The sequence below is a fragment of the Triturus cristatus genome, chromosome 4_2 (genome assembly GCF_964204655.1).
Source record: "Triturus cristatus chromosome 4_2, aTriCri1.1, whole genome shotgun sequence".
Lineage (NCBI taxonomy): Eukaryota > Metazoa > Chordata > Amphibia > Caudata > Salamandridae > Triturus > Triturus cristatus.
Window position 1 is genome coordinate 345,851,448 of NC_140586.1, and position 72,089 is coordinate 345,923,536.

At 46.2% G+C, this 72,089-nt stretch overlaps 1 pseudogene; it reads right to left on the reverse strand.

The window, feature by feature from the left end:
- Positions 1 to 29,521: 29,521 nt before the first annotated feature.
- On the reverse strand, positions 29,522 to 29,944 carry LOC146833854 (cytochrome b5 pseudogene; annotated as a pseudogene).
- Positions 29,945 to 72,089: the final 42,145 nt, after the last annotated feature.

A 72,089-nucleotide genomic window follows, 5' to 3' on the forward strand; every position in this document is an offset into this window, starting at 1 on the left:
ATTTGCATTTATTTACTGAGGTATTTTAGAAGTTAATCATTGCACAGTGACATGTTTTCTTTTCTTTTAAAATAGTTTTTAAATTAGTGAAATTAAGCATATCTGTTTAACCCTAGTACTGAGCCTGTGAGGCATGTGAAGCTTGAAGGATAGCTTTGCTGCCAAAAATATCAGTCTGCAAGGTATTTGTAAGTTGAAGAATAGGTCTGTTGTCAGAGAATTTACTTTTAACATCTGAATAACCCTAAAATAGCTTCTCTGTCTGCCTTCAGATTCTGTAAAATAGCCAAGGCTTTGCTGTTTCAAGTATGTGATGTGACATATTTGTCATTATAGGGATAGTGTATCTGGTCAGACATTAGCATGTAAGACTTGTCTTAGGGATAGGTTTGCTGTCCAGCTCCCGAGCCTGTACTTAAAAAATATTAATAGTCTTCTGTATGTACATAAAATGCATAGTTCACATAACATGATCCACAAGAGCTCAAATATACCCCATATTTTGCTGACATTAATTAAATTAAACAAAGCTGTTAAAGGTCTGCAAGGCTAGTATTTTTCCTGAGACTATGGCCATATATACCATTCCTCCTTCGAGGTCTGCATAATTTCTAACACCTATTAAGTCTAAGGTCCTGATAATTACTACAGAGCTAATTTCATTTTGGGTTCAAACTGCTGTTTGCTCCCAGCAGAGGACTCTCAATCCGACAGTGTTGCTGCAGAGACAGAATATCGATGTACAAATATCGACTTGCACAAATATCGAGGTAAAAATATTGTGATTCAGAAATATCGACAGACAAAATATCGTGGTCAAGAATATAATTTAGGTAAGTAATATCAATGTTTAAAATATCGAAGTGTTTTATATCATTTGGAAAAATATAGTTGTTAAATATATCGATTTTGTATTAATGTTATGTATTTTAGTATATATTTTATATGTATGTGATGTATGTTTTTTTGTATAAGAATTGTTTGTATTTTTATTATATGTGTTAAAATTTTAGTACTTCTTAATTTTTTTTTATTTGAATTTTGCATTTTTACTTCTGTAGTGGGTTGGGGGTTTATAGGGGGATTCAGTGGGAAGCAGTTTAATTATATAACAAGTATTGATTATTTTTAGTAGTTATTAATTTTTTTTAATTCGAATTTTGCATTTTCAGTTCTGTAGTTGGTTGTGGGTTTATAGGGGAATTCGGTGGGAAGTAATTTAATTATATAACATTTATTGATTATTTTTAATAGTTATTAATTTTGTTTTTATTTGAATTTTGCATTTTTAGTTCTGTAGCGGGTTGTGGATTTTTAGGGAAATAGGGTGGGAAGTAATTTAATTATATTAAATGTATTGAATATTTTTTATTTATTAATATTTAATTGAGATGCTATAGTGTTAAATGTGGAAAGTAATTTATTATGAATTAATTAATAATTTGTTGTTAATCATTTTTAATGAATTAATTAGCAATTAGTTATGGTAATTGTGTAAATTTCTGGTGTGTGTTGTGGTGTTTATAGGTGTAAATGGCGGGAAGGGTGGGAAGTAATTGATGAATTAACAATTAGTTGTTAATTATTTAAAATAATAATTAGTAATTAATTATGGTAATTTTGTAATTAGTTTTAGGTGTGTGCTGTGGTGTTTATATATGTAAATGGTGGGAAGTAATTTATTTTTGATTAATTAATTGATTTATATTAATTAATTAGAAATTAATTATGGTAATTGTGTAATTAGTTTTAGGTGTGTGTTGTGGATATTATAGTTTTAAAGCATGTGTATCCAATGAATCTTTATTATTTTTTGTATTAATAATATTTTTTAATTGATTATTAATTATGTTAATTATGGAAATACATTGAAATAAAACTTTTAAAGTTTTTGTATGGTGTGGTGTTATAGGGTAGGAAATAAAATAAATACATTTATGTTTTACATAATGTTTTTGTTTGTTAATATTTGCTCCTTTTAAATAATTATTGTTTTTGAATATATTTTATATATTATTTGTAGCTTTTTATATGTAATTTATATTATAATATGTGTTCATTTCATATGTTTAATATATTTAAATGTATATTTTTTTAATATTTATTTTTATGATTTAAAAAAAAAAATGGTATTGTTCAAATGTTATTAGTAATTTTTGTTTCTCTGCAATCTAACACTTTCCCTTATGTTGCAATCACTGGAGGGGGAATAGAAATGTTTACCCATCCGCTATCCCGCACTTTCCCTACTGTTGCACTCACTGGAGTGGCAATAGTATTTTTTACCCCTCCGCTATCCAACACTTTCCCTACTGTTGCACTCACTGGAGTGGATTAGTATTTTTTACCCCTCCACTATCCAGCACTTTCCCTACTGTTACACTTACTGGAGTGGGAATAGTATGTTTCACCCCTCCGCTAGCCAACACTTACCCTACCGATGCATTAATTGGAGTGGGAATAGTAATTTTTACCCCTCCGCTATCCAATACTTTCCCTACTGTTGCACTCATTGTAGTGGAAATAGTAATTTTTACCCCTCTGCTGTCAAATACTTTCCCTACTGTTGCACTCACTGGAGTGGGAATAGTAATTTTTACTCCTCCGCTATCCAGCACTTTACCTACTGTTGCACTCACTGGAGTTGGAATAGTAAATTTAATTCCTCTGCTATCCAACACTTACCCTACTTTTGCACGAACTGGAGTGGGAATAGTTATTTTTATCTCTCCGCTATCCAACACTTTCCCTACTGTTTCTCTTACTGGAGGGGGAATATTAATTTTTACCCCTCTGCTATCCAACACTTTCCCTACTGTTGCACTCACTGGAGTTGGAATGGTAAATTTTATTATTTTGCTATCCAACATTTTCATTACTGTTGCATTTATTGCATTGTGAAATGTAAGTTTAATTTTTTTTAATAATCTAGTGCTTTAATTTATTATATAATGTTTTTTTATGTTAAAATATTGATATATATTTTATTTTTATATAATTTTAAAGTTTAAAAATGAAATAAAGATTATAATTAAATATATGTATAAATTATTATGTTTGTGTGTTTATATTTTTTAATTAAGTGTATTTGTTATATTTAGTTAAAATGTATATTAAATGTAATTTAGTTTTTTAAAAATAATATTAATATTTAAAATATTTAATATATTTTATTTTATATATATTTTCACTTCGATATTTTTGATTTGATATTTTTGTCCTAACCTATTTAAGTATAGGGAGTCGATATTTTTGCATTCTATAGTTTTACTTCAATATCTTTGTCATCATTTTTTTTTACATCGATGTTATGTTAGTCATCCGGCAGTGTTTGCCCAACTGCATCTTGTACATGTCCTACTCACCAAAATGCAAATTGCATACCCAGTGCTATATGTCCACAAATTTACAGTTGTAAAACTTGGTTAAGATACTGTTTGGAAATAGTTCTGTGCACATTCTTATTTGTTTACCCTGGAGTGTGTTCCAGGATGTAGAATTCTAATTTGCGCAACCTCAAATTCTTTGAAAGTGCACAACTCATAATTTCATCCCTCAATCCGTTCACAATTGTACTGGGGACTTTTGCTGAATTCTCATGAATTTTATGAAGAAAGATGAAGCCTTTCTTCAGCTTGACTACGTATTCCTGGAGTATCCAAGTCAATTTAGTGAAGGGACAAGTAGAGGAAGCACTTGACTCACTTCCTGTATAATTTAAAATTAAGATCTAACAATGTGAGACTGACTTCACCTTTCACCATGTGTAACGCATATGTTTTTTCCCAAAATAACGAGGTATTGGAATAAACATTTGTAACACCAAACTTTATGTTTCCTTTCAAGACTTAATCATGGAATCCTGGGTAGAAAGGGATCTTTTTCTTCAAGTGTTATCATTTCACAGTAGGATTACTAGGGTGGCTTCTTTGTCTGCAATCAGTTATTAAGCTGGCTAGGAGAATAAAGTGGTACATTGGATCAGAGCAATTATAGCCAAATGGAAGGTATCTACAAGACCTCTGAACATGTAACAGAACATACATACACCAACATGCTGACTACACCTACATTGTACCTAGCAGCGTCAACCATTTGAAAACATTGCTGCACTGAGAAACAGCTTTTCCAAATGGAAAACTGGATGGAAGATGGCTTTCTTCTCTTAAACCCTAAAACAAATAGGAATTCTAAATGCTTGCAACCTCCACCATGACAATCTTGAAACCTCGATTCTGGAATTCCTGAATCCCACCCCCTCTGCAAAACATCTAGGGTTTTATACTTGTTTCTGCTCTCAGACTTAAAACCGCATAGTTACAAGGTGTCAAAAGCAGCAATCTTTCACCTCTTCCCTGTGAAGAGAACCTGCACTCCCATTCCACTGAAATAACTCAAAACAAAAAATAAAATGCAGGCCACTGCCATACTGGACTTTGAGAAAGCCATTCTAACAGGCATGCCCAGACATTCATGACCCTACTTTAAGCAGTGCTTCACTTGGTAGCCAATATTTAAACAAAACAACAAGAGCAACCTTTATGTCCATGCGAACAGGGGTATCAAGTAATCCTTGAGAGAAAACGTTCACATGGAACTCATTTTAAACTTCAATATATGGGAATCACAGATATTTCTGTGTAGACTGAATCATGAAGCAACGCAATGAAATATTTCGAAGGAGCAATAGCTGAGTTATTATTGCTTCGTCAAAATATTTTATTCCATTGCTTCATGATTCAGTCTACACAATAAATTTGAACACATCACTCTTGTACTGCATGGCCTCCGCTTGCTCCTAGTCATGGCCAGCATCCTATTTAAAGTTACTGTCTTTCCAACAAAGCCATTCATTACAATAACGATCTCTACCTAGCAGACACTTTTCTGGAAGCTCTAGAGGCCTAAGAAGCAGGGGCAAAATTAACTTTGAAATGGTCAAGTTCAGGAACTGCACTGCACATGATCAGCCCTTATCTAGTGCTGCTATTACAGCCTGGAATTCTATTATCTCAATAAAAAAATGTTCTAATTGCCTTCAGGAAATGTTTCAGGACCAATCTGTTAAAAAAATTCTAAACAAATGATTGAGGTAGTTGGCCAAGATTATGATGAACTTGAGTTCCAAGACTCACAAATGTTTGTTAATTTGCCCATCTATTTTTAAACCACCTACATCCTCCAGTTAATGTAACCTACTTCCTGTATCGCTCATGTACTTGGTAGTGTGCCCTTTCGCTTATTGATCCAGATGTGTCATATAACTTTTTAAGTAGTGCTCCAGTGTTTGACGAGTGATTTCACTATTGTGTAGCTAGTGGCTCTGGGTGATCTGTTTAATTTCGTAAACGTTAAGAGAGTTGAGCCAATGGTTGCATTATTGGCATCCTCTTCCAAATCTTTTTGGTTTATGTTATTGTTAAGGAAAGAGTGATCTAACATGAGAAGGTTGAGGGAACTGACCAAACTACCAATTAATCACTGTGTATTAGATGAGTTCAGGGATCATACAATAGTTAACAAACAAATCTATTTGGACTGCTAATAAAAAATATAATGTGAGATTATAGGTTTAGATTTTTGAGGCATGTAAATCATGGGATCCCACAAACTTCTGGTATTAACCAAAAAGCCTAAACACTGGTAAAAGTGTAAAGTCGTCTTGTATTAAGATCCAGCATGGCAATGAAGATGAAGTTATCTTATGCTAAGTGAGGTATGGAAAGGTTCACAATCTTGAGTAACAATGGAAATAGTCAATGATATTATTATGAATTTAAGCCTTTATGGGGCTCCAGGCCCGAAACCTAATTCAGTTGTGTGAGCTAAATTTGTGCCGTCTTTGGTTTATCCATTCAAAGTAATTTTGGAACAGGTATATAAGAAGAATTTCTTAGGTGTGGGTTACTTCGATCCACCCCCATTTCTAGTTTCGCCTCGAGTTTCGTCTGATTAAGAAATTGTTCTCTTTTCGGGAAGGCTTCCTACAAATGTGTGTGTGGTTGAAGAGTAACTATCAAGGAACTTTGAAGAGACTAAAATGGTCAGCACTCTGCAGTGCAAAAAAATAACCACTTGGAAATCATTCTCAAGCATGCTCTGATGAACCTGGAGATAGAAACTGTAGGAAAATGCCCTTTTTGTATGGTCCCACCCGCATACTTTTTGCCCCAATGCTGATAGTTATGACTCTGAAAGTGCACTGGAGCCTGCTGCCCAGGCACCAGTGCCAGTGCTTTCTCCTTAAAACTGATATATGTGAATTGGCAACCCCAGTTGGCAAAGCACTTTAACCCCCTTATAAGTCCCTAGTATCTGGTACCAGTGGTACCCAGGGCATAGGTGTGGGCATAAAGCACGGTTTGAGCCACCCTGAGTGACCCAAGTAAACACCTGACAGCAGGCGTGCTTGAACTCAGCTTTGCCCTCACCTTGTGCAGCAAAGTCAATGCATTATTTTTAATAAATGCCAGTCACCCCCTACGGAAAGCCTCCCAAAGCCCAGGAAGCAAGGTGCATTATATATTAAAGGTGTGGACATGTAAGTGCAAGCTTATATGTCTCTATAGTGGTCTTTACTATTAAAGGACATTATAAGTGATAGACTGTCTATAGGATATCATGGGCTGGCACCCGGGCAAATTCGAGGTTGGCAGTCGCATTATGGTCCCTCCTAAATATGTTGTGTTTGGTATCAAACAACGTGCCTCATCACCCCTGACATGAATCTCATGTTGAGGATGATGTGGCATGCACCCATTTGGCTACTCTAGAGGTTGCCCACCTGGTTGTCCCAGCCTTTCCTGTGATCTGCCTTACACACTGCGCTTGCTGCTGCAAAATTAGGAATCTGACCCACTGCCAGGAGGTGTGAACTGTCCCAGGAGTCAGAAACAATAGCCTGGTCAGGAAGTAGGTCACACCTCCATCCCTGACAGACTTGCTAGTGAAGTGGCTCTTCAAGGCAGTGAGCTTCACAGGCTGCACAGACACTGCATCTAGGGGAACCCATACAATTTTCATCCGACGTCAGCAGTGGCTCATTGTTGAGATTTTGCATGCCGTTCTCCCGCAGCACCCAGCAAGCGGTAAAAGCATTTCTCTTGTGGCACCTGTTCCGCACCAGGGACAGCCAGGGCAACTTTGCACTTGTGCTCTATGGGCCAGGTAAAATTGACCTTAAATTTCGTGGCTTGGTCCTGGAACCCGCATCCTTGGGTTCCACGCAACTTGACTAAGGCTGGGTGGTGAAATCCGCTCCACCCACGGAGCTCTTGGAGTTTTGCCTACTCTGTGCACCAGCGGAGCAGGAAGGTTAGCAAAAAAGCTCTGTTGGTTGTTTAGTGACGGAGTTCACTGCCTAGCTTGCTTTGTGCTTTACATTATTTCCCTCTCCCCCTGTTATGTTTCATACAGGTACCCTGATATAGGCTCAGGTAGTAACCAAACCTTTCACCTATATTTCCCCTGCCATTACACTACATAACGGTTCTTGGTACTGACCTTTTACCTAGTTACGGTACTGTTAAGATGACGTGGGGTTTTCTCAGAAAACTAGCCTCATTCATTATGAATGAGGATTCTTGGAATCTCAGCAGGACTACCATCTCCTGCATAATAACTATGTATAAGGGTAATTTCTTTCGTCATCCTAGTCCGACATGACACAGCAAGGTAGAGTGTACCACTTTGGGTATATAAACACCATGGGTCAGATTTATGATAACTGGCGCATCCCTGCATATCAGCAGGGATGCGCCAGTTATTATGCGCCACAGCTGTGCCACCATGGATGCGCCGCATTTATAATGCGGTGCACCATGGGGCAAAAACGGCACAGATGCGTGACGCATCTGTGCCGTAAAAGTGGCGCATTGCTGGAGTTGCGTCGCAAGCGCGACGCAGCTCCAGCAATGTTCTAGGGGGCCCTATCTGTACCATGCTGCGTCAATCCTTACGACTGCTTCAAGCAGGCGCAGGGTTTTGACGCAGCATGGCCCTAAAAGTGACTGATTGAAATCTTGTAGATTTCACTCAGCCACTTTTAGGAGGCGTTCCTGCGCCGGAACGCCCCCACCTGCCCTGGAACGCCTACATGTGGCGCAGGGCTTTACAACGTGACGCATCTCCCAGATGCGTCACGTTGTAAATACCCCGCACCATGGCACAGGATTTTCGCCGCTGCTGCGTCACAAAAGTGACGCAACGGCGGCGCAAAAGTGGCGCAAGTGCAACATAAATCTGCCCCCTTATCTTTGCTGAGGCGGGAAAGGAGAAAAAGGACTTCCATGCTGACACACTGACGCAAGATGGTGAGGTTCCTGCACGCGGACATCCAGCTCGCAGTGGTCTGACATCCCTCGCGGGGTGTCCATCTCGAGACCAAGACGGGGTCCCACAGTCTCTCACTTCAGTTAATGGGGTTGGGTTTATCCCAGGGAAATTCTTGGCCCTACACCTACATACATGCTAGGTACACTTAGGTACATCTAGTTAGGGTTGCATCGTAGGAGTTCGCATTTATTACTGTCATGTATTTTTATACTTGCCTATATCTATTGTTGTAGCACTATGGTAGGAATCTACCATGCTTGTACTCTATTGGTGCTTACAATCATTTATATCTGTTTCTGTCTTATGGTTGTTTCAGCACACCTATTTTACATTAGAATGATGCTGGTTCAATAAATGCTTATTGAAAAACGTCCCCACCGTTTATTCTGTGTATTCATAGACAAAGTGAGCACTAGTGACTGAGCGAAAAGTTCTGTACTGTTTCCACAATTCTGAGGGATCAAGGTTGTCATGTTCTATAGTTGCCAGAAACTATTCACTCCATGGTAAGAGGGGCTACAGTCTGACCTATCCTGTGGGGGTATCTGGAATCAGTCTGGATACCAAACCCATAGTTTACGTTGTCTAAACGCGAAGATCCTATATAGATTTATAGGAACTACACGACACCCTAGAGTAAAATAAATTGCTTGCATTTCTGCACAGTAGACTGTAGAATAAAAAGTGACCAAAAGAGACTAGACTCTGTGATGATCATTTGCCGGCTCCGTGAACACTACTGTCTTCCCTGCGAATGAATGACACACACAATCACAGAAATGCTGAAAGAGAAAGGGATGCTAGACAATTACTTCTCTGGGATGCCAGAGAGATCTTCCGGGGCAGTCTAGCCATCACTTCCGGGGCAGGGCGAAATGAAGCGTTTTACTTGGAGGGTTGGAGACAGATTGAACGGTAAGTGCCTTGTGGGCAGTTTTTATTCCGGTAGAGAGAAATTAATGGCACCATTGAGTTTAGGCAGTTACTTCACTTCTGTCATCGATGGGCTGCATATCAAGTGAAGAGCATGTGCAGAGCTGAACAGCACCTACAGGTATAGTGAAAATGAAAAGGAAAATGCTACTTACCAGTGTGCATCTGTTCTTGGCATGTAGAGCTGCAGAGTTGTACACTATGCATAGATCGCCGTCTGGTGTTGGGCTCGGATGTCTGCATGTTGTTTTGTCTTCGAAGAAGTGTTGCAGTCACGAGACCGGTGACGACTCCTTCGGTGGACAATGCGCATGGGCATCGGCTCCATTATTAGATTATTTTTGCCACATAGGGTTAGATGGAGTAGTAAGAAGTAGAAAGATGTCCATGAGTGACGTATCTAAATAAGATAATAATGGAACAGATAGAGGTATCCGGGGAGGCGGGTGGGCATGTACAACTCTGCAGCTCTACAAGCCAAGAACAGATGCATACTGGTAAGTATCATTTTCCGTTCAAGGCATATGAGCTGCAGATTGTACACTATGCATAGACTATACAGCAGTATCCTCCTTAGCGGTGGCTACCTGTATCTGTTGCAGTAGTTTGAAATAGTGTTTTTAATACAGCCTGGCCCACACTAGCTTGTTGTTTTGCTTGCACATCTGCACAATAGTGTTTTGTGAAGGTATGTGGTGTGGCCCAAGTTGCTGCCTTACATATGTCATCTAGGGGAATGTTCCCTAAGAATGCCATAGAAGGGGGGAGGAGCCAAGCGCCGGACCAAGATGGCCGCGTGAAACCTTGGCTCCGCCACTACCGTCCCCTAATCCTAACATCCGGCAAAATATCCTGCCCTTGAGGATCGGCAACCGCGAGTGAGGAGAGAGCGGTGCCGATTGCTGAAATTCCGGTTTCCAGACATCTCCAGAAACCTAAGTTACGGGCCTGGTTGCGGGAGTGCAGCCGGGGACTGGATTGCTGCAGGAGCCAACCGGAAGTGTATTGACATCGGCGGACTAGACCGGAGGTCCTCGGTCGAGCTGGAATCGCCGCCCGACATCTGGTCAAACCCCTGTGGTGCCACGAAAGAGACATCCCACCCGCCCTTGCGCCTGCTCCCCTCGGGGCGCCGGGCGTGGAGAGAGACTCCGGAGACGTCGCATCGCCTACACTGGCGGCGCTGATTTGTGGAGGCCGGAGCGCTGCGGGACCACAGGCGGAGCGGGGGTGAGTGACTCTGGGTACGCCCCCCTCCCCCCCTGGCAAGACTGAGAATCAGTAGCGCAGCCACGATCAGAGGCCTTCCAGTGTCCCGCACCGCCGTGCCGGCTGACCGGCAGCTATTGTTGAAGAGCTCAACGCAGTACTCGGCAACATTTGCCTTTGGGGCTGATACCTTGCTGTAGAACGGTGTTAAAGGAATCTAAATGAAGCACATTTTCTGTGCAGGCCAATACTTTGTCTACAGTGCCACATTTATGACCTCGAAGGGAGGCACTAAAGTTGAGGGGCGGTTGGGATGGGAACTGTGAAACTTAAGCCAGCTGACCCCTGCCATACACAGGAGTTGCTGCCCCCGGACCCCCCCTCCCCCGCCTCCAAATTGGCATTGCCCAGAATTACCTACCCGGATTCTGCGGGCTGGGATTGGCATGGCTGCAGCAAAGATCTGGGCTCAGCCAGAGGGTTCGGGGTGAACAAAGGACCCCATCTTACATGGCCATCGGCAAAGGACTTGGGCCTCCCGCATTTTGTCAAGCTGATTGATCCTGCCGGTCTGGTCGCTGCACGGAGGGCCTCCCTCATTATCGCGGCATTCAGCCGTCGTGGCAAGATACTTGCGCAGGTGCCACTGGAATACTTAGCGTTCCAACCTACAAATGGCGAACAAATCAGACGCAGATAAGACCCAGCCTAGGATGACCAAGAGTATGAGACTTGTCCAGACTAACAAATTTGATCGCTATACCCAGCCCAAGGGTTCGCCGACGGATACCCGCCACGCTCCTACGGTAGGGGGAGATTCCGCGAGCCCCGCGTCAGAACTGACATTATTTGATGTAATGGCGGCCATAGACGGGGTCAAGGTTTCTCTGGGAAACAGGCTGGAGTTACTGGAAAATAAGCTGCACACGGTCTCCATTGAGGTGAACCTTATCCGAGCGGACCTTACAAAGGTCAATGTAAAAGTCAAATCCCTTGACATAAAGACAGCCAGTCTTACAGACGATGTGTCGAAGCTACAGCAGGAAGTACGCGATCTCAAATTCTCCTGTGACACGGCCGAACGGAAGTTGGACGATTATGAAGGGAGATCAAGACGCAACAACATTCGCATCCTGGGAGTGCCCGAAAAATCAGAAGGGCCAGCCCCTGATCTCTTCGTAGAGGAACTTATCTTAACACATCTTAAACCAAAGGGCCTAGGTAAATTCTTCACTATTGAACGCGCACATAGGGTCCCAGGAGGGCGACCAAAGACTGGGGCGCCCCCTCGCCCTATGATTGCACAGGTCCTAAACTTCAGGCACAGAGAGGCTATCCTGCAAGCTGCCCGAGCGGCGCCCTCCTTGAGCTATGAGAATGCTACACTCTCCTTCTTCCCCGACTTCACACAGTTGGTGCAGAAACAACACACGAACTTCCTCGCCATCAAAAAGAAACTCAGAGACAAAGGTCTTAAGTATGCCATAATGTTTCCGGCGCGTTTGCGGGTTGAGATGGGGAGAGGGTGTGGTTTTCGACAATCTCGAAGTGGCATCTGACTGGCTGGACAGCCGTCCTCCCAGTGATTTTGAGACACGTAACCAAGGCGGAGACCGAGCGACACCAGACCGCGGTTGAGGTTCGGCGACCAGGCCTGCAGACAGTATGAATATGGTCAGGTACAGGGGTCAGGACCCCCATGGTTGGACATAAACTCTCGACATGTTATGGTACTTTAGACTCGCATTTTCAAATCCCCAGGAGATAATTTATATGGGTGGAGAAGGGATTGGGGACGGAGGGTGGGAGCGCAGGCATTCCTCCTCTTTACTACATTTAGTTATCTATTAGTATAAGTGTGTAGGGCGGCAGGCACTCTGCCAGTTTGTTATGAGCGGATACCACGAGCAGGGGTGCAGGGAGGGGGGAAGTTGGGAGGGGTATGTATTGGTTTTTAATTTTGTAGTTGAATTGTCTGCTGTTTTGATTTTTTCAACCACACAAAAATTACTCTAACTGACCATCCAGTGGTCGGTGTAGGTGCACTTAGATGGAAAGATGTGAAGGATATGGTAAGGGAAAATTAAACTTCACCACTGGGTGAGCAAGGAAGCACTTCCTTTTGGTTTAGTTACCCTCACACACCCTAGTGGTGTCATGCTTCATCATCGGGTCACCCCGATGCCTACAAGTCGGGGTGGGCTCAACCACAGTGTTGGGAGCTCTTTGAAGATATTGGAGACCAGGGGGGCTGAAAGATTAAAAAACCTCAGGCAGATCCCCAGTTTCCCTTTATTTTTGGGTCTGTCTGGGTTAATAAAATTTCTAATTTAAAAATATGGGTCTTCTTGGGAGTGTTATGGTCCTAAGACCCTAGTGCCAACATGTTTCAGTCCGTGTACGGCCGTAAAGGTCCAGGACTTTCTTCAGGGCAAAGGAGGCCACCCTGGATAGCAGAAGAGGGGATTGTCTGTGAGGCAAGGGCAGAGTAGCTGCTCCTTGTGTAAGAGACTGATTAATTAATCTGTCATGCGTCGTGCTCCATCTGTAAAAGAGAACATAGAAAACAAAACAAACAACTTATACTTGTAAGCTTGCTCCGTGGCAATTCCAAAATAATGTGTCCCTTAATCGTGCTTAGGACAGAGAACGACACCAACATGTGCCAAGTGATTCTATGACATTGTGGTGTGCAGCTCTATCCAAACATGTGCCACTCATATCTGTATCTGTACACAATTAATCAACGTGACAGATATATCGTGCGGTGGCGATTTTGCTCGCATACTGACTGATGAATCATGCCAGTTGGTGCTTACTATCAAAGTAACAACTCTCCGTATCTCGCTCTCATACAACACTCAAGCCGTATCTGTGAATGAACATAGCAACTGAGAACATGTGCGATTGTTATAGACACATATGCAGAGGTATATTAAAAGTACACACATGCATCCATTCTTACCCGAACTTCGGAGAGTTCCCGTTTCTCAGGGGACCGCAAGGCTAATTGGGGTAGCTCTATAGTCAAACCCTATCATGGGACCCCCGGAATGAGAAGGAAAAAGTTTGGAAAATGCGGTTGAAGGAGAAAAGTATTCACGGGTGTAATCAAAAGTCGCATCTCTTTCAAGATGAGGTGCGCTCATATCCGAGGCCGTTTTAAGGTTATCCCGACTTACTTTATCAAGAGTCCTGCCCCGCCTGTCCACCTAGTAGGTCCCGATCCCCGGCGTTTTGCGCCATTAGAACGTTCATCGGTGGATTTGTACTTCCGTGTTGTGCGGCAGAGAGGGGATTGGTCCTCTGTGGCGCGTGACGTAATGGCGTCGACACGGCTGCCCATAGAATTATGGGAAGTGTAGTATGTGCCATAGAAACCGGTGATTCGACTAAGCACATAGCCTTTACTTAATGGGTGCCATCCGGGCGGGAAGTGCCTCGGAATATTTATCTCTGTTGAGATATTAGATGGGAGTAAATATAGCGGGTTAGAATGGATCTAATTGATGCTTGGTGTAAAGGATGTCAACCACAAGCAAAAGTCGGGTTAACGAAAGGGAGCCCTACGGTGCTCATGGGGTATAGATGTTGAGAGACCCCGGTAGTAGTTACTCACTCAGAGGTAAAGGTAGAAAGTTACATAATTGACCATGAAGATCACAACTGTGCGAAGGTCTAACTTATTGTGTCTGAAGTGGCGTGAACATAAAACATGATCGTGCATCATATAAAAATGGTTACATCAACACCTGTTCCGATAGTGTGAATCTAGACTATCATTTATGGTGGAGAGATTGGTGACAAAGTACTAACAGAGGTACCCTATATTATTAAAAAATAATTGATGTTGTCGACCATCCTCCTAACATATGGTCATTTTCTAGGGGACCTAGATCGAAGTGGGGAAGGGTAAATGGTCAGTTTACCTATTTAGTTGACTCCAGGGTATACAATCGTTAAGACCCTTCTCATGGGTCTTCAAACGATATACCCATCGTTGTTCTCGCTCTCGGAGTTTATGCTGTTGATTCCCCGTGTTTTTGACCTTTTCCAGTACAGTCCATTTAATTTCTGTGTCTTTATGATTTTTTTCATGATAGTGTGCCGTGAGCCTAGTTGCTGTCACTGCTCGTCGTATGGTGCTTCTATGTTCGCTGATGCGAACTTTCACTTTCCGACTTGTCATACCGATGTACATCATGTCACACGGGCATTTGATCATGTAGATTACTGATTCAGAGTTGCAATTGGTGTGTGACCTTTGTTCCCACGGTGACTGTAAGCCTAGTTCTAATGTCTTAGTGGGTTCTGTAAATGGGCAGGCCACACATGATCCGCAGGGATAATGTCCCGTGACAGACGGCGTTCCCCATAGTGTCATCTGATTCATAGTTCTGGGTGTAAATGTATTGGTGTGTACTAGGGCATCTCTCAGACTTGAATTTTTTCTGAATGAGAACATGGGTTTTTCAAAGGATAGTTTATTAGATGTTAATATGGACCATTTTTTATTTATTATCTTTTTCAAATCATTAGATGAAGAGTTGTACGTAGTGACACATATTAACTGGTCAGACTGTTCTTTTATATGTGTTTCTAAAAGAGCCTCTCTTGGTGTATTGCGTGCTCTTTTATTTGCTCTCTCTATAATCCTGATAGGGTACTTCTTTTGTTTGAGTTTGGTGGTAAGGATGGCCGCCTCTTTTTTGTACGCCTGAAGGTTAGAGCAGTTTCTACGTACCCTCAGGAATTGACCTACTGGGAGGTTTTCTCTTAAGGAGCGTGGGTGTGCGCTTTCAAATCTTAACAAGCTGTTCCTATCTGTAGGTTTAGTGTGCAGTGAGCTTTCAAGGGTACCTTCTTTAGCTGTAAATGTAACATCCAGAAAGGAGATTCTTTCTTTGTGCATATTCATACACCATCAATGATACCAGCAGCGATAGAGCGACCCATACAGAGACATAAAGATGAGCGGTGAACAGGTATCAGGATTTAGTGTACTCAGTTGGAATGTGAATGGACTGGGAGACAAAATAAAGAGAGGTATGGTCAACCAATTTACTAGACGCCACGCTCCCGACGTAATCCTCCTACAAGAAACGCACCTTATAGGAAACAAATGTATGGCCTTACATAGAGGAGGGTATGAGCTTGTGGCACACACGGGCTTTACCTCTGAATCACGAGGGGTAGGATTACTAATCAAAAACTCATTCCCTTTCACAATACAGGCCACATTGCCCAATAAAAGGGGTAGATATATAGGGGTCTCGGGCCAGTGGGAAGGGAAGACAGCCACATTCGTCTCAGTATAGGTACCACCTGGTCTACAGACCGAAACGTTCAAAGATATGGGCTCGATTTTCTTATCATTTACGCTGGGAATCCTGATATTGGGTGGTGACTTCAATGCAGTGGTGGCCGGAGACCTTGACCGACATCCGCCATGTGCAATTAGGCCTGCTCAGAAGTGGCGGTCTGACTTTTCAGATACAGTGGGGATGGTAGACGGCTGGCGAACACATAACCCGGATAAAATACAATTCACCCATGTATCTGGCGCACATCAAAGTTTGTCACAAATAGACTATATCCTTGTCTCGGCGGCACAGGCTCACGCTATCCGCGAGATGTGTCATCTGGGACGGGGCATCTCAGCTCACTCCCCTGTGTGGCTGAAAATGGACTTTGAACACCGTAGCATTGGCAGGGTGGCCCCTATTAATCTGTGGTATTTGAAAGACCCGGCTACCCGGAAAAATATAGGCAAAGCCACTGATAATTACTTTCAAGAGGGTACGGTTGATTCCGCACAGAGTCTATGGGAGGCATATAAAACAGTTATTCGGGGTGAAACCCTCTTGCTGATAGCGGGGAAAAGCGGGAAAGGCATGCAGAACTTGAAAGAGCAGAGGAGGACGTGATAAAGTCAGAAGAGGACCTAGCCCAAGCAGTGACCCCAGAAGGACTTCATCTCCTGAGGTTACGGCAAGATGAGTTCAACAGTATTGCCAGAGATAGAGCCAGAGCGCAGAGTAGAGAAGTTCAGGGCAGAATCTATGAGCATGGGGATAAGGCAGGTAAGCTGATTGCGTGGCTAGATAGGCAGGAATGGGCTTTGAGACTGGTACCTGAGATACAGGGGAAAGACTCCAGTCCCATAACGGACCCGCAGGCCATAGCAGACACGTTTGCAGACTATTTTCGCAGTGTATAGTACGAACGGCAAGTTCTCCGAAGTAGAAAATGGCGAGATGCTAAGGGATATCAGACTTCCCAAGCTCTCAGACGAAAACAGGGACTACCTGGAGTCACCGCTGACGGATGATGAGGTGGCGCAGGCTATCAGGGGCGTAAATTCATGCAAGGCCACGGGGCCCAACGGAATACCCATTGAGCTGTATAAACTCCTAATACCTAATAAACGTGCCCCCTACTTCCGCTCCATGTTGGAGGAGAGTAGAAAGAAGGGACTGCTCCCCTATGACCAATGGTTGGCTAACATTGTAGTCATCTATAAGGAAGGTAAACTCAGAACCAGCTGCGCCTCCTACAGGCCCATATCACTCCTAAATGTGGAGCCCAAAGTATGAGCAAAATTACTAGCGACTCGGCTGATCAAAGTCATCAACACTCTAGTTCACCCAGATCAGTCGGGCTTTATGCCCCATCGTAATACGGCCCTTAACCTGCATAGACTACATGGAGTATTGAGTAGAACACCCACCATACTGGAACCGGCAGCTTTAGTATCCTTAGACGCCACTATGGCATTCGACATGGTTGAGTGGCCCTATCTCTTTGCAGTCCTGGACAGACTGGGGTTCGGCCCGGAGTTTACAGGTTGGATTCGCCTCCTGTACTCCGGCCCGATGGCTCGGGTGGTAGTAAACAATTGTTAATCCCCAGACTTCCTACTGAGCAGGGGCACTAGACAGGGATGCCCCCTGTCTCCGCTCCTCTTTGCACTGGCATTGGAGCCACTGGCGGCCTGGGTCAGGCAAGCCATATCCATCCGCGGAATGCGGTGGTCACAGGACTGGGAGGACAAGGTCTCCCTCTATGCAGACGACATTCTTCTTTACTTAACTAACCCAAGATCGTCACTGATCTGCCTCCTAGATGTGCTGGCGACATTCGGAAGATACTCCGGATTCGCTATCAACTGGTCCAAATCAGTAATTTACGTCCTTCAGGGAGACCCGCCTGTCATACCACGAAGTTGCCCGATTCAGATCGCATCTGACGGTTTCTGGTATCTCGGTATATATGTGTAACTGGATTCGAAACTTCGCTTCACCCGGAGCCTAGAACCACCCTTACAAAGACTTAAGAAAGATGTAGCACACTGGAGATCCCTTCCTCTTTCCATGTTAGGTAAGGCGGTCCTTTTTAAGATGATGGCTTTGCCTCGTTTCTTATACGTGCTCCAGAATGCAATAGACCCGGTTCCAGCGTCCTATTTCAGAGAGATCGAGAGTCTCCAGAGGCAGCTCCTCTGGGATGGCAGGCCCCGCATAGCATTCTGAAAGTTGACTCTTAATGGTACGATGGGGGGATAGGTCTTTCCGACCTAAAGAAATATTATTGGGCGTCTCAACTGGCAGCTATAAACCATGGTATCTACGGTCGTCCGGATGATCCCGGATACACCATGGATAGGTGGCTACTCTCAGGGGGGGACTATACCAGGGCGTTATACGCCAAACTCCGTAGATTCCCACTGATGGGACCAACAGCACATGCCGTCCAGAATTGGCATACAGTCAATAGGCACCTGAAATGGGAGAGTAAACTCACTCTAGCCACACCACTGTAGAGCTCGGAGAAACTGGGGAACCTCTGGAAATCCAGAGGTTTCGACAAATGGGAACTTTTATAGGGATCTCGTGAATCAAAGATATTTGGGGGGAAGGAACGGTTCAGCCTTTTGCGTCGCTTAAAACACAGTACAGCTTAGCAGACACCGAATATAACTGTTACCTCCAAGTCCGCCATGCATTACTCACTCAGATCCCAAGGGATACGACACTGCCGAGGCCTCCCCACTGGAGGTTAGGTTGCTGGACGGACATCTCCCAGAGAGGACCATCTCCCTAATATATAGGAAGTTGATCTACAATATGGAAGATCCATTACGGACCCTTAAGGGAAAATGGATAGTGACGGGTTAGAACTTGATGAGGAGGACTGGCAAGAGGCGATTTCTTCCCCACGAGTGGTCGCAATCCAGGCCAGGCTGAGGCTAGTGCAGCTTAAAATACTGCATAGGACCTATGTAACGGGACCCTGCCTGGTTCGAATGTGACAGACAGAAAGCGGAGGGTGCAGAAGGGGATGTGGGGAACTGGGAACATTCATCCATATACTGTGGCATTGTCACCAGATACAATTGTATTGGAGGGACATACATCACATACTTCGGGCAGTATTAGGGGTGGACATGCAGCCAGAAACGCAAAGGTGCATACTGAATGTCTGAGAACCCACGGATCTTAACACCTACACTACACAATGAGCAACATTGGCGTACATGATAGCAAAAAGGAACATCGCACAGCTCTGGGGCGCTAGTCAGCCGCCTCAGGTGGGGAGGTGGAAGGAAGATCTAGACTGGTTCATGTACCGGGAAAAATCAGTCTACTTGGCGAGAGGGTGCCCTGGTAAATGGAATAAGGTATGGGGAGCTTGGAACTGCTACAGAGGCAACATCTGTCCCCCGCCTGCTCGGCAGAATGACACAGACAATCATGGAACCCCTTGATTTACGCAACATGATATCTGTAATGTAATTTGCAATGTGTATAATGTCACTGAGAAATGGTACGGTCGCCTGATTGTAATTAATTGATGTGTTTTGGTCGAACTGTTCAAATAAAAGGAAATCTAAAAAAAAAAGAATGCCATAGAAGCCCCTAGTTTGCGTGTAGAATGAGCTCTAGGGGGAATGGTTAATGTTCGTTTGGCTTTAAGGTAGCATATTTGTATACATTTTACAATCCACATTGCAATTCCTGTTTTGGGTATAGGATTGCCCTTATGATGTGGGGAGAAAGCTACTAAAAGTTGTTTGGTTTTTCTAAAGGATTTAGTTCTTTCAATGTAGTAAAGTATGGCTCTTTTAACATCTAAGGTGTGTAGAGCTCTTTCTGCCACTGAGTCTGGTTGAGGGAAGAATACTGGTAGTTCAACAGACTGGTTGAGATGAAAGGAAGATACTACTTTGGGTAAACATTTTGGGTTTGTTCTAAGAACCACTTTGGTATGATCGATCTGTAAAAATGGTTCTTGTATGGTTAATGCCCGGAGTTCACTCACTCTTCTGAGAAATGTGATTGCGACTAAAAAGGTGACTTTTCAAGTGAGGAACTGTAGTTCATATTTGTGGAGAGGTTCAAAAGGAGGACCCATTAGTCTGGTGAGGACTACATTGAGATTCCACACCGAAGAGGGTGGAGCTCTTGGTGGGATTATTCTTTTTTTAAGTCCTTCCATAAAAGCTTTGATAGCGGAAACCCTAAATAAAGACAAATGTTGACTGTTTTGTAGGTAGGCTGCTATGGCAGCTAGATGTAACCTTATGGATGTATACGCCAGGTTACATTGCTGTAGATGCTAGAGGTAACAGATGATGTTTTGAATGGAAGCCTCTAGTGGGTTGATTTTGTGTGAGCAAAAAATGACGAACCTCTTCCATTTTGCCGCATAGCATGCCCTTGTGGTAGGGCGTCTAGCTTCTTTGATACTGTTCATACAGTCTGGCGGGAGATTAAGGTAGCCGAACTCTAGGATTTCAGGAGCCAGATCGCAAGGTTGAGCTGATTGGGATCTGGGTGTCTTATCTCTCCATGGTTCTGAGTGAGAAGCTTGGATGAGAGGTGAAGCTTTTGATGTGGTACTACCGATAGTTCCAGCAGAGTTGTGAACCATGGTTGCCTTGCCCATGTTGGAGCAACTAGGATCATTGTGAGGGAATGTTGTTGGAGCTTCCTCACTAGTAATGGAATGAGTGGGAGAGGCGGAAAAGCGTAAGCAGATTTCCCTGACCAATTCATCCATAGCGCCTTGCCTTTGGACAATGGGTGTGGATACCTGGATGCGAAGCTTGGGCATTTTGCGTTTTGGTGTGTGGCAAACAGATCTATTTCTGGGTGTCCCCACATGTGAAAGAATGGAAGAAGAACTTGAGGATGAAGTTCCCATTCGTGGTTCTGTTGTGTTTGCCGGCCGAGCAGATCCGCAACTTGATTGTGTACCCCTGGCAGGTGTTCTGCTAGAAGGTAAATCTTCCTTGGAATCTCCAGATGCCCTGCGCCAAGTGGGATAACTGGAGAGAGTGTATCCCCCCTTGCTTTTGTATGTAATACATCGCTGTCATGTTGTCTATACAGATTAGGACAGCTTTCCCCAGTAGTTGCGGTTGAAAAGACTTCAACGCTAGAGAGATTGCTAACAATTCCAGGTAGTTGATGTGAAATTGTTTTTGTTGGGAGGTCATATCCCTTGAACAGTATGGGTTAGAAGATGTGCTCCCCAGCCGGTGAGCGATGCATCTGTTAGCACTATCTGTGGGACTGGCTCTAGGAACGACCGCCCTTTGAAAAGTTTGTCTGTGGTCCATTACTACAGAGAGCGATGGGTGCGGTTGTCCACCAACACCAGATCTGTTAGCTGACCTTGACGTGCTAGACACTCTTGTAATGGACGCATTTGCAGTCTTGCTTGAGGAATGAGAAAAATGCAGGAGGCCATCATTCCTATTAGTTGCATGAACACTCTTGCTGGTAGTGAGTGTTGTGGCTGAAATCTTTGAGCTAGCATTTGTATAGTGCCTATCCTGACTGGATTGGGATATGCTAGGGCTGTGGAAGTATTTACTGTAGCTCCTAGATATTGTTGTATTGTGGAAGGTTGGAGATGGTATTTGCCTATATTTAATGTGAATCACAGACTGTGAAGCAATTGTATTGTACGGAATGAGTGATGAACACATCTGTTGTGGGAGCTTGCTTTTATGAGCCAATCGTCTAGATAAGGGAAGACATGAATTTGTTGTCTTCTCAGATGGGCTGCAACCACTGCGAGGCACTTGGTGAAAACTCTGGACGCTGTGGTAACTCCGAATGGGAGAACCTTGAACTGGTAGTGTTGACCATCCACCACAAACCTGAGATATTTCCTGTGAGCCATGTGAATGGGAATGTGGAAGTAAGCGTTCTTTAGATCTAGTGTGGAGAGAAAGTCGCCTTGCGGTAGTAGTGGAAGCACTTGTTGTAAAGTGACCATGTGGAAGTGGTCTGATTGAATGTAAAAGTTGAGCGGTCTGAGGTCCAGTATTGGCCTGAGAGAGCCGTCCTTTTTTGGAATTAGAAAATAGAGGGAATAGACCCCTGTGCCCTGATGAGGCAGAGGAACCGGCTCTATTGTATGTTTTTCTAACATTGCTAAGACCGCTTGTTTGAGGAGTGTTAGGTGTTCTGATGACATTGGACGCTGTCTTGGAGGAATGTTGGGAGGCGTAGAAGTGAGTTCCAGGCAATAACCATACTGGATAATTTGTCTTACCCACTTGTCTGTTGTGATGGAATTCCAGACAGGCAGGAACTGTGAGAGGCGTCCCCCGATGATGATGGGATGATCAGGGGGAAGTGTAGGGAAGTCACTGTTTGTTATTAGGGGAGTTGCGGGTGTTGCTACCCCTGCCTCTACCCTTGTTGTTGTTTCCTCTGTAGCCTCCTCTATTGTATCCCCTGGAAAAGGAGCTTTGGTTGGGGCTTTTATAGGGTGAGGATGGGTGTTCTGATGTAATTGTCTTGGAACCTGCTCTATAGAAAGAGTGACGAAAGGAACCTCTTGCAGATGGTAACTGTAAGGTTCCCATAGACTTTGTGGTCTCTGTGTCTTATTTAATCTTTTCTAAAGATGCGTCTACTGCAGGGCCAAATAGGTGCTCCTGATCAAAAGGTTGATTTAGGATGGTATTTTGTACCTCCTGTTTAAATCCAGATACCCTGAGCCAGGCGTTTCTGCGTAGCAAAACACTAGTGTTTATTGCACGGGACGCGGTGTCTGCTGCGTCGAGCGCGCATTTGATGGACGTATTGGTTATCAGTTTGCCTTCCTGTATAAGGTCACTAGCTTTAGCCTTATATTCCTGAGGTAGATGTTGAATGAGCTTTTCCAGCACATCATAGTGGGCCCTATCGTATCTTGCTAGAAGGGCATGAGTGTTTGCTATTCTCCATGAGTATGCAGCTTGAGACGCCATACGTTTACCTGACGCGTATTATAAATTAGATTCCTTATCAGGAGGTGGTGTGTCACCTGACCCCTGAGAGTTTGCCCTCTTGCGTGCATTAGCTACCACCAGTGAATCTAAGGGAAGTTGGCCCTTGATGTATATAGGGTCAGTGGGAGCTGCTTTGTATTTTTTATCTACTCTGGGGTTAAGAACCCTAGCTCTAACCGGGTCTTTAAACACCTCAGGAGCGTGTCTAAGAAGGCCTTGTAACATGGGTAAGACGTGAGTAGATTTTTGTGGTTGGTCAAAAGTCTTCAGTAGAAAATCCTCTTCTACAGGATCTGAATGTAGTTTGACATTATGGTATGTGGCGGCCCTATTGATGAGCTGGGCAAAACCCACATTGTCATCTGGTGGAGATGGTTTTGAGGGGTAGAAATCCGGATCATTGGTTGGATCAGGATCAGTATTATAATCATGCCATGGGTCTGGATCCTGTGGTGGATCATTAGGATCTTCAGAGTCTAATGGTACTACATCTTCATCTTCTTGCCCATCCCCATGTGAATCATCACTATCCTCCGGTTTTGGAGAGTGTGCTGGTGAAATAAGTAAATTAGGGTTAACTGGTGGTGGAGGTGAAGGTGGTGGTTAGGTAATAGTAGCTATATGTTATTTCTTTGGAGGAACTGGAGCATGTGGCAAATGTTCTGGTTTCCTCTTTGTGGGTAGTTTGGTGACTATTTGACCAGTGTTAAGTGGGTGAATAAAGATGGTAGTTTGTTTTGGATCGGGAAAGAAAAGTTCTTCTGAATCGATAGGCTTCTTCGGCGTTGAAGATTTGTCCTTGGAACAGTTTTTGGATGTTTTTGGACAGTGTCCGGTACAGAAGCTTTCCCTGGTTCCGAGGCCTTCAGTGCGGGTTGTTTCGGCTCCGGAGGCGTTTGTTTAGGAGTTTTGTTTAATGTTCTTGGCTCTGAAGTTTTCGGTGCCAAGGTCTTTTCTGTGTGCTTCGGTGCCAAAGTCTTTTCTGTGCGCTTCGGGCCGTGGTTTTATCCGACTGCTTCGGAGCCGATGTCTTATCGGGGTGCTTCGATGCCGATGGCTTGTTGGGCTGTTTCGGTGCCAAGAGATCTTTTGCCGATTTCGGTGCAGAATGTTTTCCTGGTGCCGGCGGAGGGCGTGGCAAATCAGACGGCTGAGCTTTCGGTACCAAAGATGGCTTTGCGGTACCGGGCGGTTGGCTCGAGCTGGAAGGCTTTCCTTTGTTCTTCGGTGTCGGGCCCGGAGGCGGGGCGCTCAAAGTTTTCGAACGGTGTGGACCTGAGCCCGAAGGCAAAGGTGTCACCGGAGCCATTGGTATGGGCTTGGGAGGGGCGGGGGTTTCGGTACTCACGTCCCTTTGAGGCGGGGTGATGTCATCTTCGGCATTGGAGACGTCTGCTTCGGAGTCCGGGACCTGTTCTTCCGGAAGGCTATCGGGGCCTGGATGGAAGATGTCTGGCATGGAACCTGTGCCTCGGGACATCTCGTGGCGTCGAGCTCAACGATGCCGGATAGTCTTGGACTTGAAGGAGAGAGAAGCCTCACAATCGTCCTCTTGATGTTCTGGAGAGAGAACAGATTGCAGACAGGATGGAGGTCCAAGTGTGGAAACTTAGCGCCACATTTCTTAAAGGGAGTCCGTTCCATCGACGTCCGTCTTTACCGGCACGGGTAGGCTCTGCGGCCCGCGTCGACGTCCGCAGACGTCCAAGTTATTCGAAAGTTGTCGAGGGTGCGCGTCGAAGGTACCAGATCGAGACAATACCGTCGGTTAGCTGTGATTGCACGTCGAAAGGGGTTCGATAACGACACCGACCCAGAGCACAGCCAGTCACATCAGAACCCGATGACGGGAAAAAACAATCTAAAGGTGGGGCAGATGTCCATGTGCATTGTCCACCGAAGGAGGAGCCACCGGTCTCGTGACTTGAACACTTCTTCGAAGACAAAAACAAAATGCAGACATCCGAGCCAACACCAGATGGCGATCCATGCATAGTGTACAATCTGCAGCTCATATGCCTCGAACATATTGATTTTGTGTAATTAATTTAATCTCAACTGGCACTATGCAAAATCATGGCCAGTAGATGGCAGCAGATGAAAGTATTCATTGTGGCATTTTATTATATGTAAATTGTTAATGTGTCAAACAAGTGAGTGCCGTGGCTTGCTTCAACAACAAGTATTTATTTTTAATTTGAAGTAGCTCAGCGCAAAGTATCTGTGGATAATAATAATGTATACATTGCTATATTTTAAATTGAGGCACAAAAATGAATGGCACAGCTACCTTTATGTAGTTTATTTGGAGTGATATTGGAAACTACGAACGGAACGGAGCTCCGCGGAATTTCACGGAGTTTTGTACTACTAAGTGAAATTCTGCAGAGTACAACTCTGTGAACTCTGCCCACCCTTAAACTTGACCTGCAAGTGACCAATTGTCACTACAACTTTTTCTCATTGACCGCAATGCAAAAGATTTGCAGTATTGAATTGCTGTGATTTATGTTTTCTTCTAAAATCCATTAGTCCGGTTATATCACGTTCGTTTTGGTGTCTAAATTAATATAAAAATTGGCTTTATGTTGATAAATTTGTGCCAGATTTCTTTCGATTCGTGTCAATTACTTACCATGCATGTTGGTACTCTGAAATGCTTATCACATGTTCCTCTAGTAAAGCCTGGCTGCTCTTTGCCAAACTACCAACACAGAGCTAAGGATTTAATATTGTGAATCCAAGGACCATCTTTGTGGTCTGTGAGAGTATTGCATGGTGACGCCTAACCAGCATCACCACATAATACTTCGCCTTTGTATATTAGTGGCAGCGGTGGGCTATATAACTTGTGTTTCGCAGTAGCACTTGGTCATAAGTGATTTTTGCATGAGAAATCCACTTAATTGACTTGAGACTCCAAAAATATTTTTTCAGATTTTTTTCAATTTTTGGTAAATTGGAAGTCTAGGGGCCTGCGTAGACCCCAATTCCAATAGTACAGGCTTGGAAAAAAAAGGAAAAGGTCCCAACTTCCAAGTAAAACGTTACGCACAATGGAGGCTGGTAAGGATCTCGACCTGGCAGTCGTCACAGCCCTGAGGATCAGTCATCTGAGGGTGTTGTGCAAAGCAAGGGGCATTAGCTATAGAATTACAGCTAAGAAGGAGGAACTTGAAAAAACCCTCAGCTTCTATGTAAAGCAAAGACTAGAGAGGGAGGGCCATTCTTCAGAAGAAGACCCCGAAGAATGTGAGGAGGAAGCCCTAGTCTAAATTGATGATGATGGGTAAGAATGTGAGGGCCTCAACACTCCACCTTTTCCCAGAACGCCTTCACCAGTGGGAAGTATCAGGAGTCACTCTAGCAGACCCCCTACTGGTAAGGTGGTACCAAGCCTTGAGGAAGAGCTTGATCTCCTCTCAATAGAGGAGAAAAGATTGAACTTGAGGAAAGGAGACTAGCGCTTGAAGAAAGAAGGGTCAAGATGGTCTTGAAGCCCAAAGATAATGGTGGTAGCAATTTTATTAGGGACAAGGAGGAATTTTTTGACCCTAAGATCCCCAAAGGGTTTGTTTCCAAGTTTAGTGATGTGATGACATTGACAAATGGTTTGCTGCCTTTGAGAGGGCCTGCAATATGAGAAGGATAGGTCAATAGCACTGGGGCGCCTACTGTGGGAGTTATTCTCAGGGAAGGGCAGAGATAGGCTTCTGACTCTTAATGAGGATGTGGCTGAGTACTATCTGCATATGAAGGAGACCTTTAGAGGAGGAGACTCACCACAGAGGAGTATAAATTAAAGTTACGCAAAAAAGGACACTCATAAAAGTTGAAATCAGACATGGCTGGGCTTTGTGGACTCTTCAGTCAAAGAACTAGAAGGCTGAATATAACTAATGAGGTGGACACTTATGTTGGACTTAATAATTTAATTATAAAAAAAAAAAAAAGAAAAAAAAAGAAAAAAAAATTATGAAGGAGCACATTTGATAAACCATACCACAGAGAAATTGCATCAGCATTTGATGGATTCCAAGTTGTCTTCTCCCAGAGAGCTGGTGGGGATAGCTGACAAATGGATCAGAACCAGGGTGTCCAGAAAAACACATGGTGGGAGTGGCCAGTAGAAGGGTGCTCAAACTTCACAGCAGGGGAAGGAGGTAAATTACAACAAAAATAAAAAGAAGGAATTCTCGAAAGGCCCCGAAAATTCTTCTCAGGAGGGTGGGCACCAGACCAAAGACAAAGGGCATCAGGATGAGAACGTGGACCCAGCAGAGGACTCTGGACCGTGTTATGACTGCAATGAGGCAGGACACAAGAAAGGAGATGCAGCATGCTCCAAAAAGCCGCGGAGTGGTGGAAAATCCATAGCGTTGCCTAACATAGGAGTGGGGAGAAGTATTCTCTGGAGAGGCCCGATGATACGCTGAGGCTACTTTAGTTTCCCTGGGTCGGGTGGATACTCAAGCTCTGGCTGTCTTACCTCTAAGCCTAGAGAAGTATAGACAAAGGCCTAAAATCAATGTCACTGAGGTAGAGGCTCTGAGGGATTCAGGGTTGCGTGATGCATCCATGCATGCATTTACCACACATGCCGGTTCCACGCGGTCTTAACCATGCAAGTCTCAGCCACACATATGCCTTTACCACGTATGCCTTTACAACGAAATATGCATTGTTAAGGAATGTTTGGCAAAGATATATCCATGGTTAAGACTTATCAGGTAAGTCTTCCTTCCAGAAAACAGACCCCGTGTTGTTACATGGTGGCTGCTAGACTGGTTTCCCTAGACCAAATTACACCTGGTATTAGTCACCAGGTGACCAATGCTGACAAAGAGACTAAGCTCAAACGATTGGCCTTGGTAAGCTTTCAGTGCGGAGGGGTTACTGGCCCAAAGCAGGTTGATCTTTCCCCTGAGGCCGCACTGGAGTGTCTGTTGGGAAATGATCGGGAGATTTCTGCTTGGACAGAAGTTGAAAGGAAGGCTCATGCAGAAATGCTGGCTCTCCCTGAGTGGGTGTGTTAACACATGAGCACAAGCAGCACATCAGGGGCATAATGGGAGCTTGGATCCTGAAATAGTGAACCATCACACAAAGCAAGTGAAAGGGCAAGAGGACTGCTAAGGCAGCCTCAAGGAGTTCACAGGACTAGGGGGAGAGTTCTCCTGAGGGAGGTACCCTGGTAACTGAGGAGGGAACTGCTGCAGAAGGAGTCTCACCTGACCTGGCAGAGCTTTGAAGTGCAGGGGGACCCTCCAGAGTGAACCTATGCCAAGGGAAAAATACATGCCCAACACTTTAAGGCTTTAGGCAGCAAGCTACAAGGCAAGAAGTGGAAAATATCAGTAGTATCCATAGTGTCTACTGAGAATATGGGCTTCTGTGCACTGAGGCCAGGGACCCCAAACCAGGGGCAGCCAGGAGTGGTGGTCACCAGGTATACAGAGAGTTTATTCTGACCTAAGCCCATGACATCCCCCTAGCTGGACATCTGGGACAAGTAGTTTGCCTGTTTCTATTGGCCCTAGATGTCTGAAAAAGAGAAGGAGTTTTGTCTCTCCTGTGTCACCTTTCAAGCCAGTGGCAAGGGAGGGGCACAACCAAAGGCTCCCTTAATTCCACTTCCAGTGGTTGGGATTCACTTTGAGATGGTAGGGATTGACATTGTTGGCCCCCTTTACCCTCAGACTGCATCTGGGAACAGATTCCTTCTAGTGGCAGTGGACAATGCCACAAGGTGCCCAGAGGCAATTTTCCTTAGGACTGTCACTGCCCTTGTAGTGGCAAGGGCCCATCTTAGTATCCTTACCAGGATAGGGTTTCCTAAAGAGATAGTCTCTGATAGAGGATACATTTAATGTCTACATACCTAAAAGCTTGGTGGGATGAATATGGTGCGAGCTACCAGTTCACCACCCCAATCACCCTTGGATAAATGGTTTAGTTGAAATTCAACAAAACCATGAAAATCATGATAATGGGTCTCCCTGAAAAGCTCAGAAGGAGGTGGGATGTCCTGTTACATTCTCTCTTGTTTGCCTACAGAGAGGCACCACAAAAAAGGGTTGGTTTCAGCCCTTTTGAACTTTTGTTTGGCCATCCTGTAAGGAGTCCTCTTGGTCTGGTGAGGGAAGGGTGGGAGAAACCTCTCCAATAATCCAAACATTTGTTTAATATTTGACAGCTTTCACTGATTGCTTCCATAAAATAAAAGGCATTGTTAACAGAGGCAGAAAGTACATTCCCTTTGCTTGGTACACAGGAAGGAGGTCAAAGGGAAGGGGGATAATCGATGACAATTTCAGCCACTTTCAAAACATTCTGAAGCTCAAAAAGTATGTGGCAAGCCTCCTGATACACCTTTGTGAGAGTACAGAATAAGCAGCATATTTGAGATCAACATTTATAAGAACAATAGCATGATATAGCATTCATGGGGGAAGTGAGTAGAACTTTCTACACATAACGGATGACAGCTTGAGGAATGTGTAGCAAGAAAAGTGTCCTGTTGAACAGATTAAAAAGGGGTAGCTGTCCACTGAAGGGAAGTAGATTTACTGACCACAATCTGCTCATTCGCCATGACTGGTGTCATCAATCAAGTGTCAGGCACAGAATGAGCACGTGTGTTGTATTTGACACAGTGAATAAACAGTAACCAGCTGATTCCCATCCTCTTTTGCACACTTTGAATTGTTGGCCAATTTGAAGCTCCAAAGAGAGAGGACGTGAAAGGCAGGTTCAGGACGGTTTGCTCTCCAGAGTATAATAGCAGTACATGAATCCTAAGAGCAGCACCGCGATGGCAGGGATGAACCAGTTGGACCAATAGCTGGAAGTATTGGATGACGTACTCATGAGAACATTTTGGAGCCTTTCCCATTATTGTCATTCCTCTCTTATAAAATACTGCTTCAGCATTTCTCTAGCATCTATGGAATGACCAACATCTTCAAAGCTGTCTGTGGCATCTCCACCAGCCTGCTCAAATAGCACCATTTTGCCACCTAGGTACCCCTCCACAAAGCGTGTCACGTCGTACACCCGATCGTGAATGACCAGCCAGGCCTCCTTAGATATGCTGCGTTTATTAACCTCTTCAAGAGTAAAGTATTTGACTTGACACTCTGGCGCCGCCTCCTTTCCACTCGCCTCCTTTGCCATGTTGTTGCTGCCCAAGAAGGGCTCGTCAAACTTGTGCGCTCCGCACCAGGCCCCAAACACCCCGTGCCGTTTGAAAGCCAACCAATTTGGAACACATTCAACTTCCTTACTCCAGCCCTCTAAGGCTCGCAACGCAAAGTGGTATCTCTCAAAGAGCCCAAACATGACAAATCGGACTATGTACTGGGCCTGCGTTCAAGCATGACTGAGGACATGAGGAGAGCAAACAAACATTTGGAGGTCAGCCAGGAGCTTATCAAGCACTGGTATGACCAGAAGTCAGTACTGGTTGAGTACGAATCAGGTCAGTTGGTGTGGGTGTTGGAGCCTGTGGCTCCCAGGGCCCTCCAGAACAAGTGTACTGGGCCCTATCCCATTTTGGAGAAGAAAGGGGAAGTCACTGACTTTGTAGACTAAGGCACCCCTGGATTCCTCACCGAGTTCTCCATGTAAATCGCCTAAAGCCACACCAAGACAGAGCTGACATGCCCATGCTCACTGATGGAGGCCAGGAGGAGGAAAGTGAACCCCACCCTGACCTACTGTCAATCAATCCACAAGATGGTTCAGTAGAGGGTGTTGTCTTATCAGACTCTCTGACTTACCAACAGCGAGCTGACTGCAGGCAAGTCCTAATTCAGTTAGCTGGGCTCTTTTCTTTGACAGCTGGTCAGTCAACATGGTGTACCCATGATGTGGACACTGGTGACAGCATCCCTATCAAAAATAAATATACAGACTGATCAAGTCAAAGGTTGCATTAAGACTGTGGCCAGCAAGATGTTAGAGCTGGTGTGATTGAAGTTCCTGGGCTAGACCAATAAGATTGATCCCCAAACCTCACTCAAAAGGTGGAAAACCAGAGATGATGTACTTTGTGGATTACAGGGGTTTAAATGCAGTCACTAAAACTGATGCACACCCCATTCCAAGAGCAGATGAGCTAATTGACAGGCTGGCTTCAGCAAAATATTGAAGTACTTTTGATTTAACATTAGGTTACTGCCAAATTGGACTCACCCAGGCAGAAAAAGAGAGGTCAGCATTTTCAACCCCAGAGGGCAACTTCCAATTTAAAGTGATGCCCCTTGATTTGAAAAATGCACCTGCCACTTCCCAAAGGTTTGTGAATAGCGTTCCCTCAGTCTGGACAACTTTAGTGCAGATACTTTAGTGCAGCAAATCTAGATGATATAGCTGTCTTTAGTTTCACACAAGAGGATCACCTAGTCCACATGAAGAAAGTTTTTCAGGCCCTACATCAGGCAGGCCTTACTATAAAGGCCAGTAGGTGCCCGATAGGGCAGAGTTCTGCTGTGTACTTGGGCCACCATGTAGGTGGAGGCCAAGTCCTACCTCTCTAACCCAAGATCCAGACCATTCTGGAGTGGGAGGCTGCAGAAATGTGCCCTTTTTGGATAGTCACCCCCCCCCCCACCTTTTGCTCTAGATGCTGTGGTAATTGAACTGAGAGTACACCGGAACTTCCTAACCAGGTCCTAGTGCCAGTACTCTTTCCCTCAATGGTAACATGAACTGGTACACCCAATTGGCAAGCTGTTTCAGCCTCTATTATAAGTCCCTGGTATATGGTACCAGTGGTACCCAGGGCAATGATGTTAAAGGGGTCACCTGGGCTGCAGCGCTATTTATGCCACCCTGAGTGATCTGAGTAAAAGTAAAGTCTGCAGGTCTGCCATCGCCACCTACATGAGCAACTTTCCTGCTCTAGATCGACCCTGCACACACCATGTGTGACAGGGCCCTCCCTCACTGTCCTTAATGTAAGTAATATGCACCAACAATTGGTTCTGTGGGGAGTTGTATTTCTTTCACAAAAATCATTAATTATTACACAAATATTTTATGTAAGTCTGATGATTCAATCATGCTTTGATATAGACCATACATTATATGACACTGACAACAAAAATTAAGAATTTTATGGTATATTAATATTCATATATCATAAAGAGCTGGAATGGATAATAAATCACAATGAATTACAGTTAAGGGCCATAAACATTGAAAGAACAAGGACTGGAGACATATACCAAAAAAAGAAAATACATTCAGATCATAGACTTAAAACATACACCAATTACCATGATACATAAACTATTTGTTTTCAGGGTATCCCGTTGGAAAAGATGCCTATCCAGGCAAGTGTCCTTTCTATATTTACAAGTGGGACTAGCTTGGTAGGTTTGCGGGAATACCAGTGAATATCCTTGACGTTTTGACCCTTTTATGTGTGCAATTTACAATCATCACATCGGGTCTTCATCAGGACTGGGCCAGAATAATAGCCTGTTGTTACAATTAGTAATAGCTTCTATATTTCTTATCAGAATCGCACCTTCAATGAGGTGTCAAATAATCCACTAAGGAACTCGCATGAAGAAACTGGGAAACAATCTACCAGGGAGTATACAGCGAGCTCATAGAGTAGCTCTAAGATGAATCAGTGATTTCCAGAGATCCTATTAGGATTCTCTGACGGGAGAGAATGAATCCACTCTCCTTCAAAGCTGGAGCAGTCAATAGAAAGCTGCCAAACCTACCAAGCTAGTCCCACTTGTGAATATAGAAAGGACACTTGCCTGGACAAGCATCTGTTCCAATGGGATACCCTGAAAAAGAATAGTTTATGTATCACTGTAATTGATGTATGTGTTAAGTCTATGATCTGAATGTATTTTCCTTTTTTGATATGTCTCCAGTCGTTGTTCTTTCAAGTTTATGTCCCTTAACAGTCCTGTGTCATTATGTAATTCATTGCGATTTAGTATCCATTCCAGCACTTTATGATATTTGATTATTAATATACCATAACATTCTTAATTTTGGTGGGAGGTGTCATATAATTTAGGGTCTATATCAAAGCATGATTGAGTCATCAGACCTACATAAAATATTTCTGTAATAATTAATGTTTTTTGTGAAAGAAATACAATTCCCACAGAACCAATTGTTGTTGCATACCACTAGATTTCCCAGGTTCTGAGAGATACTGGGTCACCCAATTACTATTAATGGGCTTAATATAAGTAAATCCATCCCAAAATTTAGGAGCATTGTGCTACTCCCATACCGTACGCACAGCTTAATTGCTACATCCTAACAAAGATTCCACAAGTTTGTCCATTTTCAATGAATTTTATTCCTGGTATTCCAATGTTTCATATGCTCATTCCATTTTAGTCTGTCACATGGGAGCCATTACTTATTCGAACATTTCTGATACAGCAGATATGCCCATCTGGGCCTTTTTCTGAAGCAGGAAATATACATAAATCATCCTCAGTAGTCGATATTGTTCCCAATGTATTTCGGGATTATCATAGCCCTTCGTCAGGGGTTCACTACAAATTATAAAATATCAACATTAAGTTATGTGTTTAAACATTCAATGCACACTAAACAAAACGTTTCACAGTTCATGAATGTTTTAAATGTTAGCGTCATGGTTAACATTATCCCTCTAATTTCGTGACCATACACTGCCAATAAAGTGCCCACATTTGACCTCTCCCAAAGTTTCTCCCCCTCTTTTGTTTTACCGCCACTGTCTATTAAAGATCCGAAGAAACCTTTCACCTCTTACTCCAAGCAAACCCATCCCCGTAGGTGAAAACTTCTTTAACGTTTTCCCGTACCTGCATCGTGTGTCCACGTTGTTTCCTTTTTGCTCTTTCCTTCCACAAGTCATTAACTTACTCACTACCACCTGCTACCCTTTTTCAACTCTTCAGATATAACCCCACCCCTTCTGATCAACCAGTTACGTACCCCTCCATAAACCTCAAGCCTCCTATTCCCATAATCCACTACTTTAGACACCCCATGGCTCCAACTTATGTTTTATCCATTCCGTTTACATCTACACTAACCCCCTTCCTTTAATGAAAAACTCCCCAGGCAGCTCATTCAATTACACCGCCCACCCTCTAGATGTAATTAGTAACGTCTATCATGTGATGTAACCCAACTCATTTTCAAACATAACAATGTTGTTACACTAAACTGAATTAATTCCATCGATTTTCACGTACTGTGCTTATGCTAAATTTTTTTTTAAACGCAGCCATCCGTCATATTTTAGTAAAACCAGAGAAGTTCATAAGAGCTCCCCCTTGTGAGGAGAATAGGTCTCCTTTTGTATACGCTAAAGACAATCACGGTGCAATCTACGGTGTATTTCCAACAGTACTATCAAGAAAACTGGGACACTCAGAATTCTACAATTACGTTAGTAAAAAACACTCAGAGAGATACCAGAAGTCCCAAGTGAATAATTACCGATCTTTCATGTTTAACCACAAAGTGCATTAGGTAGGAAGTACCAAGGTTCCAATCATTAAGTGATGATTATATGTTGATGTTGGTTAATGCAATAGACAGCTCACAATTACATTGTTTCTTTTAGTAGAGCACCAAGACGGTAGAACTCCAAAGGCACTGAATTCAACCCAAAACCAGACGGTTGAGAACCTAGACACTATCAGACATCCCCAAAATAATTCTTGTCATAAGCGAAGACACCTGGAAGCTTTGTTTCTCCTCTCTCTCTCTCTCTCTCTCTCTCTCTCTCCCTCTCTCTCTCTCTCTCTCTCTCTCTCTCTCTCTCTCTCTCTCTCTCCTTCTCTCTATCCTTTGTCCCCCCAATCCCCTTTCCCCCCCTGGAGGCTCTCAGATTGACAGTGCATGTTCATTCTGTACTGTCATGCTGCTAGTTTCCAGAGGAATCGGGGAATAACCGTCGCCAAGGTTGAAGAATCTGGAGAGCAGGTGAGTGCCATCTACAACTCTGAGTGTAATCAGCCAGGGCACAAGAAGGGTGATGCAATATGCACCAAGAAGTCCCCCAGTGGTGGAAAATATAAGGAACTAGCTAGTGTTGAACTGAGAGTGGAAGTGTACTCTGGATGGCCAGAGGATACACTGAGGCTACTTTAGTTTCCTGAGTGGGGTATACATTGAAACCTTGACAGTCTTACCTCCAAGCTTGGAAATGTTCAGACAAAGGCCAAGAATTAATGGGAATGAAGTAGAGGCTCTGATGGATACAGGTGCCAGTGTCACCATGGTGGAAGCCAGACTGGTTTCCCGAGACCAAATAATCCCTGGTGTTAATTACCAATGCTGACAATGAGAATACGCTTCATCCAATGGCTTTGGTGAACTTAGAGTAGGGAGGAGTTACTGGCCCAAAGAAGGTGGTTATTTATCCTGCCATACCAGTAGAGTGTCTGTTAGGCAATGATCTGGAGACTTCTGCATGAGCAGAAGTAAAGAAGAGGGCTCACACATAAATGCTGGGTTTCCCTGAGTGGGTGTGTATGACATCTAGGGCACAGGCTGCATGAAAGGGAAGTCAAGAGGACTTGGAGCCTGAAACTTTGGCCCAAGATGTTAGAAACAAGAGGAAGGGCAAGAAGACTGGTAACACTGCTTCTAAGATGTCATAGGATCAGAGGGAAAAGTCTCCCCAGGGAGATGGCCTGATGCCTGAGTAGGGAACTGCAGCTGAGGAGCTTGGGCCCCTTGAGCAAAAGAGATGCCCTACTCTTGCATGCTGCCAGGCAGGAATAGGGAGATGCCAGTGCCACTCACATGGTTTATTGGGAGGATGGGCTCCTGTATACTGAGACCAGGGACCCAAAACCAAGGGCATCCAGGAGAGTAGTGGTCCCCCAATTATACAGGGAGTTCATCTTAACTTTAGCCCATGACATCCCACTTGCTGGGCATCTGGGACAAACAAAACCTGGGACAGGTTAGTTAGCCATTTTTATTGGCCCCAGATACCTAAGAAAGTAAAGGAGTTTGTCGCTCCTGTGTGACTGTCAAGCCAGCTTGGCAAGACAGACGCATAACCAAACGCTCCCTTAATCCCACTTCCAGTGTTTGGGACTCCCTTTGAGAGTGTAGGGATCGCCATGTTGGTCCCCTTGGTCCTCCTACTGCATCTAGAAACAGATTTATTCTAGTGGTAGTGGACCATGACACTAGTTATCCTGAGGCCATTCCCCTCAGGACTGCAACTGCTCCTGCAATAGCAAAGGCATTCACTGGAATCTTCACCAGGGTTGGGTTTCCTAAAGAGGTTATCTCCGATAGAGAAACACATCGCATTTCTGCATACCTAAAAGCTATGTGGGATGAATGTGGTGTAAGTTACAAATTCACTATCCCCATCACCCACAGACGAATGGCTTGGTGGAGAGATTCAACACACCCATTAAGGGCATGATCATGGGTCTCCCAGACAAACTAAGAAGGAGATGGGATGCCCAGTTACCATGCCTCTTGTTTGCATCCAGAGAGATGCCTCAGAAGTGGGTTTGAACTTCTGTTTGTCCACCCTGTAAGGGGTCCTCTAAGTTTTAGCGAGGGAAAGTTGGGAGAAGCCTCTCAAACAACCAAAACAAGACATAGTGGACTATGTGTTGGGCCTGTGTTCACGTATGGCTGAGTACATGAAGAAAGCAAACAAAAATCTGCAGACCAGCCACGAACTAGTCCCATTCTGGTTTGAACAAAAGTCATCCATGGTTGAGTACCAACTAGGTTAATTGGTATGGGTGTTGGAGCCTGTGGCTCCCTGGACCCTCCAAGATAAGTGGACTTGGACCTACCCCATTTTGGAGAAAAAGAGTGAAGTCACCTACCTGGTGGACTCGGGCACCCCCAGGAGTCCTTACCAAGTACTCCTTGTAAATCACCTGGAGCCACAACAAGACAGGGCTGACATGACCATGTTGATGGTCACTGATGCAGGACAGGAGTAGGAAAGTGAACCTCTCCCTGACCTGTTATCAACCAACCCACACAATGGTATAGTGGAGGGTGAAGTACTGTCTGACACTCTCACTGTACAGCCAGCAGCAGACTGAGTGCAGGCAAGTCTTCAGCCAGTTTGTGGAGCTCTTCTTTTTGACCCCTGGACAGACAACCTGGTGTACCCATGATATGGACACTGGGGAAAGCCTCTGTCAAGAACAAGATTTATTGACTGTCTAACCAAGTCAAAGCATGCATCAAAGCTGAAGTAAGTTAGATGCTGGTGCTTGGAGTGATTGACCCTTCTGGCAGTCCCTGGGCGTCCCCAGTGGTACTGGTTCCTAAACCTCACTCAACAGCTGGAAAATCTGAGATGACATCTTGCATGGATTACAGAGGGTTGAATGCAGTGACCAAGACTGATGCACACCCTATACACAGAGAAGATGAGATTATTGATAAGCTAGGGCCAGCCACATTTCTCAGTATCTTTGATTTGAGATCAGGGTATTGGCAGATTGGACTGATCCAGGGAGCCAAGGGAAGACCTGCATTCTGTACCCCAGAGGGACACTTTCAATTTAAAGTGATGCTTTTTGGACTAAACAATGCACCTACCACTTTGCAAAGGTTAGTGATTTGAGTTCTGTCAGACCTGGATGATTTTAGTGCAGTTTATCTGCATCATATTGCTATCTTTAGCTCTACCTGGGAGGATCACATGGTCCACCTGAGAGAAGTTTTGTAGGCCCTTCTTTGGGTATTTATTTTATTTTTGCGTTTTTTATAGTGTGAACTTGACTTGAAGGTATTAGAGCACTTTTCAATGTTTGCACATAATCTTTACAAGTGAAGCATATGAGGCGAGGTCGGCATGTTCGGCACACAAAGGTAAAAAATCTCTAATATATAGTAGGAATACACAATAGATGGTATCGTGGATGGATGGAAAAGTTCGGAGGAAGCGATGGTGGGTTGTTTCAGACGTAGGAGGAATAGATGTGTAGTACTTACCAGAGGTAACAAAGTTCCGGCTCTGAGATGATGGAAGGGGGAAGTGAGTCTGAAGAAGTTTATAATTTTAGTGGGGAGCGTTCAACTATTTGTTAAGGGGAAATAATCTGAGGCTGTGTTAATATTACATGGTAAGTCCTCGCAGCTATACCACATAATATTCCCGATACAGAAGGGGGATGGGAGCACACTGCTACCTCTCAGCAAAGTTCGCCCCTTTGCATCCTGGTACATGCAGTTCAATTTAAATGCTTACTTGAAATTTTGCAGAGTGTCTCACCAAAGTTGGTGCAGGTTAGTGCTGTTAATCTCTAGACACATGTGTTTCTGGATTTCATCCTTCTTCAGTAGAGATAAAACTAAATTCTTCTGGGGTGTGCTGAGAAAGCTGCCACAATCCTCTCAGGTCTCTGTACCTCTCCCTGGCGCACAGCTGCCTCCCATGAGCTCGTCAGCCCAGTGGCTCAAGGGAGCCTTTTTGATACAGAAGGGGGATGGGAGCACACTGCTACCTCCCAGCAAAGTTCGCCCCTTTGCATCCTGGTACATGCAGTTCAATTTAAATGCTTACTTGAAATTTTGCAGAGTGTCTCACCAAAGTTGGTGCAGGTTAGTGCTGTTAATCTCTAGACACATGTGTTTCTGGATTTCATCCTTCTTCAGTAGAGATAAACTAAATTCTTCTGGGGTGTGCTGAGAAAGCTGCCACAATCCTCTCAGGTCTCTGTACCTCTCCCTGGCGCACAGGTGCCTCCCATGAGGTCGTCAGCCCAGTGGCTCAAGGGAGCCTTTTTGATACAGAAGGGGGATAATATTCCCACCTTGCAACAGAGGCTCCCAAAATCCAGACCCAAGCCATAGTATTCCTTGGCTTATCTGGGTAGTACAGGAGGTTTGTGAAGGGGTATGGGACTATTTTATTTTTTTATTTGCAGCGTTTTATATAGCGCAAACATGAACCATTGAGGGTATCAGAGCGCTGTACAGATAGCAGTGCAATCATACATGAAGGGAAAAAAAGCACAATGGAATAATCAAACAACAATACAGGTATACTATAAACAAACAACCTGATAGTGTCAAGAAGCCTAGGTGACTTCAGATGAGCTCGTTGAGAAATCTATTAAAAATGAGCATTCTAACTTATTTTTTAAAGGAGCTTGTTGAGGGGTTTGTCCTGATTTCTGGAGGAAAATCATTCCATATTGTGACCCCACTCACTGAACTTGCCTCCAAAACGTAGCCTAAGAAGTCCATACGGACCCCAGGATGCCAAAAGGCTTTTGACCCCCTCAAAGAGGGAAGAGGTCTGGCGCAGCAGCCAGGGCAACTGACACCAGATGCTGGGGATCACGGTTCGATCCCCGGCACCGGCGGCAGGTCAACCCAGCACCATGTGACTATGGGCAGTAGCTTGCTTAATCTTCCCGACGGCCCCCAACACCGGGATGCCTACGGGTAGCTGTGCGCTTTACAAATACTGGATTTTTTTTTAATGTGTTTAGCACATGCTTCTGAACAAGGGATTAGAGCAGTGTTATCACTAACAAATTATGAGGGCCAGGATCAACCAACTTCTTTTATTAGCATGTGACTCCTACCTAGAGAGCAGCGGTGGAGTGCCATTGAAAGGGAAGCATTTCCTGTGGTTTGGTCTCTGAAGAAGCTGAGAACATACATGTTTGGGACTCACTTCAAGGTTCAAACCGACCACAGGCCACTCAGATGACTGATGCAGATGAGAGGAGAGAACCCAAAATTGGTGAGGTGGTCCATTTCTCTACAGGGTATGGATTTTCAGTGGAACTGACCATGCCAATGCAGATGGCCTTTCCAGCTTTTCCCACTTAGACGAAGAGAACTACCAGGGGATAGCTTAGTTGCTCATCACTTTTTGTCTTTTATTTTGGGGGGGAGGGAGTCATGTAAGCCCTATTTGTATTGTCAAACCCACCACATGCTTTTTGCCCCATTGCTGATGGTTATGACTCTGAAAGTGCACTGGAGCCTGCTGCCCAGGGACCTGTGCCAGTGCTCTCTCCCTAAAACAGATATATGTAAATTGGTAACCTCAATTGGCAAAGGACTTTAGCCCCCTTATAAGTACCTAGTATATGTTAACACGCTGTGTTAAAGGGGTCACCGGGGACTGAAACACTGTTTGTGCCACTCTGAGTGACCCAAGTAAACTACTGACAGCAGGCCTGCCATTGCAGATTGCAGAAACAGTGTAAACTGCTTGAACTTGACTTTCATAATATCATCCCTAAAGAAGGCCTCCTAAAGCCTAGGAGGCAGGGTGCATTATCTTAACGGGGTGGACATGTAAGTGCAAGCTTATATGTACCTATAGTGGCCTTTACCATTAAAATACACTATAAGTGATAGACGGGCAATTTGATAACATGGGCTGTCACCCAGGCAAACCCTGGTTGGCATCTAAATATGTCATGTTTGGTACAGTGTTTAATTTGTAATAGAAATAAGTGCAGAGGCCCTTCTGATTGCATCGCCCACTGCCGCTGTCAGTGCTGCCAATTACAGTATCACAACAGCTACTAACCATCAGACTCATACAAGAGTGACAATTCTGACTGTTCCAGGACCCCAAAGCTATAAGAATGGCTTTGGCGGCATGTATTAGTCAATTTTAATGTATCTTGAAACAACTGTTGTGGTGCTTGTCTAAATTAGACGAACAGCACCATTTGGCAGACTGTCATAAGTGCCGGTGGTGCCAATTAAGTGGCGGTGCAGAGCACCAGAAACCACCAGCTTGAATTAAGCACTGGTTTGGTATCAAACAATGTGCCTCATCACCACTGACACGGATCTCATGTCGAGAATGATGTGGCATGCCCCCAGGTGGCTACCTTAGAGGTTGCCCAACTAGTTGCCCAACCGGTAGCCCCAGCATTTCTTTGCTCTGGCTGACAGCCCATGCTTGCTGCCGTCAAAAATCTGAGCCCCTGCCAGGAGGTGTGAACTCTTCTTGGAGTCAGAAACAATGGCCTGAAAGTGATAGAGGTCACACCTCCCTTCCTGACAGGCTGGCTAGTGTAGTGGTACATCAAGACAGTGAGCTTCAAAGATTGCACCACCTGTGATATGCAACAAGCTTGCCTCACAAAGGAGGAAACAGCCTTCCCTCTGCCACAAGGCACATTTGTATCCAGGCAGGTGGAAAAATTAGGTATTCAGGAGGTGTACAGCTCCGGAAGGCTAGCATACCTCTAAGTTGGGCTACCTGGTCTTTACAGCTAAGGAAGACTTCTGCCATTTATAAAAGTGGTAGCATAGTGGCATCTGCGTAGGAAAGGCGACCTACACCCCCGGATGTGGTCACCTCTGGGGTGGATTAGCCACTGGGGTAGTAGCCCATTGGCACCCACACCCGTAACACCCCTGAATATAGGATTTAAGAGCTGCTCCTGACATCAGAACCTCAGTTCTGAACCAACCTGCATCAAAGAGGAGACCCTAGTCTGTGACAACAGGACTTGCACAAACCAATAGACGGATACTATGCAGCTGTGGCAACACTCCTAGAACTTCATGACTAAGACTTGTCCTAGGCTGAAACTCGGTACCCCCAGTCAGAGGGACTCCTGTGAGACCCAAAAGCAACCTCAGACTTCCCTGGACTAGTGGCACTAGTCCCCTGCAAACTGCAGGTAAAACAACGCTCTGAATCCCAAAGGATCGCAGGCCATCGGGCCCTTCGAGGGAAGAGGCTGCCACCTTCCACTGACCATTCCTACTCCATAGAAAAAGGAGGTTGGGGAGAGGCTCACTCTCCTCTTTCACCACATCAACAGAGACTAGTAACATGGTTAGCTCAGACCTCTCAAAGTGGAGCTTGAGGCGATTGACATGAAGGACCCTCAAAGGGTACCTGGAAGTCTTGAGGTACACCTAGTAAGTGGCATCACTCTTGGTCTCCTTCACATCATAAGGCCCAGCTCAGTGGTCTTTCAGGGCCCTTGGCTCCCCAGGCTCCATCACCCACACTTTTTGATCAGGATGAAACTCAACCAGAATGGCATTCTGGTCATATTGCCATTTCATGTCCTCTTCGCTGGCTTTCAGATTCTCCTGTGTGAGTTTCCGTAAGCGTGTTGTCTGACTGTGGAATGCCAGCATGCTGTGGACCACATTCTGGGTGACGTTCCTGGGAGCTTGCTTACAGCCCTTCCTCACCAAACTGAAAGTCCTCTCACAGGTTGCCCATAAAGAAGTTCAGAGAGGCTAAAGCCAACTCCCTTTGGTGGTACCTCCCTGTAGGAAGACAAAAGGCATGGCGGGAGGACATCCCACTTCCACCTCATGGGCTCTGACAGGCCCATAATCATGCCCTTTGGGGTCCTGTTGAACCTTTCAACAAGCTTATCTGTTTGTGGGTGGTAATGAGCGAAGAACTTATAGGTTATCCCACACTCCTTCCATATTGCCTTTATGTACCTGACATGAGGTTGGTACCACGGTTGGATACTACCTCCTTAGGGAAGCCCACATGGGTAAAGTTCCCATCAGTGCCCTGGCTACTGCGGGCACAGTCACAGTCCTTAGAGGGATAGCCTCTGGGTACCGGGTGGAATGGCCCATCAAGACAAAGACAAACTTGTTGCCCATGGCTGTCTTGGGGTCCAAAGGCCCAATGATGTTGACGCCCACCCTTTCATAGGGGGTGCCATCGAAAGGGAAAGGTTGCATGGGGGCCTTGCACTTCCCCCTTGTCTTGCCACTGGCCTGGCAGGTAGGACAGGACCTGTAGAATGCTTTTGAGGCCTTCCTCATTTGAGGCCGGAAAAAGTGGGTGACAAACCTATCAAAGGTTTTGTCCTGCCCAAAATTACCTGCCAGGGGTACATCATGAGCCAGCCCCAGCAGGAAAGCCCTATAGCACTGGGGGACCACCAACATATGGGTTGCACCAGGCTCAGGAGCCTTGGGTTCACTATACAGGAGAACATTCTCCTAGTATATCAGGTGTTTACCAGAGGCGTCAGCAGCTGCCTAGGTCTCAGCCTGCACCCGAAGACCTACAAGAGTAGGTTATTGCTTCTGCACCTTGTAGAACTCCTCCCTGGTAGAATCCCCCTCCTGCTGCCAGTTGGCCTGGCCAGCTCTGGCATGTTCTCCAGTTTGGGCACATCCTCCCCTGTAGACTCCAGGGCATCCCCATCAGGGTCAGATTCCTCCCGGACTGTGGAATTCTTAGGAGTTGGTTTCCATGTCCCTTGCCGTTCCTCTTCATGGCAAGCACCTGGTCCATTTTTCCAGGCTCCAGGTCCTCTTGACTACCCTCTCGCTCTGCCATGGACCGTGTGGTCAAGAACACCTACTGAGGCAACCCTAACATCTCCAAGTGGGACCTGAGTTCCGCATACTTCCAGGCGGTATGCTCCAGTTCATTGCCAAGCAGACAATTCACAGGCATGGACGAACTCACAGCTACCCTCAAGGAACCTGAGATTCCCCCCCATTCAGAGGGAACCAGAGCCACTGGATATTGACTCTTACAGTTGTCAGCTACAACAACTTGGTGGAATACATTTGGAGCTACCTGCTCTGCGTTGACCAGATGACATCTGACAGTTGTCATGCTGGCTCCAGAGTCTCCACTCTGCACTGCCTGTTCTTCCTAATATTACTAGGCATGTGAGTCCTTAGCACTATCTCTCCGTTACCCAGGGACTCTCGGGTAACCTCTAACCTGTCCCCCACATTATCTGGGACAATCTCTTCCCCAAGTGCTACAATAGCCAAGCTCAGTGACTGCCCACTGGTGGGGGGCTGTGCCCGCTTGGACACTTGGAATCCCCTTTGAAGTGCTGATCCTTTTGGCACTCATAGCACTTAGAGGGTGCCTTCCCTGAAGACTTACTATCAGGGAACCATCTCTTCTTCTTTTCAGTTGGGGGCTGGGAGTTCTGACCCAAATAACTAGTTTGGGGCCTTTTAGAGATCTCATTGCTTTTATTCCCCCCCCCCCCTATTCTGAGATGGACCCTACCCACCTTTGTGGTGATACCCCACAGATACTTTCTGATGGATCCTGGTGCTGATCCAGAGGTCCGCCTCTTTAGCAAGCTCTCTGGGGTCAGTGAGCTTACTATCAATCAAGTGCTGGCGCAGATCTGGAAACAAATTACATGTGCTCTCTTGCAAATAGATCATAAAGCTATGTAATCATTCACCTCTCTGCCCTTTACCCAACCATCCAGTGCCTTGCAAATGGAATCCATGGAATCCACCCTGGACTGCTGGGGCTGCTTCTGGCTGTCCCTGAACTTGAGCCTATACTTTTCTGGGGTCAGACCATATCCATACTTTCTGACAAGGGTCTCCTTCATGGGGGAAACCTCATTCTGTCCTCCTTTTCGAGGGCCAGTAGGGTGTCCCTTCCCTCGCTAGGGATATGCCTCCACAGATTAGCCCACCAACCACCTTCCAGGATCTTGTGCATCTGTAAGGCAATCTCATAAGCCTCAAACCACTTGTCGATGTTGTCTCCCACAACAAAGTCAGGCACCAGCCCTTTAGGAATGTGGACACTCTTGTCTCCAGAGGGCACTGACGAAATGCTGCCACCATCACTGCTGGACTCTGCCTGCTTGGCGTTGATGTCCAGTTCCTTATGGCTCCTTTCATGAGCCAAATGCTCGAAATAAATTCTCTCCTCCATGGCCAGTTTCTATTCCTCCACGGCCAGTGTCCTTTGCTCTGCCTCCATCGCCAACCTCTTTTCTTCCATTTTAGGCTGAGCCATTTCCAGCAGCTACTCCCTCTTCGCCAGCTCCTCTGGGGATAGATTGTGGGAGGACACACTTCTCCTTGTATGTGAAGAGTTCTCCAATCCTGGGATGATGTTACCCCCTCAACAGTTCGCAGTCCAAGACCCTCCTTTGGATCCTGCTCTGACCCCACTTCATAGTACTGGTCATCTGCTGTGGGTGGGAATTGAGGAGCCTCTACCCATGCAGCTTTCTTGAATTCTGCCTTTTTAGTGCTCCTCTTGGTGAGCAAACCTCCTCTCCTGGCAAAACTCCTTGATCTGGTCCATGGTGCAGCTCTCCAGGCTGGCCAGCAAAAACTCCATCTTTGTAGAGGAGGTCACAGACAGTCTGGTAAAATAAGAATACATTTGGAACAAGCAAAAGGCCAATCGGGAGGAACTTACTTGAATTGGTCTTAGATGTGGAATAGTTATGTACCCCAAATCACTGTATGGTACTGCACAAACACAAGTCCTATCCTCACCGCTGATCACAAATGTGGATTTCTGGTTGACTGGGGTGTGAGCATTGTTCAAGCAGCAACTGCAATCCTAGTCAGGGTATGTCACAAACACACCCTAAATTAAACTGTGCTCACCCTCTGGTAGATTGGCACAACACAATCAGGCTTAACTTAAGAGGCAATTTGAAAAGTATTTGTGCAACGCCTGAAATAGTAAAACACTGAAAACACCACACTAAAAGACTCGCAACAGGTTAGAAAAATAGAGCTTAATTTTATAAATAAAACACTAAAACGACAAAATCCAGTAAGTGAACCGGAGTTATCAATTTTTAAAGAATAAACTGAGAATAGTGCTTAAAAGCATAAAGACAAAACAGGTAATACCTTACCGCGCTGGACCAGGTCAAATCCAAAAGTTCAGGTTGACTGCGACTTATCGTGGGTCGAAAACAGTCCGAGATTAGTCCCCTTAGAGGTTTAACTTTTCAATTTTTGTGCGAAGAGTCCCATTCACGGGGAAAATTTGTCTGGGAGCAAGGAGAGCTTCACTGGCGATATTTAGTGGGCGTGAGGATTCTGCCAGGCATCGTGGATGGACAGTCTGAAACCTCGCAGTAGTGAGCAGCGATACTTGCTGTTCAAAGAGACAAACTTGCAGCTGTTTGCGCTGGATTTCAGAGATGCAAAGAGGTCCCAGAGCAAATGGGCCTGTTGCCAAACAGCCCAAACACTTGATTTAAAGAGCAAAAAGAACACTCTAAGGGCCCAAGACATAACAGGTACCTCTTGAGGGTCTGGGGCTCGTTGAAAGCGGGTCCAGGAGCTGTGGAGAGCCTGTTATGTCCCTGAGGCACAGATCAGGAGGCCAGCAGACTAGCCCTTTGAGTCACTCTGGTGTAGTGGTTGCAAGATGGGTTCCAGGTCCAGTTCGTCTTCTCCAGGCAAGAGAGCAGCTGATCAGCACTACAAGGAAGCAGCTCCTTCAGAGAAGCATCACAGCAGTCCTTACTGGCAGAGTATCCACAGGTCAAGAAGTGTACTGAAGTGGTGGTGTCAGAAGTCCAGTACTTATAACCAGTTGTGTCTTTGATGGGGAAGACTTCAAAGATATGCCTTTGAAATGCACAGAGTCCCTGTCCTTCTTCCCCTGGCTCCAGACTCACTACAGGGGATTATGCAGCCCTTTGTGTCGGGACAGAACACAGCCTATTCAGATGTCAGGGAGGCTGTGCCCAGCCCCTCCCTTCCATCCTGCCAGGATGGTCCATCAGGTCACGCCTAACCTCCCATTATGTGTTGCTGTCTAGTAGGAATACAGAAAGCGTACCTGTCAGAGGTTTTACTTGCCAGGTCGACATGGCAATGTACAACTGCACATACAGGCTCTGCAATGACAGACCTGACACATGTTTAAAGGGCTACTTAAGTGTGTGGCACAACCAGTGCTGCAGGCCCACTAGTAGCATTTACTTTACAGGCCCTGGGCACATGTAGTGCATTTTACTAGTGACACATCAGTAAATTAAATATGCTAGTTGCGGATAAGCCGTTGTCACCATGTTTTACGAAAAGAGTACATTCACTTTAGCACTGGTCAGTAGTGGTAACATGCGCAGAATCCTAATGCCAGCAGAAACAGGAGGTCTGAAGGCAAAAAGTCTGGGGAAACCATGCCATGGATGTCAGGTCTAACAATGATACATAGCTGAGAAGGAATACCTCACTCCTGAACTAAACCCCATTGTACAGCCCGCACAATAGACCCAGAGCCCATGGAATTTGTCTCTTATGTTCTGATCTTGAACCCTGGAAAGAGGGCTTCCGACAGAGAACCCCATGAAAGTAGGAGTGACTAACATTTCAGCTTGTCTCCAATGATGGTGGAATTCTTATTTCTAAATGAGTTGCTTATATACTAGGGCACATGCTCCTGCGAATGCTGAAGAATGGAGACTTGTTTAAGAAAGAATGGTGAATGCCAGTGTCTGATAGCCTGAGAATTAAATCAGATGGTTATTTCTCACCCTTTTGACATTACTTTTATTTTCTCTTGCCTTCTCTGAAGGCTCTCTAGCTGTGCTGAGTGGGCCTTGGGAGGATAGAAGTCCAGTTGAGGCCACTGATTAGTTTGTGACATTTTGTTTACAGTACTGGCGTGGTACTTATGGGACATCCCAGTAGTTGGTTCCAGAAGTCAGAGCAGAAACACAAGTCCAGGTCTTTCCACAGGTTTCATGGTCTCTACTCTTTCCTTATGGATGAATTATGTTAAGGCTGTACCTGTGTTCTCAAATGGGTTCAAGGCTTTGTCCTGTTGAGATTCTCTGGCGGCTAATTCAATCATGAGATATTTGAAACGTAAAGAGCTGCTAATTGATGAAACTAAAAGACAAAGCTTAAAGGAAAATGTGTTAGTACTTTTTTTTATTTTGGAAGGAGTTGGTTATGCTGCTTGGTATTTGCTGCCACAGACTGTTGATGTTGTTGGTTGTTAGCATAGCATATAACAGATTTTACTATATCTCAATTAACTATTGTTCCTTGTTTAAAAACCTGAAGGGTCAAACCCTTGAGTGTGCCCTTCAAATGTATGAATATATAATTTGCAAGCTGAACACAGATTTCTGTGGCCAACCCATTACCTAACTGAACAGTCGGCAGACTCTCTGCAAAGGGGCACTGTTTGGCCCTCTGAGTAGTAGAAGCCCAGTTAGACGTGGATACTTTCCTTGCTTATGCCGGACTATTTAGCCCCAGTCTTCTTGAATTGTTTACCCCATCAGTTGGTACTTTGGTAAAGCAGTAGTGCAATCCTAGCCGTACATCACATGCTTTGTGTCTTTGTTAAAAACCACTAAATGATCATTAGCTCCTCACAGAATACCTGACCACAAACCAGACATCTCAACCATCAGCTCAAGCATACGAAGAGCAAATTTATTTATTTAAAGAGCTTGTAAAGTGCATGGCTACCCTGAAGGGTCTCCCGGTGCTATTTGGGGGGGGGGGCAGTGGCAGAGTGCAGGTCCGAGAAAGGCAAGCATTTAGTCAGGGCTGCTAAAAAGTAGGGTTTTCAAGTTTTACGAAATTGAAGCAGTGAGTCACAAGATCTAAGAGAGAGCGGCAGGGCATTCCAAAGATTCGGGCGCAACACAGAAAAGGGACGGCCCATAAGACGAGCTCTGTGCAACCTTGGCACCGAAAACAAAGCGAGGTTGGCAGATCTCAGCTTGTGAGTAGGGACATATGGCAACACCAGAGCTTGGATGTAGGGGGTGGCGAAACCGTGTCTAGTGCGAAACATGTAGCACAGGGCCTTGAACTTGATCCATTTGTCAACTTTTAGCCAGTGCAGTTTCTGCAACAGGGCGAAATGGATGAGAATCCTGGCAACTGATAGAGAAGACGAGCAGATGTGTTTTGGATGATCTGTAGATGGCGAACAACGGGCTTTGTTAGCGCCCATATAAAGGACATTCCCATGATCCAGTCTGGATGTGACCAAGGCCTACATTATGGTTCTCTGAGCATCAGGTGGAATCAGCCAGAGTATTTTCTTCAGCCATTTCGCATGGAAAAACAAGAAGCAGTAAGCTTAGACACCTGTGGTGTCAGGGAGAGATTTTTGGACATAATGAAACCAAGATTCTTCACTTTATCCACCGGCATGGACAGCGGTCCCAAAATAGCAGGCCAGTGACTGACTCCCCAAAGACCAGGGTTATTTCCCAGAATCAGAACCTCATTTTGTCGCCATTAAGTTTAAGGGCGTTAATATTTATCCAGTGAGTGACATTAGCCAAACCCTGCCTGTGGGGGGAGGGGTCTTTACTATGAGCCTCGGATAGAGAGAAGATAATCTGAGAATCATCTGCATAGGAAAAAACGGTGAGACCAGACTCACGATCACATCCATCAAGGGGTGTACATAAATGTTAAACAACAGAGGGCTCAAAATGGACCCCTGTGGCACCCCCGAGGATAGTGTTAGAGTAGTAGAGGTGTTATTTTCTGAAAAGACCTGAAAAGTTTGCTCCTATAGGAAGGAGGATAGCCAGTTCGGAGCAGTGTCGGTGATGCCTAGTCTCCAAACTACCCAAGAGAATAGAGTGTGAGATTGTGTTGAAGGCTGCACTTAGATCTAAGAGGATGAGGGTGGCTGTCCCCCATGTTGGAAACGGCCCTTTTGCAGGGTTATCCCCAAACTTTTTGCTTCTTCCTCCTTTATTTTTTCTGACCTGTGCTTGTTGGCTATAAGACTCTGGGCACTTTACCACTGCTGACCAGTGCTAAAGTGCATATGGTCTCTCTGTAAATTGTTATTGTGATTTGTTATCCATGATTGGCATATTTGTTTTACCAGTAGGTCCCTAGTAAAGTGTACTGAGTGTGCCCGGGCTGGTAATTCAAAAGCTACTAGTGGGCCTGCAGCACTGATTGTGCCACCCACATGAGTATCCCTAAAATGCTGTCTCAGGCCTGCCACTGCAGTGCCTGCCCGCAGTTGGTTAACTGCCATGTTGTCCTGGCCAGTGTACACACTACCAGGCCTGACCCTTACCTTTTCTTACACATTGGACACCCCTATGGTAGGCCCAAGGTACGCCCCTGGGCAGGGTGCAGTGTATGTGAAAGGTAGGACATGTACTAGTGTGGGTAAAATCTCTTGATAGTGAAATACTGCCAATTTTGTTTTTCACTATTGAAAGGCCATCTTGCCCATAGAACAGATTGGGGAATGCTGTGTCCCATGTGTACCTGCATATATCCCCATAGGAGCAAGATGGAAAAGTGAAGTCTGGTATCCCTGAACTCAGAATTTCATAACAAATATTTTAGGGAAGATGGTTTTTAAATTCTAGGTTTGGAAATAGCACTTTTAGAAAGTGGCTATTTTGTTGTTCAACCTTTCTGTGTGTCTCTGCCTGTTTGTGGATTGACTGTCTGGTGAGTCAGCACTAGGCTGAATAGACCCATCTGCATATAGAGTGGTGGGAGGAGTAGCACCTAGGTCTGGATAGGGCTGTGGCTGCCTTCTACAATGCTGGCTCCACCTCCTGTGGTGCGGCTGATGGCCCTGGCCCACACTCACAAAGGAAGAAGATGTGCACTGGCAAAGTGCACCCAGAACTGGTTTGGACTGGGTCCAGGACCCCTCACACATGAAGAACAAAGACTTTTGAGGTATAAATATCTGAGCTGAAACCCCTAGAATTTAGATTAGGAAAAACTTTGTGATCAAGAAGGAATCCCTGCCAAAGAAGACCAGCCAGGAAGACTGAGGAACAGTGCTGCCATTGATGAGTGTCTGGGTGCTGCCCTGCAGTTGCTGTGATTGCTGAGGAAGAGGACCAAGGGACTGTCTGCTGTGTGCTGTGTCCCCCTTACTTGAAGAGGAGCTGTGCTGTGTGCTTTTCCCCCCTCTGAAGTCCACCTATCTCCAAGGGCCTGGGAAGAGCTGGCCTCCTGTTGTAAACTCAGGGACACAAAAGTTTACAGAAGAATATTTTTATTTATTAACACTGAGTGCGTGTCTCTGCGCACTAACTGTGGCCTTCTGAACTTTGCTCTGCCTGCCCGTGTGCTCTGGACTCGTGTGCTTATCGGCACACAGCGGGGGGGCCTCTGTGTGAGGTGCGAATCCTCTGAGGGACTGTCTCAAACCGTGAAAGGGACCGAAATCACCGCCGCTGGCCCGTGTTCGAAAGTGCAGTACTGAAGGCCGGTATTGTGTCACCACCGGCCCCCGATCGCCAAGAATACTGCGTGGTCCTTGTGTAATCATCGCCGCTACTCGAGCAGCCTGCCCGAGGCCACGACCATGATCTAAGAAGGGCCGCGTTGCCATAGAGTGAAGCCGGAGGGCTACCTAATGACGAGGATGCCTGCGTTGACATCATCGCTGCGAGGAGCAGGAAGGCCGCTGGAAGGAAGTCCCATCCCGACCAGCGCGTCACCGCTGGAGGAAAAGGGCTCCTGCTGATGATCTCCTGAATAGCACCGTCACCGTGAGAGCAGCCCCAGGTAACACGCTCCCGGCCGTGCTGTTGTCTGTGCGAGGCCATGAGCGGGTGGGGGAACCAGCAGGGCTGCCTTGGACAGTGTGGACAGTGTGGGTGTAATGCAGTAGCAGAGTGCATCCGCCTCTGAGCAGAGTGCAGCGGGGGCATTGTTAACACCTGATTTTGCAGGATTACGTGCTGGGCCAGGAGTGTAGCATTTTGCTGCGGAGGACAGCGGGGGCATTATTAACACCAGATTTTGCAGGATTACGTGCTGGACCAGGAGTGTAGCATTTTGCTACGGAGGACAATGGGGGTATTTTTGTCCGTGAAGGGCCGTGTTCTCTCTCAACCAGTGCAACCTATTTAAGCCCAAATACAGTGGGGACAGTGTTGATCGGGCCACACATTGTTACAGTGTTTTTCCTGCATTGAAACCGAGTCTATAGCCCTACTGACTCCCCAAGTCACTTTGCTATTGCTGGGACATTTATTTTCACGAGGATATTACAAAGAACACTACAAGAGAACCTTTTTCTTTTACAACAAATTCTTATGGTGTATGTAGGTGTTATGTCATTTTTGATCTGCTTAATCTATATAAAGATAACTTTATTTTTATAAGTAACCTGAGTGGTGTCCATTTGTGGTGGTTCATTATATTACTGTGAGTGTTGGTACAAATACTTTACACATTGCCTTGGGGATAAGCCTGTCTGCTCACACCCAGCTACCAAGGGGGTGAGCAGGGGTTATCAACAGTGTGTATCCCCCTTGCCCTTACTAGAAGTAAGGGTCCCTATTTGGACAAAGGTACTTACCTCTGCCAACTAGAGACCCCCAGATCTAACACCCCAAATCAAGTTCTTTCCTCAAAAGTTCAGTGATTCCAAGTAGAACGGATCCCGTGCTGAAACCCACCCTGAAGCCAGACTGGGAAGGGTGCAACACGTTGGCGGTGGTCACAAATGAAGAAAGGTAAGTGTTGACGTGTTTTTCGAAGATTTTGGAAAAGACCGAAAGAAATAAGATTGGCCGGAAGTTGGACCACCACTGAGGGTCAAGGTCATTCTTATTAAGCAGAGGAAGTATCAAGGCATGCTTCCAATTCTGGGGAACCTCCCCAGAGATCAGGGAGGAGTTCAGAAGATCCAGCACTACCTTGAGACAGCATCCTCAAGTAGACTAAAGTTAGATGGTGGAAAAGGGTCAAGCGGAGAGACAGATTTACTAGTAGCCAGTGAGGTACGTAGCCATTCAAGATCAAGAGGCCATACATTAATCTTCAAGGATGTGTCTGACTTTGCCATATGCTGGCCAACCCCAATGTGAAAAGCTGATGGTCTGGGTGGTTGAGCTTCCGGAGGAGGGGTCGCAAACTTGGATGCGCCAAGTTGTTGGTGAATAGTCTCAACTTTGTTTAGGAAGAACAAAGCCAGTTCATCACACTGTTGCCAGGATAGGGAGGGGGGCGGTGTGAAGGAGCAGGCTGCAGACAGGTCTTTTACTATTTTGAATAAGGTTTTTTGGCAGTTGTGGGCATTAGAAATAACTTCAGTGTAGAGAGCTGCCTGTGCAGCTTTACAGGAGGCATGGTATGTTTTTCAAGGCCTACACATAAACAGCCTTAGCGGCAGAGGCATAGTGTTTCCGCCAGACCTTTCCAAGGCTTTACATGTTTTTTTTGTCTAAGCGGTGACTGTTGTTAAACCAGGAGGCTGGAGGACGCACTCTGTTCTGTGTTTTTGAAGAATGAGGCAGAATTGAGGCCGTGGCACTTTCGAGCCAATGAAGCACTGCTATTTGGTCAGAATCTGGCCTAGACGATAAAAACCAGAAGGGTATGGAGGAGAAATTTGTTTAATTCCCTCATATCCATTTTGGCCCAATGCCTGTTAGAGGATTGTCGGGCGACCAATTGGCCGGCAGTGAAGGAACTGTAATATGGAAAGGAACTGCAAAATGATCAGTCCAGCTAAGTTGGACCAGAAGGCCAACAGAGATAAGTGAAAGATTAGAGAAGACAGGGTTCAAAAGGTGACCTGCAATGCGGGTGGCTGAAGAGCTCAAGAGTGGGAGATTGAGGGATCTCATGTCCTCTATAAAGGCTTGCGATAACTTATCTTCGGGATCCTCAAGATGTAAATTAAGATCACCGAACAAAGTGAAATTTTCTGCCTATAAGGTGAAAGGCGCCAAATAGTCAGCTAGGCTAGTACACCAGGCACTTGACAGTCCTGGAGGGCAGTAGATGAGGACCCCAGAAATTGTAAATTTCAGTGAAATCAAAAGAGAGAAATGGAGCGCCTCACAGTTAGGGATTTGAAGATCTATAATTCTACAGTTGTAGTCCGTTTTAGGTCTCGCCTGGTGTAAGACTGCGCAGACATGCGCAGTCTCGCTGGCGAGATTTAATGATTTAGAGGAGATTTCTCTAGTGGGCTTTAAGCCCCGCCCCTCTTTTCCATTGGCTGGCGTCACCGTTTATGCTAAACAGTGGCCAGCCATTGAAAAAGAGCTTCCAGTGATGTCCACTTTTCTCTTTTAGAGCCGTCCCAGTTGGACTGGCTGCCCCGACTTACTGCTGGCGTAAAAGGTTTTTTTTATCTTTATGGGGCCAAACACATGGCCCCATAAAGATAAGAAACCTTTTAGCACAAAGGGAAGTCAGGTGAGCCAGTCCAACTGGGACGGCTCTAAAAGAGAAAAGTGAAAGAGAAAAACGTCATTGCGAGCGCTTGTTATAAACGTTCTCCTGTAGGAAAATAATATTGGCAGTTGGCAGTCAGGAGTACGTGAGGAACCCATTCGCTCCCACGCAGAAATTTACAGACGGTAGTGTGTGACTAAGGAAGGGATAAATATCGGGTCCAGGAGGGGAAATTATTATCCACATAATATTGAAAGTTTAATAAAAACAGCAGGCGAAGCGTTTTTAAAACAATACGGTGCGAAGCTCTTAAGATAAGTGGAGGACGATACTGTAAATAAAATCAATCCGCCTCGCCCGCATAAGACATTAGGGGCTGTGTCTTTCAACAAAAACCCAATCTTTTGACCAGAGTTGATTCGCCTGATTGAAGTTGTAGACGAAAATTGAATTCTAGATACATGGCAAGTATTCATGGAGAGATATTTGACTATTTGATAAATAAGAAATAGAGAATCAACCAACTTGGCGATACTAAGTTATGATATAAGGAGTGTATCACAATGGCAACCAATCAGTGCCCATAATAAGAGAGATGATCTTTGTGTCTTGAAAAAGATGGACTATTAGACAAAACCATCGAAACGCGTCGACGCTGCATTAAACACAAACTGTGGGAATAGCTTTTCTTATAGATACAGAATGAATAGATTGTATGTAGGAAAAGCCTTTTGAAATTTAAAAAACGGATGTGTTACCCAATGACAAATTATACTGTCTGTTTCTGTCTCTCTGTTTCATGTCTGTTGCAATATAGAAGTCAGGCGTAGCTGCTCTGGTCTCTTTTTTATATTTTTGTTTTACTATAAGCTGCATTTCTGAATGAAATAGGGTCTTTATTAGGCATATATGACATTTTTATGTTTTAGAATTAGATGCATTTGTGGTATGATCATAGATTGTCTATGTTTTTAATTGCCTTTTTTTACTAAAATATAATCTCTTTATGAATTTTAAATTGGTATGATTTATTTCAATATTGTATATGTTCTATCACATGGGCTTATGTTTGTGTTTTTGAATATAACAATCTAGTTTCTCTATATAAAAAATATATCTTTTATATTTCACCACGGGAATTCTATTTCTACTTGGAAAATAATATTGCACTATGCCCACAATGTCCTTTTTCTACATCGACCGCCCTTAAAGGCCTTTCGACGAAGAAAGTCCCTTTTCCATTTCTTTGCTTCAAAGAGCTGCTTGTTTACCTCAGCACGCAATGATGGAGCCCCGGTCGCACATATGCAAATGAGCTGTCAGCGTCTCCACGATGCCCGGGATGCTGGTGTCGCAGCCCCACCCCTCCCCTGTCTCCTGCTCCCCTCCCACCTCTGCTGCCGTCTTCCAGTCGTGGGTCAGGAGTAGCGCGAGCCACTGCGGCAGGAGTCCTCGTCATAGGATCGAGAGCGGCACTCGGAGTCCCAGCAGCCCTTCACCAGCCCCGCCCCTATCACCGACCGCAGCCTGGGAAGTGCAGCGCCCGACACACGGCGTCACCATGGTAAGAAGACGGGGAGGCCTTGATTAGGAGGCCATGGGCCTTGGGGGGGAGGGAGGCAGGTGTACAAAGGTGTTGCTGCAGCGCATGATGGTTTATTTCTTCTGCACTCATTTCAAGCAAACGCCTCCGCTGTGTGCCAGCCTCCCCGGCAGTGCACACACAGATCCACTTATACAGTATTTGCGCCGGGCGGGGAGGGGTGCTAAAAGGCAGTGGTGGCTGCATTAATGGAGGCGGATCAGTCTTTGCTGCGCCGCTTCCCGGGTGGGTTCGTGTACTCGGCGAAAAGGTGTTGCTGTACTCAGGTGTGGAGGAGGGGTTGGGTTGAAGGCTTAAAAGGGCCTCCTGTTCCCCACAGGGAAGTTGGCTATGTGCTTTTTCTTCCATGACTACTATTGTGGGGAAGATCTATGCTTACACCCTTAATTTCCCCGTTGTTTCGCACGATCTATTTATATGCGGCAATGGTGGTTCGTGTACACAAATTCAGTTATGTTAGGGATGATGTTGACTCCCTCACGTGACATGTCGATGGAGCGGGGTGGAATGTGCTTAAGTCAAGCTCAGGATGGTAGTGAATGTAAAGGTACTTTTAAGGTGAGCTTATGCTTAACACCCATCCTCTGCCATGTTCTGTGTTAGGGACAGACATACTGAGGATATTGGGCCTATACATCTCAGCCATCCGTGCTCGCGAGATGGCGTGTTTACTTTGTGCTAGTGGAGAGGACATCGCGATTAAGGTGTTGTTTAGAGATGAGGCGACAACAGTGGAAACCTCCTTTCCTGACTTGCTGGGAGTTGTGCATTTCTCTTCAGCACATGTGTTACGAATGTGCACCATCATCCTCTCCCAACATGCTTGGGTGGATGTCTTCAACCTTAACCCCTGGGTATGCTCATGGTGATAGATATGTGTGTTCCTTTGACTTCTGCTCAGGATCATCGGTTGTGTATCTGTTATGCTGATTGGTTTGCGGATGGTTCTTCTACACATGCGCAGGGTATTTGAGCTGTGCATTCCTCACCTTTCAGTGTTATGCGGTTGTGCATACTCTTGTGTGTATATTCATGGTGATTCAGATGTGTGTTTCTCCTATGGACAAGCTCATGGTGATGGACATGTGCCTCCCACCCACACATGACATGCTCACGGGGGATACTACGGACAAGCTCATGGTGATGGACATGTGTCTCCCACCCAGACTCCGCCCTTAGTTATCAATGTGCATGGGCACTCACTCCGTTGTTAGAACCCGCCATTGGGTTCAGATGTGTATTGACATTGCTCCCATCAAGACACATTTGATTCTATATGTTCATTGCTCTGAGGCCCATTTCTTTCCATTTCTATCAGCAAGAAGATTTCTGCTTCAGTAGTTATCCCTTTCCTCTTCATGCACTTCGGACAACATCTCCGACGACAACCCTATAGGCGCCCTGCAATCCCTGGCCGTGCCACTTTCCTTACCTACTCCAGAAAACAAGCATTAAAAATGCAATCGGTCTCACCTTTTAGTAAGTTAGTCATTTGCTTTGCTATACAATACCATTAGCAAAGCAAATGGCTTTAACTTAATCAAAGGCGAGACCTATTGCATTTTCAATGCTTGTTATATATGATGGCATTGCCGCGGCCTACTCTGTGAGGTCTATTTAGCCCCATAAGGGCAAAGTTGGCGGGGAGGGCTGAGATTATGTCTGGTGAGGAACCCTCATGAAGCCACGTTTCGGTTATGAAAATAATGTCAGGGTCCCTATCACAAATAAAGTTGAATAGGTGGAGCTGATTTTTGGGAAGGAAGCGACAGTTAATATTAAAGCACTTGAGCTGTATGTGAGGGTGGGAGTTAAGTTATTTCTTTCGCCATAAGCTTGGGGGCTGCTACCTGATTAGGACAGGCTGGAGGCACCTGAGGGGGACCAGGCTACCATTCAAGCTGGCCACATGCACATGGTAGTGGGTAGGCCTCTGGGGAGGAAATCTGACACAGTGCGTTAGCCATGGGCCTTAAATCGTAGAGGGCCAGTGAGGAATAGACTAAGGGGTCAGGGCTAAAAGGATCAGGGTCTCTTGCCCCGGCCGGACGTGCGCAGATGGGCTTGCCATAGGGGCGCCAGCAGCGCGCCTGCTGTGTGCGTTTGCCCGATCATGTATTAAGTAGGCTGAGGGGACAAACAACTAGAGCGCTACCTATCTGCCACGGAAGTGGAGTGTAATGGACATGGAGGGAGTGTGCCTTCAGCTCTCCACACAATCGGCACTAATGCCGTGGCGGACTGGAGCTGTAGGCGAAGCAAGGAGCAACAGGTAAGGTAGTTAAATAATCATTAGACCCGTAAGCAAAGAAAACAAAGCACAAAAAACATTTAAAAGAGCACAATAACGTTTTCAAAATCAGAATCTGTAGCATAAAAAAACTCGGCTGCAATAAGTTAGGCTTCGAGGAGGTAAGGCGCGTGCAGACTCTGCTAATTATTACAGCTATTCACATTTCAATAACAAGCTGCCCCAGAAGTAGTTGGATGAACTTGAAAGTCTTCTTAAATGTGATTCATAGCCCAGTCAAGAATATTGCATAAGGCAAATTCTCACCCGAGGTAATTTTGCTACAAGAAGTTAGCAAATGTTAATATGGATATTGATCAGTTTATCCACAAAAATGAACGATTGTCCTTATTAATACAATCCCCTGTCCCGAACTTCACATCTACCTTGACATGCAAGTATGTAGTCAGGCAGGCCCTGAAACCTGGGCCCGGGATTACTGATTGATGGGCCACAGGTGGGAGGGTGCATAGCTGGCAGACAAACACGCGGGCAGGCAATTCTTGATCTGTCCTACAGATCGGCGCAGCAACATCAAAATGGTCAGGGGAGATTGCCCTCAATAAACAACAGATGTCCTGAGGGCTGTGCTTAATTTGAGCCAGTGGTTTCCAGTGCTCGGCACTGGCCCTTAATTGATGACACCGAGACTTATGAAAGCTGCCACATGGTGGTGCTGTTTGTGTAATATAGAGATGACAACAGTTGTTTATTAAGCACAGAGACATTAAAACAAATAATAACTGCTTCCCAAACCATTCTTGTAGCTTTGGGGGGGCATCGAACAGTCTTGAGTTGTCACACTTGTAGCAGTATGATGGCTAGTAGTTGTGTAAGTACTGTCATTGGCAGGGACTGCAATGGGTGGTGTAACCTGACGAGGGCCCTGGCACTTATTTTATTTTACAAATTAAGCAATGCCCGAGGGGGTACACGCGCTTCAAAAAACACCATAAAGTCAGATGCCACATGAGTAAAGAACACTTAGCCAATCATGACCTAGTGATCATGCGCTACCCACGCCGGCCATCAGGGCACATTCACCACTGGCCACATTGTGTACATACAAGGTGGAGTCCTGTCTGTAGTAACCGTTTGACCATTAATTTATGATTCTAAGGCAGCAACCAACATTCTTCACCAGTTATGGTCCACTGGACACGTTTATGGCTTGAAGTGAAAACGTGAACCCAGCATAAATGGAGACAGTCCTCAGACCTCTTGCCTGTAACTGTTCTTCCGGCTGAATTGTTTAATTAAACAAAACTGTTCCTGTTTTGCCAAACACCTCTTTTCTTCTGTTTTTACAAAGGAATTCGAACCTTAGTAATGCAGATATATTTGAGTGCAATTCTGTTCACAGACCAAACACACTATCAAATACTCAACATACTGAAGCTAAACTCAGAGAAGACCAAAGTCCTCATCCTGGGCTCCACTCCTTCAGCCTGGGATAATTCCTGGTGGCCCGCAGATCTTGGATTCCCCCTCCCACAGACCACGCACAAAATCTCAGCATCATCTTGGACTCCTCACTCATCATGAACCGCCAGATCAACGCAGTCTCATCATACTACTTCCACACGCTACATCTGCTCTGAAAGATCTTCAAGTGAATCTCCACCGTGTCCAGAAAGACAGTCACTCACACACTCAACAGCAGAAAACTGGACTACAGCAACACACTCTATGCCGGCATCACCCAGAAACTCCTCAAGAAACTGCAGAACATGCAGAACGCCTCCGCCAGACTCATTCTCAATATCCCCCACCGCAGCCACATCACCAGCCAACTGAGGGACTTCCACTGGCTCCCAGTCAACAAAAGAATCACCTTCAAGCTCCTCACACATGCCTACAAAGCCCTACATGACATGGCACCTGCATACCTCAACCACCGCCTCGCAATCCATGCACCCACCAGAGACCTCTGCTCCGGCCAACTGACCCTGACCGCCGTCCTATGTATTCGCAAGACCACTGCTGTGGGAAGATCCTTTTCCTAGTCACTTGATTGATTGAGAGTAGTTTGACTTGGATTGTAGGAAGGCCAGAATTTTTCTAAACAAGAGATCAATGTTGTCATGACCTCTGTTCGAGAGTAAAATTCCAAAGCGATCCCACCTCGCCACTTAAAGGTGTGTACATACCATACATAAAACCAAAACCCTTAAGGAGACCTGTTTATAGGAAAAAGGTGCAAGAGAGTGAGACAGTGTCCCCCAAGTGTGCTACTGATAACCTATGACCAGTCCTAGGGCACACCTGGTATCCTGCCCTGGGGCAGATGGAAGTGTCAGAACCACTGAACCAATGGAAAGGGTGAAGCTTGTGCGAGTGGAACCGGTACTCAATGAACAAGGTGAGTAAGAGGAAAAGGAAAACATTCAGGAGGACTAACCAACGAGGGAACCAAAAGTAGGGAAAACATTACAACAGTAGCAGGACAGGAGTCTGGGTGCGAACAGAACACTTGTGAGGAAGCTAGAACTAGTTGTGCTTGCTTTTGGGGAAAGTACTGCTTCTAATGACCCAGAAGTGTAAGCAGCTATAGCCAATTCTAAAATGGCTGGTGAAATGTGAAGGGTCTAACTTGCTCTGGTGAATGCATGTCTATGCCTTCTACTGCCCTGTTTTAATTTCTTCCAATCTTGCATTATGTGTTCTACCTCGGAATACTCCATGCGTTTTTACATTAAGTTCAGGTGCTCTTTCACATTTGCACAAGGAGACTTGACATTGCCTCTCTTTTGAGTCCAATGAACTGCACTATGAAGTTCACTCAAATGGAATAAAAAGAGGAATCTATCAAGCCCGAAAATGGACAAACTTCATAAGTCAGAAGAGGAAAAGGATAATGTTGGATTCTGGGAAAAGCTTACCCATGGATCTGAACAGGTAAAATAATTAGCCATCTGAGAGGTACCTCTGTCGTTGACTGGGTGTTTCCTTTGAATTCCAGGAGGCTTGCTAGAGATTATGGCAACTTCTTCCTGTAGCCACTATGTTGCTTGATACAATCCACATGTATGCAAACAGTCATTCTCGTGAGAAGAATTACAAATGGAAGGAAACAGCCAGTTAACCCTATTAGTGCCCATTGAAAATCCTTCAGTGCCAAGCCATTTCATGACTTTTTGGAGTGCTTTGATTTAACATGCTGTAGTTTGTGTGATTACGATTATAATGTTGGTAAACTATATATTTTTGGTTTCAGTACTTCTTGTACTATCAATTTATATATAAAATATACATTTATAAAACAGCCTGAAGTCACATGACACAATTCAAGATAGCCGACAGGTGACTGTGAAAAAAAAGACCGCGTTGGTAGGGTAATAAAAAAAATGGTGTTTTCCAAATGCAGATACACAGAAATATTTATTATTCTGTTAGCTCACCAGGTAAAAAAGGCAGGTTTTGTGTTTTTTTTTAATCTATCTTACTATTACATAGATATAAGGCACATACATTTTTCATGTGTTTCTATTGTTGTGCAAGAATCTAAAGTTATAAGCCTATCAGAATTAGTTCACAGTAGTAAAATGGATGTTTCAGCACTTTACATAGTACAAATTGTTGTTTTTCAAATAGTCTCAATCTTGTTATTGGAGATATGTTCAACATCTCAAAATGTATTTTCTGACTTTTATGCAAAGCAGTGATGCATATTTTGTGAATAGGTGGCATATGATTTCATGCATAGTCTCTTGAAGGTCACAGTCCTTGACCTTTGACCCCAAATGGTAGCTCCTGGAAGTGTGCAAAAGATGTATCTTTGTAACAGTGAAATCGTTTATGCAAAGTGAGGTATCATTGGAAAAGTCATTGTCTAATCTCAAAAGTCGAAATGTCAAGATTTTACCAGGTTAAAAAAAGTGACCTTTGACCCCTAAATACACATTTTTTAAAAACTTTTTTTAGTATTTATTCTTGGATCAATTTCAGCAAGTGTGGTATTATCGGACTTGTCAAGAAAAGTAAAAAAACATGTTTTGTTCAAATTGTTGGAGAGATCATAATATTTGACCTTTGACCGCTATTTGCACCTATTGTAAGTGTTTCAAGGTGTTTATTCCATTATTGCTGGATATTTTTTGCAAGTATTGCAGTGTTTGAATTGTCGTGATAAGGACTTACATTTTTCTTGGTTAAATTGGTATGGGGTCATGTGATTTGACCGTTGACCTCTATTTTAACTGTTCTAAGTGCTTCATGGTCAATACTGTTAGATTATTTGTTACAAGTGAGTCATTACTGGAATTGTCATGACTAGTACTTAATTCCTATTTAGTTACTGTGTTGGAGGAGGTTATGCTTTTTGACCTTTGACTTCTAATTATACTTCTAATTATACTTATTTTAGGTGTTTCAAGGTCGTTATTGCACTGCCCTTGGATCATTTGTTGCTAGTGTTGCATTGTAATTGTCTTGAAAAATACTTGCATTTTCATTGGTTTAATTGGTGTTGAGGGGATCATGTCTGTTGCCCTTTGACCTCTAAATTCACTATTCTAAGTCTTTCAAAGTCATTAATCCAGTACGGTTTGACCTTTCCTGCCCCTACGACCCACTACACCTCTATTTACCTCTGCTGTCATTGGTCTCCCTCCTGCAACCTCCGGAACGATGCCTGCAGCCGGTTTGTCAAAAGAGGAAACTCCATTGAGAAGCATTAGGCGCCCGACGCTGAAGAGGTACCCTGCACCTGGCCCCCCTGTGCAGCTGGGGGTGCATGTTTGGTGCTGCTTTGTCCCCCCCCGTGCTAACCCCTAAAGTTAGGCTCCTGCAACCGGTCTACTTACCTTTAACCAGTGTGGCTCCAGGCACCCCTAGTCTCCATTGAAACGCATTGGTCCGAACTCCAACTTTGACCTCTGCACCCAGCTGCCCCTCTGCCGCTGGTGATGCAGTTTTGTTACTCACCTGACCCATTGCCCTTGCTGACCTTTGGCCCAGAAGACTGGAACTGTAAGTGTGACCTGTTTAACCGTGATATTGTTTTTCCCATAGGATAACACTAAACTGTTGTGAAAATATTCCAAGAGTCGACTTTTGAAAGTGAAAAGTATTTTTATTTTAAAAAATCTGATTTTGAACATCTAAGTCTTAAAATAAAATACAAACAAAGTACATGTTTCTAAATTGATGTGGATCTCCTTTTTGAGTCATGTGTCTATTATTGATCAAGGTTGAGCAAAACATGTCCTACACTTCTCTCGCCCACACTACCAGTGATAGAGCATTTGGGGTTTTACATTGAGCACCGTACACATTTGGGGAACCCCTAGACTCTGTGCATGGTATTACCACCTAGTGACAAAATCATATACAGAGCCAGCTTCCTACACTTTTTCACATAATTCACTTTAAAAACTCCTCTCACTTCGCAGTCAGAGAAAGAAAAGTAAACACCAATGCTGCAGCAATTTGTCAGAAGACATGGCCAGATATATGACCTCTGTCTGTGAAGCACCTTCAAATGTGAAAAGTTCAACACAGAACATAAAGCCATCTTTATGTTTTTCTAGGACTTTCCCAACCTACAAAAAAGGCCACAAAGTGTGATTGAGGATGACACCTTTTCATTGCGTTATTCACCTATGCCTACAATCAAACACCAATGTGCACAGACACTCAGAGATCCCACTGCTTTAGACATACCTGCAAGTTGATTATTGTTGACAAATGGATTGATTGATTTATACCTATAGAGAACCCTTTCTTATATTGTAAATGTCCAGGTTTTAGCCAGGTAATTCACCCTCCCCCTTACAACTGGAAAAAGTGGTGCTGTGGCTCTGCTGGCAGCAAAAACACCTCCGTGAGGGCATTAGCTCAAGGCAAGCTACCATAAACCTGCAAGCTGTCCCTAGGATAAACATGTGTAGTTGATGGTTGTTAAAGTTCCTGGTCCACCTAGAAGGGGAAAAAGAGAGAGAGTGTGCCTACAACTTGCCCTGTACTAGATATTGTTGGTACAGCTAGGAGAAACAAAAAGAGAGTGAGATTGCCTTGAACCAACTGTACAAAGTGGTGCTGTGGGTCTCCTGCCACCAAAAGTACCTCAGTGAGGGCATTAGCACAAGCCAAGCTGCCATAAACCTACAAGCTGTCCCTAGGCTAAACATGTGTAGTTGATGGTTGTTGAAGTTCCTGGTCCACCTAGAGGGGAAAAAAGAGAGAGAGTGTGCCTACAATCTGACCCTTTACTAAACATTGTTGGTACCGCCAGGAGAAACCAAAGGAGAGTGAGATTGCCTTGAGCCAACTGTGCAAAGTGGTGCTGTGGGTCTCCTGCCACCAAAAGCACCTCAGTGACTGCATTAGCACAAGGTAAGCTGCCGTAAACCTCAAGCTGTCCCTAGGCTAAACATGTGTAACTGACGGTTGCTGAAGTTCCTGGTCCACCTAGGAGGGAAAAAAGAGTATGTCTATAAACTGACCCTACGCTCCTCTTGTTGAAAGAGTAAGAACTAGATCCGGATTCCTAGAGCGTATACCAAGATGATTCCCAGGAGGCCCACAGATTTGGTATACCTTCTAGTCAACGACTTACCTGAATGTGATGTTTCTTTGGCAACATCCAACAGTCTTGTCAGCGTGACATGATTGTTCATCTTCACCTTCATCACAGACACCATCAAAATGTTCTCATGAGTACAGTTTCCACCGTATGAAGAAAAAACATTATTTAATGTTTGGCAACATCCAACAGTCTTGTCAGCGTGACATGATTGTTCATCTTCTTCACCTTCATCTTCATCTTCTTCACCTTCATCACAGACACCATCATAGCTTTAGTGAAGATCGTTATCTATATATGTACAATGCTAAGGTAGCACAACCGCGTTAGATGTTAGAAAGCCATCTTGCCGCTTTTGCACACAACACTGTAGTCACATGTTATTAAATTGAGAAATGCTTGCTCGACTTTGCTTCACATGAGAACTGTCTATTGTTCACATCCCAAACAGTAAGCAGCGACCTTAGTCTGTACATAGTGTAAAGAAACAGTCTGGGTCTCTAGACGGTGCATGTTGTTGGGTTCAGGTTGATCGGCCCACTATTTAGCCATAACACGCACGCAGCTACAGATACCTGAAAGTCGGGTGCTTTTAATATTGCAGTGTTACATGTTTTCATTACATTCGGAAGAAGACCTTTCCCAGGAGCAGAGCCTAGCTGATCCTGTGATGTGATCTCACTGAGCTGATCTTTACGGTATGGGGTTCCCCATTCAAGCCTAGAGACCTTTTACTAGTCTAATAATAATAATATTAGTTTGCTAGCGAAAGGAAGGTGGCTGAGATCCACTGTCATTTTAGTATGATTTCTCCTTTCATTTTCTATGGTATTGTAACTATGCTGATGTTTTTTATTTTAATTGTTTGTCTGCTTATGTTAGCCAAAGTACTGCATCTTAGGACACGAGGTTTATAAAATAAACTCTTTAAACTTTACCGTGTCTCTGTTTATTCTGTTGTGGGCTGATATGAGAATAATTACGAACAGGTATTTCTGATTCCCACCATTCCTGAGAAATACACTTAGGTGCCGATCACGATCCGGTAAAAAATTTCCCCCTGCGACTCGTATCCGGTCTTTTTACCGTACGAATCGTACAAGTGCCGTACGAACTGGCAATCACGATTCGCATGGTAAAAAGTCCATACGAACCGCATTGGGAATCATTCCCCACACGTCCTCGGGTCGGAAAATGTGTCCGACACGTCCTCGGACAATTTACCTTACAAACGTGAAAAGTCAAGTCCGACCGAGGAATCACGATCCATCCCGTGCGTCCGAGGTTACAACCGTATGGAAAAAACACCGTCCACACCGAACTCCTATGGCAACCATGGAGACATGTGCCCGCATACGCGCCCAACACTCCCCCCAGCCCCCGTACGTCCGACACGTACCCCCGTGTATGTACACCCCCACCCGTCTATGTACACCCCAGTACGTTCGAGGCCTACCCCCACCCCTGTACGTGTCGTACCACCGTGTACCCACACCCCAGTACGTTCCAGTCGTACCCCCACCCCTGTACGTGTCGAACCACCGTGTATGTACACCCCAGTACGTTCGAGTCCTACCCCCACCCCTGTACGTGTCGTACCACCGTGTACCCACACCCCAGTACGTTCCAGTCGTACCCCCACCCCTGTACGTGTCGTACCACCGTGTACCCACACCCCAGTACGTTCGAGTCCTACCCCCACCCCTGTACGTGTCGTACCACCGTGTACCCAGTACGTTCGAGTCCTACCCCCACCCCTGTACGTGTCGTACCACCGTGTATGTACACCCCAGTACGTTCCAGTCGTACCCCCACCCCTGTACGTGTCGAACCACCGTGTACCCACACCCTAGTACGTTCCAGTCGTACCCCCACCCCTGTACGTGTCGTACCACCGTGTACCCACACCCCAGTACGTTCCAGTCGTACCCCTACCCCTGTACGTGTCGAACCACCGTGTACCCACACCCCAGTACGTTCCAGTCGTACCCCCACCCCTGTACGTGTCGTACCACCGTGTACCCACACCCCAGTACGTTCCAGTCATACCCCCACCCCTGTACGTGTCGAACCACCGTGTACCCACACCCCAGTACGTTCCAGTCGTACCCCCACCCCTGTACGTGTCGAACCACCGTGTATGTACACCCCAGTACGTTCCAGTCGTACCCCCACCTGTACGTGTCGTACCACCGTGTATGTACACCCCAGTACGTTCCAGTCGTACCCCCACCTGTACGTGTCGTACCACCGTGTACCCACACCCCAGTACGTTCCAGTCGTACCCCCACCCCTGTACGTGTCGAACCACCGTGTATGTACACCCCAGTACGTTCGAGTCCTACCCCCACCCCTGTACGTGTCGTACCACCGTGTACCCAGTACGTTCGAGTCCTACCCCCACCCCTGTACGTGTCGTACCACCGTGTATGTACACCCCAGTACGTTCGAGTCCTACCCCCACCCCTGTACGTGTCGAACCCCCACCGTGTATGTACACCCCAGTACGTTCGACTCGTACCCCCACCTGTACGTGTCGTACCACCGTGTACCCACACCCCAGTACGTTCCAGTCGTACCCCCACCCCTGTACTGTCGTACCACCGTGTACCCACACCCCAGTACGTTCGAGTCCTACCCCCACCCCTGTACTGTCGTACCACCGTGTACCCACACCCCAGTACGTTCGAGTCCTACCCCCACCCCTGTACGTGTCGAACCCCCACCGTGTATGTACACCCCAGTACGTTCGACTCGTACCCCCACCTGTACGTGTCGTACCACCGTGTACCCACACCCCAGTACGTTCCAGTCGTACCCCCACCCCTGTACTGTCGTACCACCGTGTACCCACACCCCAGTACGTTCGAGTCCTACCCCCACCCCTGTACTGTCATACCACCGTGTACCCACACCCCAGTACGTTCGAGTCCTACCCCCACCCCTGTACATGTCGAACCACCGTGTACCCACACCCCAGTACGTTCCAGTCGTACCCCCACCCCTGTACGTGTCGAGCCACCGTGTACCCACACCCCAGTACGTTCCAGTCGTACCCCCACCCCTGTACGTGTCGAACCACCGTGTATGTACACCCCAGTACGTTCGAGTCCTACCCCCACCCCTGTACGTGTCGTACCACCGTGTACCCAGTACGTTCGAGTCCTACCCCCACCCCTGTACGTGTCGTACCACCGTGTATGTACACCCCAGTACGTTCGAGTCCTACCCCCACCCCTGTACGTGTCGAACCCCCACCGTGTATGTACACCCCAGTACGTTCGACTCGTACCCCCACCTGTACGTGTCGTACCACCGTGTACCCACACCCCAGTACGTTCCAGTCGTACCCCCACCCCTGTACTGTCGTACCACCGTGTACCCACACCCCAGTACGTTCGAGTCCTACCCCCACCCCTGTACTGTCGTACCACCGTGTACCCACACCCCAGTACGTTCGAGTCCTACCCCCACCCCTGTACGTGTCGAACCCCCACCGTGTATGTACACCCCAGTACGTTCGACTCATACCCCCACCTGTACGTGTCGTACCACCGTGTACCCACACCCCAGTACGTTCCAGTCGTACCCCCACCCCTGTACTGTCGTACCACCGTGTACCCACACCCCAGTACGTTCGAGTCCTACCCCCACCCCTGTACTGTCGTACCACCGTGTACCCACACCCCAGTACGTTCGAGTCCTACCCCCACCCCTGTACGTGTCGAACCACCGTGTACCCACACCCCAGTACGTTCCAGTCGTACCCCCACCCCTGTACGTGTCGTACCACCGTGTACCCACACCCCAGTACGTTCCAGTCGTACCCCCACCCCTGTACGTGTCGTACCACCGTGTACCCACACCCCAGTACGTTCCAGTCGTACCCCCACCCCTGTACGTGTCGTACCACCGTGTACCCAGTACGTTCGAGTCCTACCCCCACCCCTGTACGTGTCGTACCACCGTGTACCCAGTACGTTCGAGTCCTACCCCCACCCCTGTACGTGTCGTACCACCGTGTACCCACACCCCAGTACGTTCGAGTCCTACCCCCACCCCTGTACGTGTCGTACCACCGTGTACCCAGTACGTTCGAGTCCTACCCCCACCCCTGTACGTGTCGTACCACCGTGTACCCACACCCCAGTACGTTCCAGTCGTACCCCCACCCCTGTACGTGTCGTACCACCGTGTACCCAGTACGTTCGAGTCCTACCCCCACCCCTGTACGTGTCGTACCACCGTGTACCCACACCCCAGTACGTTCCAGTCGTACCCCCACCCCTGTACGTGTCGTACCACCGTATATGTACACCCCAGTACATTCCGGTCCTACCCCCAACACAACCTCCTAAGTACGGAGCGCACCCCAGGCCCCAACATCACAACCGCATGTACGAGTCGTACCAAGCCACACACAAGGACAGCACCGTACAACCAAATGGCCCATGTACACACCGTACACACGCTCCAAACGCACGTACACAACCAGGACAAAACAAAACAACACAAGAATACACTATTCGAATGGCACAAAGCCACTAAACATGGCCAACAAACACTACAAATACACCTTCACTGACCTGCAACTGCCAAAGACAAACAGAGGCCCAAAACACCACCACTACTTATAACACACCCACCCAAACTTCAAACACTGCCACACCCACCCATGGACCAATAAAAAGGGCCCACACACACAAACCATGAGCCTTTGCAACAGACTCACTGCTGCTAGATACCACAGAACCATACTACAAGCTACACCACACCTTACACTTGCACACCTTCACACAACCACCTTCACAAACACCCCCTCATCACATTCACACACACACACCCACAACCATCCACACACCCCCCCCAACATCCACATACCCCCCCCACCATCCCCACCCACACCCCTCACCATGCCCACTACCAAGAATCCAAAGTTCAGTAACCGAGAGTTGGAGGTCCTTGTTGATCAAATCCTCAGAGTCGAGCCACAGATCTTTGGAACATTGGTCAGAAACACCAGCCTGGCAGCAAAAACAGCCATGTGGCAGACCATCGTCGATGCTGTGAATGCGGTTGCGGACACCAGAAGGACCAGGCAGGAATGCCAGAACAGGTGGTACGATCTGCGGAGGAGGGTCCGAGCCAAGAGGCAGGAGGAACACGACCAGGCCAACGCCACCGGAGGAGGGCCCTCCCGCAGACCCGTACACTACCATCCCTGGGAGGAGAGGGTGATGGCCATACTGCCGGTGGAGGCAGTCGAAGGATTAGAAGGACTCCGAGACCCGGGTGAGTACACAAACAACGCACCTCACATGGGGGGAACGGCATCCACAACCAAAATCACTAACAGGCACGCAACCACCACAAGCCATCGCATGACTCAACCACACTCCATGAGCACGCACATGCCACTGCTGCCACCATGCCCCATGCACCCAGCTGGACAATGTCAAGTCACAGGCCACAGAAGACAACAACACATGACACGCTAACCCGGATGGCGGGAGGCTGGGCCCCAAAAATCACATAGTGCGACTCCGAAGCAGACAACAATGCACTCTGCCCATATGGCCTAGGTCACAGCCAGACAAACAGTGTGTCCCAACACAGGAATGACTTGCCAGCAAATGGCGGACGCCTTGCATCAACACATGGGGGTGAAGGCACTGTTTTGCACATGACAGCAGCTAATGAACAGCCAACATTGTGAAAGAGTGGCAGCACACACCACCACAGCAGCAGCGCACAGACACACATCACACCCAATGGGTGCCTGGAGATCAGAAACAAACTCACATCAACAAGCCAAGGGCCACTCAAAGATCTGCTAACAGTGTGTGCCCAGGAAGCTGGGCTGAGGTGACAGAGGGGGACACACAGAGGGAGGGAGAGGGGGACAGAGAGGGAGGGAGAGGGGGACAGAGAGGGAGGGAGACACAGGGAGACGGACAGAGGGAGGAGGCTGACACACAGAGGGAGGGAGAGGGGGACAGAGAGGGAGGGAGAGGGGGACAGAGAGGGAGGGAGACACAGGGAGACGGACAGAGGGAGGAGGCTGACACACAGAGGGAGGGAGAGGGGGACAGAGAGGGAGGGAGAGGGGGACAGAGAGGGAGGGAGACACAGGGAGAGCAAATCAGCCGTGTGGTGTGTGGGAATGTCTGCTCGTCAGCAGGTAGACTGTGTGCATGTAGCCAAGGGTGGCCCGTGCCAGAACCCCCCCTCTTCTCCATGGCAAAACACAGGGCCATGTCACAACCTGTGCACGAGCACAATGACAGCTACCTGCATCATATAAGTGTGTGGATCCACTCCATGTGCACATGTACAGTGCTACACGGAAGGCGCCAATGCATGGCTCGCAACACCTGCCCACTCCACTGCTGACTGCAGTCACACTTGACGCAGCAAGTAAGACTGTGCCACACATAGGTAAAGTCGCCAAAGCTGTGCCCAAGGGACATACCCATGCACAAGTGCACTGTGAGTGGAATGCAAGACAGATCCAAATTCCCAGAGGAAATGTGCCAACTTTGAAACTGATGAAACATGGATGTTGCATGGACCAAAATTAACATTGTCTCTCTCACACACAGGTCAACGTCGTGGTGCACCCCCCAACACTGGGGGGGAAGACTCACAGGACCCGGATCTGCAGGAGCCCGATCCCACCGGCAGCGACCACTCTCACCACTCTGTGGACGACCCCGACCGACCTGGCCCCTCTGGTGTCCAACCACCTGCAGCACCTGCGTCAGGTACAACTGTGCCAACCACCACCCCCACTCCTGCCACATCCCAGGAGACACCCAGGATCCCTGCCCCAACACCACAATGCAGCCAGGCTGGCCAGGAGGGACACGGTGTCCCGGGCACCCAGGAGGAGGCAGGCGACAACGCCAATGCCACCCCTCAGGGGTCCCGGAGACCCGATGTGCCCACAAGGGCAGGCCAGGCGCAAGTGGGCAGGGGTGGTGGGAGTGGAGGACGGCGGAGGCGCGAGCCTGACCAGTTGGCTGGGGATCCGGTATTTTCCCATGTCCGTAACATCCTGGACTCATACCGGCAGGACACCACGGGCATGGCCCAGGTTGTGTCCACCCTCAATGAGATCAAGGGGAGCCTCGATGACATAAAGACCCAGCAGGCCCAGCAACATGCGGAGCTACATGCCTGTCTACTGGTACACCAACGGAGGATGGAGGACAGACAGGCTGAGCAAGTGACGGCATTCCAGGGGATTCACGCTACACTCCGTCAGATGGCCGACAACATGGCCGACCCTCCCTGTGCCAGAAGGCGGAGAACATCACCACCCACAGGGAGGGATCAGGAGGAGGAGGAGGAAACATCCGACAAAGCATCCCAGATGTCGTCACGGCCTGCTGCTGAGGTTCCCCGCAGGAGGGCGGGTCGTCCACGGAAAGGACCGTGAGGGTCGGCGCTACATCACCATCTCCCAGGACACCTGGCCTGGCACCTGGCCCACTGGAGCAACAGCATCACAGCATCAAGAGACATTCTCTGCCACATGGCCCTGCTGGTCACTGGCTGACCAATGTTGACAAAGACTGTGGCATGGACTTTGAGGATTTCCAATGGCAAGGACACCAACTCCCCTACTGAACTTTGGATTCCAAATTCCCGGAAAGACCCTCACTTTGTTGTCCCCCCCCCCCCCCAATAATAAATCACACTATGAAGAGTAGATGCCTGCTGGTAGCATTATTACCTAACATGTGTCTTGTAAAGTCAAAACATGCCCGAGTCATCTTTTGTCTGCAACCACCCACACCCTGGGGCCTGAGTCTGGCACAGGACACATGGGTCACAGTGTATTAGGCAAGACAGACATGGAGCACCATACACACCCGTGATGGGCCCAACCAGCTGAGGGGGTTACCGAACAACCGTGCTGACACACACATTGAGTACAGCAACAGTCATGCGCAGAGGTCAGGGATCCAGTCCAGTGTCCTGGGGGGCACCCAGGTATGTGTAGACAGGTGGCAGAACCATGTCC